The 70,876-nt window shown below is 55.6% G+C and overlaps 1 protein-coding gene across 1 annotated transcript; it reads left to right on the forward strand.

The window, feature by feature from the left end:
* Positions 1-14,534: 14,534 nt before the first annotated feature.
* On the forward strand, positions 14,535-32,459 carry HRH2 (histamine receptor H2). The gene is made up of 2 exons (XM_028154564.2): positions 14,535-15,610; positions 32,061-32,459. Exons 1-2 carry the CDS (start codon positions 14,535-14,537, stop codon positions 32,200-32,202), a joined length of 1,218 nt encoding a protein of 405 aa, XP_028010365.2. The 3' UTR covers positions 32,203-32,459.
* The last annotated feature ends 38,417 nt before the right edge of the window (positions 32,460-70,876 follow it).

The following is a 70,876-nucleotide window of genomic DNA, read 5'->3' on the forward strand; positions in this document are numbered from 1 at the left end:
CAGGGGACACTGCTCTGTGATCCGAGAGGCCAGCCTGGAGGCTCTTGCTGTCACGCCAGGACGCTGGTGACTTGGGTGAGCAGACTACGAGGGCCTCACCTAGAAGCTGTGACCTCTGAGCTCCAGGGAACTGGGACCTTAGTTTCCGCACCTCATGGGTCAATCATTATGAACACGTGCCTGAAAGTGACATTCAGCGGGGCCAGCTCCCTTTCCCTCTCCTTTGTTAGAGCTTCTCCAGAAACTCCCCTCCATGAGCCAGGTTCCCCTTTGACCGCCTGCCTCCCCACTGGGCTGGTCACCCCAGGCTTCACACAACACCCTCCACCCCGGCTCCTGCCACCGAGTCTGCGGGGTTCACACAGCGTCTTGGTATTTAAGAGCCAGGTTTCCCCACCTGAGCCTCTATTTTCTCATCTGCAAGATGGGTGTCATTTTCCCCACCCAAAAGCCCCTTTGCCAAGACCCTCTTCCCTGCCTCTTGCCTCTCCATCCCCTCCTTCAACGAGGATAAATCTGCTGTTTTCTGAAGGCCCACTGATCCCAGGATGATCCAAGCTTTTCCAGAAAACCAGGTCTTTTTCTCTCTTCTAACCTTAATTCCAGGTGGCTGGGAGCCGGGTGCCCAAGGTGAGGGGGTGCCCCCCAATCCCGTGGCCTAGCCCTCCCAGGGCAGACCCTCCAGCTGTGGGCAGAGGCCAGGGCTGGACCACAGCTGGGAGTTACTGCACAGCTGGATGCTGGGTCCCAGGCCTGGCTTGGGGGGAAAGTGAGAGACAGAGTGGGCAGTGGGTCAGAAAGAAAGAGGAAGGGGGAAGCGTCAGAGCCGGAGAGGGAAGGAAAGGGGGTCCAGGGGAAAGGAAAAGAGAGAGTGGAGGAGAGGGAGGGAGAGGAGCGGGGAGTGGGTGCCTGCGCGCTGTGCGGGGAGCGGGTGGGGAGAGGGGAGGGAGGGCGAGAGACCAGTAGAGGAAAAAAGGAAGGCGCGCTGGAGAGCGAGGAGGAGCGAGTTAGGGGCGGAGACCAGGAAGTGGGTGCGGGCACGGGGCTCGGGGCTCGGGCCGCCCTCCCCATCCCAGTCAGGGAGCCCGACACCGGCAGGCGCGGGTAAGGAGGAGCTGGCACCGCGGCGGCGGAGCCACTGGGCATCAGCAGCACCAGGTAACCGGCCTCCCCTCCCGCGGAGCTGGGCTGGGGCGGGGTCCCCGGCGGGCGCCTGCTGGAGCTGCCCCACGCGGCTCGGGCTCCGGACCCAGAGTTGGAGCCAGCCCTGCTGCTCGCGGGCTGTGCGTGACCTTGGCCAGTCCCTTAGCCTGCGGAGCCTCCGTTTCCTCCTCTGGGACCCAGGGCCCCGCCGCTTCTGCCCAGGGGATGCTGCGAGCGCGGGGATGCAGTCCCCCGTGCGCTGGGCGCTGGGGCCGGTCGCGTCCCCGCTCCCGTGGGCGTGGATTGGCGAAGTCCACCTGCGCTGAGACCGTCCCTGGTGTGTGCCTGGGCCGGCGGGGCTGGGTGGAGGCACTGGAGCATGAAGCGCCTTTCTGCTTAAGGAAGCCAGGGGGGGGCAGCGGTGGCGAGAGGGGCCCTGGCTCTCAGGGATCGTCCGCCCGGCTGCTCCCTGATGCTCGGAGCTGGGATGGAGCCGAGGGCAGCGCTCCGGGCAGGGCCGCTCCCACCCCCACCCCCAAACATCTGGAGAGAGATTCACCTCCAGGATGAGCCAAGCAAGTGGCCTCGGCTGAGAACCCCAGTTCGCCTGCTTACACAGTGCAGCTAACCTTCAGCAAAAGGGCCTCAGTTTCCTCCCCAGGAAAGGGATGTATGCGTTCCCCCTCTGAGACGGCTGGACCGGTAGGAGGGGGCGGGGCAAGAAGGTCCCTGCAACTGGGTGTCCCTCCCCACGATGGCAGCCGTCACACCTTAGATTAGGGGCCCAGAGTGCAGGTGCCCTTTGCCTCCTGGAGCCCATCATGATCACCAGGCAGGTCCTCCCTGGTGCCCTTTGGTGGAGATGGTCAGTGGCCCTGCTGGGCATGAAGCAGGACCCAGGGAAAGGGGGACAGGAGCCTCCCCCACCCCAACCCAGACACACATCTTGCTGGTTCTCTAAGACATGAAACCTGTGAGCTGACACTTTATATCCTGCAGCGATTCCTGGGTTTGCCCCGGAGCCTCTGGCTCCTGATTGCATAGGAAGTTGTGACTTCCTACCTGCAGGTAATGAGAGGTGATTAGGTGGATGTATTGATTGTCCTCCCTGACGCTGAGATGGGCTGAGAACGGAATAGAATGAGGAAACGCCATTTCTCCGACGGCGCCCTGTGCGGCCGGTGTGCCATGTGCACAGCAGTGGCTACAGACACCTCGCCAATGCTGGGAAGTCGGTGCCACGAAAACCCAATGTGCAGACGGGGAAAGCGAGGCTCAGGGGTCCGTGACCCACAGGGCCACCTGGTAGGAAGGGCCTGTGCTGGGGTTGGCCTCAGGTCTGCCTGGCCGCAGACAGTCCCACACAGCCCCGAACGCGACTGTGAACGGTGTCTGTCACCGGCTGGGTGCTGGCAGGGTGCCCACCCACGCAGCCTGGCTTTCCTGGCCCGGGCATCACGGGAGAAGGTGCGTCTGGTGGCTGGCAGTGGGCCTGGGCGCCTCTGCCAGGTGGTTCTCCACGGGGTCTGGGAGGAAGGAAGGTCACCCCTCAGCACCACACAGGACGCAGAGGCCAGGCTGAGTCACGCCATTCCGCCAACCCCTCTTCCTTCCTCAGCCACCTTGTCCGGTTCACCTTGTCCCCGTTCACCTCTGCCGAGGCTGCTTCTCCCGGCTTCGCGGCACTTTCTGCTCTCCGTCCTCCGCAGATGACTAACGGAACGGGCCCTCCCTCCGGGTGACACGTCCGAAGGGGAAACAAGGCCAGCTGTGGTCCGTCCCCCACAGTGCACCAGAGAGGGGAATGGGATTAAGACCCAATCCCAAGGATTAGCTCGGTCCTGAGAGGCGATCCCTGCCGATGGGAAAATGGGCGTCCCGTTGGGCTAGAGAGGTTTCTTTGCCAAAAAACGTTTTAAAGGAAGAAAAGGACATCCAAACCAATGACAGGGATATGAGCAAAGGCTCTTTCGAATGCAAACATATTCCTCAACAATCAGAAAGCGCCTCAATGTCCAACAAGAGGGATCAATTATGTTATGAGAAACCCATGCTGCTAAAAACGGAGAGTTTTCAATGAATGGATTCATGCTTGTGCATATATATATATATATATATATATATATATATGGCATGGCCACAGATTTGTGGCCAGCACTTTTGAAAAAAGACTGGAAGGAAATGAGCCAAAGCGTGTTAACAATGTTTGCCGGCCGGGTGGTGGCATTATGGGAGATTTATTACTTGACTCTTTATAATTCTGAACTTTCCAGATTGTATGCAGTGAGCATACTCTTTTATAATTAGTGGTCATAGAACGGTCTGGTTTCTAGTGACAATATAACCCACCCACTCTCACCCGCTCCTGGCCAGCACCCACGACAGGACCAGCATATGAACCCTTGTCCATTACAGGGCCACCTCTGTGTTGAGGCCTGGCTGGCCCCTTAGAAGGAAGAAGAATACTGAGTTATTAATATCTGACATCCGTTTGTGCTCACGATAACCCTAAGAGGTAGGTATAACCAAGTCTCCATTTCACAGAGAAGAGACCAGGAGCCAGATGAATTCAGCCAGCTGCCTAGGCCAGTGGCATCCCCCAATCCCAGGCCATCTAAATTCAGAGACTACACCTCTAACCAGAGGCAGGAGGGTCAGCAGATTCCATCAGCTGCCAGTCAGGCACCCAGCACTGCAGCCCTGCACTGTACAGGCAAAGAAATGGCTCCGCGGTGACCTCCAAAGTGCCAGGTCTGTGCTGGATGCAGGGGACCCCGAGGCTCACAGGCGCCATCTCTACAGAGGGGTGAGGGACAGGGGTGTGCAAACGATGTCCTCAGGGCTTTCTTTGATGGGGGGTGTTTAGGAAACGGTGGGACTTCAGAGGTTGAAGGGTGACGGCTCCCCGGAAGAGCTGGGAAATGGTTCTAGAAGGATCACCAGGAATTCACCAGGTGAGCAAGAGGAGTTAGAACAGTGGCTCTCACCGGGGACAGTTTCCCTCCAGGGAACATCTGTCAATGTCCGGAGGTATTTCTGATTGTCACCACCGGGATTGGGGGGCGGGGGGAAGGGTTTGAGTCCAGGGATGCTGCTACACATCCCACCAATGCACAGGTCGGCTCCCCACAGCAAAGAATTACCCTGTCCAAAGTGCCCACAGCGCCGAGGGGCCTGGGTGGGAGGAGAAGGGAGTTCCTGACCCGCGATCAGCCGTGCAGGGCCGCCAGGTGCTCACGCAGGGCTCCGCGGGCCGGGGGCTTGGAGCCGGCGACTGCACACTGGCCGCCGGCTGCCCTGCTGCCATTCTGCCCCCACCAGCAGCCAGAGGTCTCTTCTTTAAAAAACATAAAAGCTTTACCAATATAATTCACATACCATACAATTCACCCATTTAAAGGATACAAGTAAATTGCTTTTAGAGCTGTGCAACCATCACCACTAATTTAGGACATTTTTATCACCCCGAAAGGGAACTCTGTGCACATTGGCTGTCACTCCTGATCCACCCCCTCCGCCCACCCAGGCTAGGCACCCACGGGTCTGCTTTCTGTCTCTACTGAGGCACCTCTTCTGGACACTTCCTGTCAATGGAATCGCATGATGCTCGGCCTCCAGTGACTGGCTCCTCTCACTTAGCGTAATATTTTCAAGATGCTTCCGTACGTTAGCAGGTGCCAGTACTTCCTTCCTTCTTATGGCTAAAATCGTATTCCTCTGGATGAATATATCACGTTTTCTTTATCCGTGTATCCGCTGAGGGGCACGTGGGCTGTTCCCACTCCTCTGGCTGCTGTGGACCGTGCTGCGATGGACATTGCGGGATGGGTTTTTGGGAGAGCATGCGTCTTCATTTCCTTGGGGAATATACCGACGGGTGGAACTGCTGGGGCACATGGCAACTCGGTTTCACCAGACTATTTTCCAGAGCAGCTGCCCATGCCCCTTCCCTCCCGCGGGGTCTGAGGGTTCCACCGTCCCTGCATCCTGGCCAGGGCTTATTCTCGGGGTTGGGGCTCCTGGCCATCCTGGTGGGTGAGAAGTGGCATCGTTAAGGTGCTGATCGGCATTCTGCTGGCTAATGGGTTTGAACTCCTTTTCGGGGGCTCGGGGGCCGTTGGTTATCTTGTGTGTAGAACTCTCTATTCCGATCAGAGTCATCTTTTAAATCCCCTTATTTAGACTGAAGTGCAAACCCCTCGGAGGTCTGCAAGGCTGTGCATGAGGGGGCGCCGCCCCCGTGGGCTGCATCTCTCCTCGCTCCCTCGGGTCTGGCCACACTGGCCTCCGAGCAGCCAGCTGCTCCCTCCTCGAGGCCTTTGCATGGGGTCAGGTCAGCGAGCCTCCCCTGTCCTCTCAGTCTCAAGACCAGCACCCCCCAGGCCCTTCCAGCACATCCCAAAACTCCTCTCTCTCTCTCTCTCTTTTAAAATACGTTTTTATTGATTTCAGAGAGGAAGGAAGAGGGAGAGAGAGAAAAACATCCATGATGAGAGAGAATCATTGGTAGACTGCCTCCTGCACACCCCGTACTGGGGATCGAGCCCGCAACTGGGCATGTGCCTTTGACCGGAATCGAACCTGGGACCCTTCAGTCCACCGGCTGACACTCTATCCACTGAGCCACACCAGCCAGGGCTCAAAACTTCTTTTGATCGTGGTTTTTTCTTTGTGTGTGTGTGTGTTTTGGTGTGTGTTTTTTTACTATCTGCTAAGAGCTGGAAGGACTGGGCTCCAGACTGACTACGCCTTTCATCGCTGTGTGAACCTGGGCCAGCCCCTGCCCACCTGAGAGCCGGGCAGGGCGTAGCTGACCGCCCAGGGCTTTTCCCACTCCGCCCTTCTGTGATCCCAGCTTCTATGCCACAGCGCTGCCAGGAGGCGTGGGCCTGGCGCCGTGGCAGTCAGAGAGAGGTGGCCAGAGCCACGCTGGTCGTGCCTGGGAGCAGGTGGAGGGCTGACAGGGGCCCGCCGTGGGGACAGGCTCAGGAGCACACGGCTGCTCTGCCCGTGCCCCGCCCCCAGGAGCAGCAGCGAGAACTGTCAAGAGCTCCAGGACGGACTGGACACCGGGGCCACTTTCGGCTCCGGAACTGCCCGTTTTCCTGGGAGAGCTGGGGAAAGGGCGTCTCTCCCGTGGCCCGGGCACAGAGGGCGTGATGGGCGGGGAGAGGGCACTGAGAGGGGCGCCGGAGGGAGGCAGGCCCCACGCCTGGGCCATTGCTGCGCTGCGGGCTTGTGCGTCACGCGAGCTCACACCCACTGAGCTCTTGGAAGTGCTCGGCTGCTGCCTCCCAACAGCCCGATGGCGCGGGCTCTTCCTGCTCCCACTGCCCCGGTCACGGCATCAGGCAGACACCACGCTGCTGCGCCCGGCAGTCACCGCAGAGAAGCAGGGGCCAGGCTAACCCCGGCGGCTGGTTCTAGAAGCTTCTCGCTCTTCACCTCCACAGGCCTCTCGACACCCCACGGGGCTGGTTTTATTATCCCCATTTCACAGGAAGGAAGGGGGGGCTGACACCTGGCTAACATGGCCTCCCTGGTGAGAAGCAGGGCTGGGAAAGCGCTTGTCGGCAGGGGCTGGGGGCCGAGGTGAGGGCGGGTGAGGGGCGGGCTGGGCGGACAGGCCTTCTAACCAAACAGCCCCCTCTGGCCCTGCCGACCGTCCAGGGCCGCTCACGCGCGGCACTGCGTGCACTGTGCCCGCTAAAGACCGTGCTTATTCACAGTGTCATGTCTTCTCCCATCTGGCGGCCCAGGGCGCCTTCCTCACAGGAAGGTCGGGACCTGAAGTCCAGTGTTTTTGAAGAAAGATCAGAAAGTGGCCATGGGGAGGGCAGTGGCATTTACTGAGGAGCCGCCATCTTCAGCTCCGTCCCTTTACCTTCACACGTCATCTTCCCATTTTGCAGATGGGAAGACTGAGCCTCAGAGAGCTTCCTGACTCCTTTCCACTACCCAGCGCTGGCCTCCTGGGTGAGCAGGGGGCAGGCAGGCCTGGCGGCCCTGCGGTGGGCTTGGGCGGTCTCTAATGTCCCCCGAGCACAGGCCCATGTGCCTTTCTGAGGAGGAGAGGGTGAGGCTGGGCTCTTCCGGCAGCGGGAGCTACAGGGGTTTCACAGCACTGGCTGTGTTCTCACGGCACGTGTTTTCAGGGTGACCTGTTGGAGGGAGTGATCCTGGTGGTTACTGTAACAATAAAAACAATTCTTTTTTTTTATAAATTCAATCACTTTAAAGAAAAATGTTAAGTAAAAAGTATAGAATTGGTATTTTATGGGTTTGGCAAAAATCCTGGAGGTGGGACACGAAGGAATGAGGTTGGGAAACAGGACGCACGGGACAAGCAAGTTGTTGGGAGTTGGAAACTGGGAGCTCTTCCTGACTCTGGCCAGCTGTGTGGCCTCGACCTAGGCGTTTGACCTCTCTGTGCCACATTTGCTTTGAGCCCAGTTTCCCTTAAGAGCAAGAAGCTTCTCGAACCAGCTGCCTGGGTTACATCCTGACTGCTCCACAGAGCTCTGCTGCAGAGCTCGCAATGAGCTGACGCTGTGTGATGTGGGGAGGGCAGGAAGGACTGCCCAGGGAACCAGCCTGCATACATGTTCCTGGCAAGTGCTAGCTGTTTGCTGCTGATATTGCTAAGGTGACAAGGTGACCCAGCAGCCGCAGGACTTTTGCCTGGAAGAGCAAGCTGTACTTGCTGGAAGGGTAAATCCTTCCTGGAGCGAGACTGGGGAGAAAAAAAACAGAAGAAGGCGGGCACAGGGCTGGTGGGGCAGCTGAGGGCAGGGGTGGGGATGGGGGGGGGTAGGGGAGGTGGTGTCGGCGATGGTGATGGCCCAGGGGTGCTGCGGCTGAGGGCAGTAATCATGGTGAGGGCAGCAGGAGCAGCCAGGAGGGCTGTGACGATGGCGGGGATGGCGATGGATGGTGAAGAGTTCAGTGGGGGGGGGGGGGGGGTGGGCTGTTACAGAGAAGCAGAAACCTGGAGAACGGGCGCTCTGTAGGGCTTCCCGGAAAAGGGACTTCTTCTCTGGGGGCTCAGAGCTGTTTAGGACCCTACCCTACAACAATCTCCGCAAACTCACGCCAGCATACACATACATGCGCCAGATCCGAAGTACAAAGAGAAAACCACAACGTTGCAAGGGGTAAATATGTAACGTCACACCGTGACAGCGAGGCCACGGCGGCGCGTTACACTGACAGCTCTACGCCAGGTACCATTTCTGTGGCACGTGCCTGTGTTACGATGTATTTGCCAAGCAGCCGGTAAGGACTCCAACAGAAAGCGTGCAGGGCTCTCCAATGTCTCTAAAGGGCGGTGGCTGGTTGGCAAGTGCCACTGTGGAGAGACAGCATGCCCCCGTCCGGGGAGGGATGCGAGGAGAGCAGGGACGCCTCTCTGGGAGGCTGCAGAGGCGGTTCCTGCAGACGAGTGACCACTGCGTCTTGTTTCTGCCCGGATCGCTCCCGTTTTACTATTCCGGGGCCTCATGACTCCCCGCTTCCCACCCCCTCCATCCACACGCAGCGGCTAGCGGAAACCTCGAAGAGTCTAAGCTCATCGCCTCACCTCTCTGCGGAGGAAACCGGGGGCACAAAACTTGTTCGAGGTAATACAACAACTCCGAGTCCCACGAGGGACCCCAATCCGGCCCAGGCCCCCAGCACAGTGCCCTTTCCACCCGGGCCCTGCCCCCACCCCCCCACCCCCAGCAGAGATGTGGGGCTCGCAGCGAACATTGGCAGCTGGCTCTCACCTGCCGCAGGAGGACCCAGGCAGCATTGCACGTGGCCCCGCCCACCTGCCCTGAAACCCCCCCAGGCCTTCCCCGCAGCTGCTGGCAGCGGACTGTGGCCAAGTCACCAAATACCGTGAACCTCCACTTCCTCACCTACGAAACGGAGATGACTCATGTGCCCACGTAACGGGGCTGTGGCACAGGTTACATGGGCCGAAGTCTGCAAAGTACTTTCCAAGTGCCTGACAAATGGAACCGTCTCTTGTTCCGAGGGTAGTTTCCGACGTGCACTGAGTCACCGCGGCAAGCATGCACGGGGCCCCACGCAGGGCCTGTCAGGGTGGAGCTGGCCCTCCGGACACTCCCGTTCCGTGGGGAGAGGAGGATAGTGAGCGGACAGCGAGCAAGGAAAACGCCAGGAGAATGGGCTCCGCAGAGGGGCCCGAGCTTCGAGGAATGTGATGGGGGTGGTCACATTCTGGGGGTGAAGGAGGACCGATGTCTATTCACGATATGAGCGTCCAGGTCAGCGGCAGACCGCAGGCCGTGCTCCAGGGTGTAGACGGCATGTGCGAGGCACGGGAGCGAGGTGGGTGTGGCCAAGCACCTCCTAAGGCCAGGGGGTGAAGTCGGAGGTCAGGGGTCGGAGCGCAGATCCCCAGGGGCCTGTGAGCCGAGGGGCAGGTGGCGCGGGCAGCACGGGCAGAACAGAAGTCGGGCGCGAGTGATGGCGGGGAGGAGGGAGGCCAATCGAGAGCGCAGAGGGACCTCCAGGCAAGAGGCGCGCTGCTTTGGAGCAGGACCGGGATGCCGGCGTGGCCGAGGGAAGCAGCCGCAGCCGAGACAGACGCAGTCCAGAGGCAGAAGCCACGGGCCTTGCTGAGGACGGGACGGGAGTCAGGGGTGATGCCCACGTCCTCAGCCGGAGCCCCCAGGGTGCCCAGCTGGGACCACCAGGGGCCCGGGCCTCTCTCTCCCCTGAGCGGCCTCCACCGGAAGTCCTTTACTGTCTTGCAAGGCTTTCCCCAAACGTCTAGCCCACTGCGAGGAAGGGGGTAAAATCTGCAACCACAGAGATGAAAGCCCGCTGATATCGCGAAGGAGGAAGCGTCTGGCGCTGCGAGTGCACAGAGAACCCTGCCGTTTCTCTGAGAAGCCCAGAAGGCGCTTTCTTGCTCTACTGGAAAAGCTGAATGCACAGGCTGCCCCGACGACGGAAGTCCCCCCCCATCTGGGACCCGGCTGAGGTTCCCGACAGGGGCTGCGGCCGGCGCCCCTCTGATGCCCCAGCCCCAGGCAGCCAGAACAGGTGGCATGGCCGACTACAGGGGCAAAGTGCTGAGAAGTTAGGGCTCATGAAGACGACGAACTACCTCCCCGGGGACCCAGTGACCCGTGATAACTGGGGGTGGTCAGCGGGGCTGGCTCAGGCCTCCCCCCAGCTGCCACACCCCACCCTGGTGCACAGCAGGGGAGCAGGGCCTGGGAGCTCCTTCCAGTCACATCGCCCTCCATCGCTCCCACACACCCACCCTTAACCCACCCCACCTCTGCCTCCACGTTCCACAGGCTCCTGTCTGCAGCCTGCGTGTCCCCATCTTCACTGAGTAACCTCCTTCCGCTCAGTGTCCCCGCCCTGGGAAGCCTCGGTATCCCCCGGACCAGGTCTGGTCCCTCATTGCATCCTGCTGTGCGTCCCCTTTATGTAACCAACACAACTGCAACGAACTGAGCCTCTCCGCAGTGTGTCCGTCTCTCCCCCTCCCCACTCCCCCCAGAGGAGCCGGGGCGTGCCTGCCGCGCTCACCCCGTGACCCCGGAGCCCAGCACAGTGTCTGCACGCGGAAGGCACTCAACAAAGATGGAGTGCGGCTTCAGACAAGAACAAAAGTAACGCTTTTATGGTTATAAAATACAGCTGCTCCTGACTTATGACGGAGTGACGTCCCAACAAACCATTAAGGTGAAAGTATTGCAACTGGAAAGTGCGGTTGCTACGGCAACGCAGGGCGTTGGCTGTTTCTCACCCTCCTGACCAGGGGGCTGCCCTGCCCGGCCCCAGGAGAGTGTCGCACCCGCACCACACGCCACTAACAGGCACAGATCAAGACTCAAAATTCGAAGAAGGATTTCTACCGAACGCGCACGTTGCTTTCGAACTCCCTTTAAAGTTGAGCGATCATAATCGGGGGGGGGGGGGGCCGTCTGTAATAGCTTTATAACTTTACCATAAAGAATAGGACCTGCCGCAGGCCAGCGGCTGGCTTTCCTACCTTTCCTCTGCATTTATTTCCACACCCACCAGGCGCAGGAAGACAGAGTATTACTCCCGTTTTACAAACGAGGAAACCGAGTCTCGGAGAGCGTGCAGCAGCACCCCGACGTCACGTGCTGTTAGTGACGGCACCGGAGGTAGAACCCAGATCCGGCCAATGCCAACGTCCTTGTTCTCAGCCCCTGGGGCTCCCCTCACGTCTCTCCGCATCAATTTTTGCAGAACATGGATCCAACCCCCAGTTTCTCAGGCCACCCGCTGCTCGCCCCGAGGTGCCTCAGGCACTGTTTCTCTTCCCGCTGTCAGCTCGTGCCTAGAACGTCTGACTCCTCTTCCGGGCTGAGGGAGAAGCCAACCAAAGGAGCCTTCATGGCTGCCCGCACACTGCTGGCTGCTGCGCCGTGGCCGGCTCCCTGAGCGCGGGGCCTGGATGCAGGTACCTAAAACCCGAGAGGGAACTTCATTTCGCCTCCCAGGACAGTGGTCGGCAAACTCATTAGTCCACAGAGCCAAATATCAACAGTACGACCACTGAAATTTCTTTTGAGAGCCACATTTTTTACACTTAAACTTCTTCTAACGCCACTTCTTCAACATAGACTCGCCCAGGCCGTGGTATTTTGTGGAAGAGCCACACTCAAGGGGCCAAAGAGCCGCATGTGGCTCGCGAGCCGCAGTTTGCCGACCACGGCACTAGGAGGAGGGAAAGGAGGGCGCTGGACTCGGTTTGATGAACCTCGATGGGGAGGAGACCCAGCCCCCAGACTGGTTCTTCTCTAAAGGGCCTCGCCCCTCCCTTTGGCAAACAATATTCCGTCGGTGGCATTTCTCCTGGGATTTTGCGGGCGAGAGGCAGTGAGAGGGGCGTTGGGGCATCGGGCAGACGTGATGATGAACTTGGGGGTGCCGTGGACCTCTCAGGCGATCGTTCCACCTACAGGTGTGGAATGGATAGTGCTCCGCTCAGAAGGTCCCCAGAAACTCCAGGCACCTGGGCTGGAGAGTAGAGACATGACAGGTGTGGTTTTCACTGGAAAAAGGAACCACGGCTGCTCGGTCGTCACTGGGCCTCCAGCACCTGTCACCAGCACTCGGCACATTGAAGGCTCTGAAAGAAATGTGCGCTGAACAGGAGAGAGGGAAGGAGAGAACGAAGGAAGGAGGGGGGGAGAGGGAGCAATGAATTTCTAATTATATGAGGCGCTGGTTCATTCAGTTTGGGAAACCCCAAAACATGGACTAAAACGTCGGTCCAATGCCGAAATGCCTACACCGGGCTGTCAGGAAGCTCAGAGGATACTTTGATCAGAAATCAGGATTCTCAAAGCAATACCCTTGCTGCTGCCATCTCCAAAGTTAATTGAGCGCGGCAGAGAGCGGGCTGTCTGTGCCTTTTATGTAATGAAAGGATCTTCCAAAAATAATACCCAGAGGCACAGCTCGGGAGGCCTGGCGGCTGAGCCAGCTGGAGCAGCAGGAGGCGACCAGGAGCCGTGATCCCTGCGCCAGCGCCGAGGTTACGATGAAATGACGCCTCTCGCATTCAGAGTGCAGAACACTGCGGGCCGGAGCCCGGGAGAGGCCGACTGTGTCACGTGGAGATCAGATCGCTTCGGAGAGCTTCTGCTGCTGCCTGGGTTTCTGCACGCTCCCAGGTCCCAGGAGCCGGGCGGGGCTGGGAGACCAGGAGCAGCCCCGTGAAAGGGTGCAGGAATCAGGCGGGGCCCCAGCTTGCCTGGCATCCATCCGGACCGTGGGTACCACCAGCAGGAGGGATCGCTGAGATTTCACCCAGAGGCCCCGGGTGTGCAGCCACCTGGAAGCGATGTTTGCAGTGGACAGGAGGGAGGGAGGGCGGGACGGATGGGAAACCACCCAAATACCCATGGTGGGGGGATGACAATCAACTGTGGCCACCCTCCCCCCTACCACCACCACACACACACACACACCTGGCCCCTGGACTGTTACGCGGCCATTAGAAAGATTTCGTGAATTCTGTACCAGCTGACTTGGATGCAGGACCACATGTGTTGCCAAATAAGAAAAGTAAAAGCTAGAGAGATGTTTAGGGCAGGTGGTGGGCGGGTGCGGTCAGCCAATGACACCAGCAGTCAGCCTGGCCCTCTGCCTGGACCGTGCCGCCAGGAGCTAAGAACGGCCCCCGCGTTTGCCGATCGTTCGGAAATGGCTGTGAAGAGCTGGAGAGGATACTGTGTGGCCTGTGAGACTCACGTGGAAGTCCAGTGCCAGGGCCCGAGGCCCAGTCTCCTTGGAGCCCAGCGCGCTTCCTCGGTGCCCGTCGTCTGCGTGGCTGACGTTCCCTCCACGGCACCGGAGCGGAGGGAACAGACCGACTGTGCGGGGTGCGGAGCAGAAAACGCTTTCCTGAGACGGTTCGGAGGGCCCCTGGTTAAGGGCGCGGTGTCACTCTGTGAAACAGCAGCGTCGGGCACTGTTCTTGGCACTGCATCAGCCTGAATGTGTGACATTTGCTGATTTCTTCATTCACTTTAGGATTTACCCACCGGACGCCAATGCCCGCCTGCGGGGCCAGGCATGGGGAACCAGCACTGAGCAAGTCGACGCTGCCCGCCTCGCGGAGCTTGGAGCCTGCGTCTAGATCTTTCTTTCTCCAAATAAACAGTCCCTCGCTGTTGGTTTCACGCGGAGACACGTGGTTCAGCCCCTTGCATCCTGACTCCCCTCCCCCTCCCACGGCCCATTCTGATTGCCTCGGCGCCCCCAAAGAAGGGCATCCGGACGGGCCCCAGGCTCCTGGTAGCGTGCAGGGAGGTCAAGGTCCAGAAGATTCGTCCTGCATCAGGGCCACGCTCTCGGTCTGGTTTCAAAGCGCTCAACACCCGGCCTTCGCATTTTCAGCTCCTGCTCTCCAGTGGTCCCACGAGGGAGATGCAGCAGCCAGACCCCTGCCACGCGGACGGGAGCAGCTGCCAGCTCTGGAGAAGGATGCGGCCACGTCTCCACATGATCCCTCCTTCATAACCCCTGAGCCCCCTCCAGACACGTGCCCCACTGCCTCCGTCTCTGTGCAGAACCTGGAGAGACGAGGCCTGCTACAGGCCCGGGAGGAGGCCGGCTCTGAGGGGGGCGAGCTGAGGACTGGAGTTGGAACCACCAACTTCGCCTCCTCGCTGTTCGTGCTCATGCTCCTCCCCAACACCTCCTAGGAGCCTGACTTTATTTATTTCTAGAAAAAGCACCGAGTCGAGCCCTGTAGCCTTCCCACGATTGGATACTTCCTGTCGTCTCTGCGGGGCGGCCTGGAGCCCAGTGGCCGGCACACTGGGGAGCTGGGAGAGAAGCAGCGAGGGGCTGTGGCAGAGGAAGGAGCTCGGGGTGCCAGGATGGAGTCCAACGACACGGCCTCTGCCTCTTGCCTGGACTCTGCCGCGTTCAAGGTCTCCGTGAGCGTGGCACTCACCATCCTCATTCTCGTCACTATTGCCGGCAACGTGGTGGTCTGCCTGGCCGTGGGCCTGAACCGCCGGCTCCGCAGCCTGACCAACTGCTTCATCGTGTCCCTGGCCGTCACCGACCTGCTCCTCGGCCTCCTGGTGCTGCCCTTCTCGGCCTTCTACCAGCTCTCCTGCCGGTGGAGCTTCGGCAAGGTCTTCTGCAACATCTACACCAGCCTGGACGTCATGCTGTGCACGGCCTCCATCCTCAACCTCTTCATGATCAGCCTCGACCGCTACTGCGCGGTCACGGACCCCCTGCGCTACCCCGTGCTGGTCACCCCGGCCCGGGTGGGCGTCTCCCTGGTCTTGATTTGGGCCGTCTCCATCACCCTGTCCTTCCTGTCCATCCACCTGGGGTGGAACAGCAGGGACGAGGCCAGCGGGGTCAACCACACCCTCCTGCCCTGCAAAGTCCAGGTCAACCTGGTGTACGGCCTGGTGGACGGGCTGGTCACCTTCTACCTGCCCCTGCTGGTCATGTGCATCACCTACTTCCGCATCTTCAGGATCGCCCGGGAGCAGGCCAGGAGGATCCATCACGCCGCCTCCTGGAAGGCAGCCACCCTCCGGGAGCACAAAGCCACGGTGACGCTGGCCACCGTGATGGGGGCCTTCATCGTCTGCTGGTTCCCTTACTTCACCGTGTTCGTCTACCGGGGCCTGAGAGGGGACGACGCCGTCAACAAGACCTTCGAAGCCGTTGTTCTGTGGCTGGGCTACGCCAACTCGGCCCTGAACCCCATCCTGTACGCCGCCCTGAACAGAGACTTCCGCACGGCGTACCAGCAGCTCCTGCGCTGCCGGTATGGCGGCTGCACCGCCCACGACCCCTCTCTGAGGTACGACAGCTCTCGGCTCCCCAGGACTCGGAGCCACGGACCCGGGCAGCAGGAGGAGAAGCCCCTGAGGCTCCAGGTGTGGAGTGGCAGAGAGGTCACGGCGCCCCGGGGAGCCGCAGACAGGTAACTGCCCAGGACGGGGGCACAGGGAGAGGTCCCGCTGACGGGGACCGCCACGGTGGCCACTGCTCACAGGGTGCTGGGCCTCTCCATGAGGACTTCGCAGACCCTGGGCTGTGCTAGCATCCCCATGGAGGTGAAACTTTTCACCTCCACTTTAAAAGGACCCCAGCGTGGCCAGGGCCACAGGGCTGGGACCTGGACAGAGGCCCCCAGCTCCAGAACTTGTGGGCCCTTCGTCCCAGCTACGTTGTCCTGGCAGTCAGAGTGCTCAGGGCAAGGCCCAGCCCTGCCACGGAGCTGGCAGTCAGAGTGCTCCCTCACACGCTGCAGACAGCCGTCAGGGGGCCGCGCGAACGCCGGCGCCTGGGGGCGAGATGGGAAACCCCGCTGGCCCACTGAGCACGTCATGCATCAGCTCGTATGCTGGGGGCACTCCAGTCAGAGGAGAAAGCGGACTGGCTGAGCCGGGAAGGCAGGGCTGGGCTCCGTACCAGAGGTCTCAGGGGAGCACGGAAGGCTTAGAAGCCAGGGGGCCGCTCGGCGCTTTGGAGAGGGCTCTGGCTGCCCCTCAGATGAGGACGGGAAGGATGAGCCGGGCCACCCGTGCAGGGGCTGCGTCCCTGGTCTGTGAGAGAGGCGGGGAGAGCCGTGCCGCACCCAGGCGGCTATGGAAAAGTAGGCTTGGGGACGCTGGGGCTCGGGGTGCAGGAGATTTACGAGGAAGGATGTCCCAGGATCCGTCCCCAAGGAGTCTCCAGGCTTAAGAGATAAACAGGATCAGAGTGAGGCTTAGACACATCCACCGGTGACAAAGCCAATGCAGGTGATGAATGGGAAGCGGCACCGAGGGCTTGAGCGGCACGGAGACGCGCGCTGCGTGGAGAGGGAGGCGTGCTGGGCGTGAGAGGAAGGAGTGACGGTGCGGGAGAACACCTGGCACACGGGTGCGCTCAGTGGGCGTCTCTTTCCTTTCTCTTCTGCGGACCATGCCTTTGCCCCCAGAATGCTGGCCCGTGTGACTGACCCATTCATTCACCCACAAACATTTATCACATCCCCCCACAGGCTGAGAGCTGTGCTGGGCGCAGGGATGACGTTTTGGGCTTTTCCCAGCTCTGCCCTCGCTCACCGGAGCTTGAGCAAGTCCCGGCCTCAGTTTCCCCTTCTGGCAGAGTGCAGGGCCTGCCCTCCTGCGCTGCCCTGCTCACCTCCCAGAGCTGCCCCAAGCGCATGCGGGTGAAGGGATGCCATCGGGCTGGGACGGCCCTGGATGCAAGCTCCTTCTAGAGCCCCGTGTCCGTCTGAGGAAAGCGTGGCCACACCCTCTGGGATCTGGTCTCTGTGCATCTTAATGGGGGAAGACTGTCCAACTAGACCCCCCGGGGCCCCAGGTCCCCTCTGGCCCTTGCAGCCTCCACCCCGTCCACTGCTAACCGCTGCACCCAGCCTCCTCCCAGCCTCCCGGCCTCCAGACTCTCCTCTCAAATCCCTCCCCCAAGCCATCTGCAGGCGCCTCTCCGTAATGCCGATCGGCAGCCTTCACGCCCGGCCCTGGCGGGTAAGATGCCCGTCCGTGCCCTGCCACACTCCCTCATTCAGGAGGCGGCCTGAGTGACGAGTTAGTTCAAGAAGTAAACAGAGAACAAAGCGGGGGTGTGGACTCTCGGGGAGGCGCCGACGTGCTTCCGTCAGGTCCCGCACGCCACTTCCTCCTGCGCGGACCTGCGTGCCCTCCGGGCGAACAGGCTGCCGGACCCCTAATCCTTAGGGAAACACTCGGTGAGCACGTAAGGACTGGCACCCTCTGGGCACCCCGCCTGCCGGTTTTACAATCCTGCCATTGTTTCTCTGTGGTCCTCTGTCCCCAGCAAGGGTGCCAAGGGAGATAAAGCAAGAGCCCCACCCCACGCCGCCACTCACGCCACCTGTAGCTGCTCGGGGTGTAGCTGAGGAGCAGGCCGGCCGGGGTTCAGTGCAGCACGTGCCAAGGATGGAAACGCAGTGCACTGAGAGCCCGGGGGGCGGGGGGGTGGCACGTGGCCCAGGCAGCCCATCCCGGGAGCGGGCCAGTGAGCGGAGCCTTGAACGCAGACGGGAAAGACCCGCTCATCCAGGGTGGTGGACCCTTCAGACTCGTGGCCTCATTTCATCCTCCCACGACCCCATGAGCAGGTGCTTGTTCAGTCTCCACTTTACAGATGGCAAAACTGAGGCTCAGAAGTTAATGAAATTGCCCAAGTGACACAAGCTAGTGAGTCAGCCAAAGCCAAGGTCTGAGCGTCCGCAGAAACAGCAGCCCCCATTCCTGATAGGCCTGTGGGTGCCGGGCACACGGTGAGGTGTGTGTCCACCTGCTCGTCTGACCCTCACGCCACTGTGGGCGGGGGGCTAGGAGGACGCCGAGGCCAGCCGAGAGGCCGAGCCTGCCTGAGTCACACGTAGCGGCGATGGAATACCTGGGGGAGCAGTGGACTGGACGGAGGGGTCTGGGGGGCTGGGGGGGGGAGGGAGGAGGATGGGGAACCAGGTAAGGGGTTTGGGGGAGGGGACAGGAGGCCAAGCATAGATTTTCCCACCAAGGCTGCCAGGACAATCAGGACCTTGAATGACCATCCAGAAGGTCAGGTCAGCTCCCAGCTTCCCTGGTGCCGACAGCATGTCCTCCCTGGAGTCCGTCTACGGACAGAAACCCGTGTTGACCTGACCGAGAGCCCTTATCGCCTCTGAGGGGTGGGGCTGTCTGCTTAAGCAAGAATTCCAAGGGACCGATGTGGGCCTGCCCTTGGGGTGGCTGCAGGGTCAGCCAAGGGGAGACGCAGGAGCCAGAGAGGCCCAGCGGGCCTGTCGCCAGCCAGCAGCCACCTCCCAGCAGGACGCTCTGTCTGCCCCTTCCTGACCCCAACTGGCCTCCTTCACCCACTCTCCCCTCCGCCCTGGACAGCCCCGCCTGCCTCCTCTCTGATCCCCAGCCCCAGCCGCTCCCCTGCTCAGTAACCTCAGCAGAGGCTGCGTTAGCTTCTGAGGGCTGCTGTAACTAATGGCCATGAACCTGGTGGCGGAAAACACACAAATTCATTCTCTTACAGCTCGAGAGGCCTAGAGCCTGAGAGCAAGGTGTTGTCAGGGCTGGCTCCTCCTGGAGGCTCCCAAGCAGATCCGTGTCTTTGCCTTTTCCAGCCTCTGGGGGCCACCGCACTCCTTGGCTCCTGGCCTCTTCCTCCCACGCCCCCAACCTCTTGCCTCCATCCTCACACCTTCTCCTCCGCAGCCAGTCTCCCTCCACCTCCCTCTTACAATAGGGCACCTGTGACCACATTCAGGGCCCCTGGGAAAATCCAGGATAACTCCCCATCCTGAACTCCTTAACTTCATCAGACCTGCAGAGCCCCTTTTTGCTGCATAAGGTAACGTCCTCAGGTTACGGTGATGAGGGTGTGGACCTGTGGGAGGAGGCGGGTGTTCAGCACCCGCAAGTCCCAGCTCCTTCGCCTGTCACTGGAGGCCCTTCGTGATTTGGTCTCTGACCACTTCCTGCCACCACCCAGCCTCCCTCCACCCCCTCTGCCCCCGCCAGAGCAAACCACCCTGAGCGCGTTTGTTCAGGGATCTGCTTGCTGTGCGCCTGCGGTGTGGGCACAGCAGGCAGCAGGGCAGAGGCCCTCGTCTCTGAAGCATGTTCTCCGAGAGCAGTGGTTCTCAGAGCGTGGCCCCCGCAGCAGCAGGCGTCCCGGAGCGGAGCAGCCAGCCCGGGCCACACCGCCATCCGTGGCAGAGCGAGGGCTCGAGCCTAAGCTGTCTGGCCCCAAAGCCTGGGCTCTTTCCATGATGAAATGCTGCCCAGATTTGAAGTTAACCCCGACTCATAGGTACCAGGTGGGGAAACTAAGGCACAGGGGGGCTAAGGGACCTAGCTGAGGCCCACGGCAAGCTCGGGAGGGGCTGGGAGGGGCCCCTGTATCTCTGGACAGCTGCCCGGGACTCCGGGGCCCTCTCCAGCACTCACTGGAGAGCCCTGAGCAATCTCCCTGGCAGGGAGATAATATTCACACACTCCTGGGTATCAGCGTCTCCCTCCCTGGGCGTGGCACTTCCCGTTCCTACGGAGCCCGGAGCCCGGGCCTGCAGCGGCGATACTCCTGTGCCCGGAGACTGGAGTGGGGGCTCGAGAAAGACCTCAGGAGAAGAGGTACAAAGGGAGGCAAGGGTCCCCCACCTCTCCCGCCAGCTCTCCCCTCTGTCTCCTCTCCTTCCCTCTGCAGCCAGAGAGCATTTCCCCACATAAACGGGATTACGCACCGCCCCTCCTGGTGCACGTGGATAAAATATCCGACCACCAAGGCCCTGCACCCCACGGGCCATCTTCTCACCCCTCTTGGCACATCCTTGACACGTGACCAATGTCTGCTCCCCAGACTGTGAGCTCCCTGAGGGCAGGCCCGTGTCTGTGATGTTCACTGCTGTGTCCCTAGCACCGAGCACTGGGCCTGGCATAAGACATTTGTTGAATGAATGAATGAATGAATGCCTTGTTCTAGGTCCCCTAGAGAAGTGAATAATACTGCCCCCACTTTAGAGACCAGGAAACCAGGTCTCAGAGAAGAAAGTTCCAGGAACCTCGTGGGAGCTCAGAAGTCCCTGGTCCCCCTTTTCTAAACTGGACATCACAATGGGCCCCCCTCCAGATCGCTGGCATCAGGGGCAGGCCTCCCGGAGGAATCAGTGTCAGAGTCTCAGAGGCGAGAGAGGCCCCGCCCCTCACCATGTCACCGGCGAGCCCTGGAAGGCGAGGAGACCTGTCAAAAGCACAGGAAGTGCTCCGAGCTGGGGTGGGGTCCCCCACAGCCCAGACACTGTCCGCACGTCTGCAGGGCCTCGCCGGGCCAGAGGCGGGCCGGGGAGGGTGCGGCTGGCGTCTGTCCGGCTGTAAGTCCCGTCTGGGCAGCAGAGGAGGCCGTGGAGGGAGAGCAGCAGCTGGTGCTCAGGGAGGACGTTCCGTCAGTCCCCCCTCAGGAGCCGAACTTGTTTCCTGGGCTCTCACATCGTCTAACTCTGGCACGTGGATTCCAGCGTCCCTTTCAGAGGCGCCCAGCACGGCGTGCCCCGCCCTCCACGAGGGCCCCGCTGCCCCCTGTGCCCTCCGAGCCTGCGATGGCACCACAAGGCTGGGGGGGGGGGGTGCTCTCCCACCTCGGGTGGAAATGAGGGAGCCCGGCACCGTCCCGGCCCCGCCATAAGCTGGTTGGGTGACCTGGGCAGGTCCCTGGGCGTCTGAGCGGCCGCTCCTTACCATAAACCATGAGGATGTGCCCTGCAGAGTGAGCGCCGGAGGAGAGGGAGGCGGGGACGCGCACGAGCACACCCCTGGCGGCCGCAGGCCCTTGGACAGACGGGACTTTGTTCCTCGCGCCCATCCCTCTCCCGCTCCTCTCATCTGGCCATTTGGCTCGCTGTCTATCTTCCCTGAACAGCTCCGCTGGGATGTACGCCACACCCTACACAAACCCCGTTCCCAGTGTACGAGTCCCCGCTTTTCGTGCGTTCTCGGAGCTGTGCAGCCATCACCACAATGGACTTGAGAACATTTCCACCGCCCACCGCCCCCAAAAGAAACCCTATAGCCTTTTAGCTGTCACCCCGCAATCCCTGCTTCCCCAGCGGCCACTAACCTGCTGTCTTCCTGTCTCTGTAGACTCGCCTGTTCTGTTCATCCCTAACCGCCCGCTCTTCCACACCGGCTCCTCCGGCTGTGTTTGAGGTTCTCTCTCCTCTCCTTTCCCTTCCTCCCTGTGCTTCCTCTCTCCTGCCTGGCGTTTTCCTTCCCTCTGTTTCACCCCTCCCCCTTCCCTCCATCGTCCCACTTCTCCTTCACTGCGTACTTGGACTGGATGGCGGCTCTTGGCCGTTGGCAGGCCCTGGTGGACGGCTCCAGGCCGAGGCTATGCCCTGCACCCAGGTGTCCGCGCCCCCGTCCCTGCCTCCTGCCCTGCACCCAGGTGCCCGCGCCCCCGTCCCTGCCTCCTGCCCTGCACCCAGGTGCCCGCGCCCCCTTCCCTGCCTCCTGCCCTGCACCCAGGTGCCCACGCCCCCGTCCCTGCCTCCTGCCCCGGTGGCCTCTGAACGCCTGCTCCCAGCCTGCAGGGCCCGCACTCTGCACAGCGCTGGGCAGGGCCTGGGCAGGGCCGCGGCTCCAACAAGAAGTTCATCCTTTTCATCTTCCTCCCTTCAGAGAGTGTGGGGAGTGGGACCCCCGCTGCCCTGAGAGGGCGTCCGGGGAAGGGGAGCAGAGGGAGAGGAGGTGGAAAGCCTTTCACAGCCTCAGAAATCAAGGAGAATAAACCATGACCCCCCAGGAGTCACCGGAAAGGCAGAGAACCCCTCATTTACCCCCAGGGGCCTGTGCTTTTGAAGCCAGGCCCATCCTCCCGCTGGCTCCCTGCAGACCCTCAGCCCTGCCCTTTCCCACCTGTACTTTCCTCCGCTCTCTCTGACTCAGATCTGCTGGGCCTGCTGCGGGGCTGCCTGCCCAGGGGCTGGGACGGGAGGCGGGGAGCTGTGCTTCCAGGCCACTGCCAGGCGCTCTGTACCCTGAGAAAAGGCGGCTCCAGGTAAACAGACGAGGAGGCCAGTTGTCCAGGGAACGGCCCCAGGGCTCGCAGCTGGCCGGCAGAAGCAACTCTGGGCTTCAGTCCTGAAACCCCGGGGCCAGGAGCAGGCTGCAGACAGGGAAATTTGAATCCCATGTCATTTTTTACCAGTCACAAAATGCCATTCTTCTAGTCATGCCCCCACCCCCACCCCCACACACACCACTTCAAAAAAATAGGTGTGGGCTGGATTTGGCCCACAGGCTATAGTCTGCAACCCCTGGTGTAAAAGAAAGAGATGGGTGCCAATTCCAGCCCCTGCGCTTGCTGGCTGTGACTTTGGGCAGGTGGCTCGCCTTCTCTGAGCCTCAGCTTGCTCATCTGCAAAATGGGAATAAGAATGCCTCTCTGTGAAGACTGCAGAGGGGCGTAGCACCAATTTGTCCAAAGCTCGAGGCCCTGCCCCTGAGCCTGGTATCCCTCATCTGAAAATGGGGGGGCTTGGATCAGTCTCGAGAGACCATTCCAACACTAATTAGATATAAATGCTGAACAGGGAGAGAAATTAGGCCAAACCTCCGACTGTGTCTGTGTCAGGAATCATCAGGCCAGGGCCGTGAAGAACGTGTTTTTCATACTAATGAGTCGTTCTGAGTTGAGGAGGCAAATCCAGTAAAACGCGTCCTTGTCACGACCCGAGCTGGGAGTGCAGGGACCAGTGGCAGGAGGGGCGCAGACTGGGCGAAGGACGGGGCTGCGCACGGAGCCCTGGCCTGGTAGACGGGACCTGGGTTTCTCACGCCCTCTGCCACCAGCTGGCTGTGTGGCCGTGAGGAGAGACACCCCTCTCTGAGCCTAGGTGCCTCACCGGTCAGAGAGCTCAGCCTTCGGGGCAGCCACTGCCCCCGGAGCCGCTGCAATGAGTCCCGGCGCTCGGCTTCGGTGACACTGTTCACGAAACCCGCAAGGGCTGTTCCCGGCAACGTGGGGGGACAGGGACGGGTGCGCCTGACCCCAGTGGGCACTGCAGGGTGTCCACAGCCCCCGAGGCGCTCCTGGGGTGTGAGGACCACTCCCTCCCTCCCCGGGTTAGGAAGGGTGTGTGTGGGGAGGGGGGGGGGAGAGGGCAATGAGCTTGTCCCAGCTGCCAAAGAGGGGCAGACGGCTCTACACAGTATCCGTGGGTCTGCCGGGGGGGGGGGGGGGGCTCTGGCCGTGAGAAGGCTGCAGTGGACAGGGAGGGCCGCAGGTCTGGGCACTCCCCCCGCAGCCCCCCACCCCCGCCCCATGCATAGGGGACTCAGGGAACTTCCCTCTCCACACCGACTTGGGAGACACAGAATACTTATAAATACTGAGTTACTGTTGAAACGGAACATCAGAATGGAAAGGCAGAGAGAAACCCCATTCCTGTTCAGCCAGCGTCCACAATCCCTGGGGTCCAGCACCCGCTCCTGTCTTTCACGAGCAGACGGGGCCTTAATTTGGCAGCGAGAAGAGCCACACGTGGAATTTCTAAGCAGGCCACGTGTCTCCTGTTTGGGGGCCACTGAATCCTACTGATTTCACATTCACTCCGGCTTTGCATCATTCCCACGGGCTGCGTGTGGGGAGGAGGGCGCTAACGGAGGCGCCAGGCGAACAGGGAGGGGTACAGACACGTGTGCCGAGCCCGGACAAGGCAGGTGTGGGGCCGAGGGCCCAGCCCACGCTCCAGAAGGGGTGATGTCTCAGTTGACTCTGAAGGACAGTAGGAACTTTCTCTGCTGAGGGGCACAGGCTGGCGGTGTCATTCCAGGCAAAGGAACAGCGTGTGAGGGCTGGGGGCTGGGGCGGGGGGAGGACTCGAGGGCCATGGGGAGCCATTCAGTGGCCAGTCTGTTGGGAGGGCTCTGAAGGCAGACCTCCCCATGCTGCTGGCTGGGTGACCTTGGGCAAGTACTTCCTCTCTAAAGCTTTGTCCCCATCTGAGAAGTCAAGTTGCTGGTTACAGCACCTCCCTCCCAGGCTGGGGGCGGACCAAGGACATTAGTGCCTGTACCTGGACAGAAGCTCAGAGCCCAACCCATGTAAGACTCTGTCTCAGTCAGCTCGGGCGCCCACAGACCACACGCACATCTCCCAGGTCAGGGAGCTCAGCCCATTTCGGTGATAAACACAGGGACTTAAGAAGTTGAATGCAGTCAGTACAAGATCCTCTCGACACGCCCCACCCCCTCCATCTCTCCAGGGCAAGCTGAGTTCCCCAGGCTGTCTGGCCCCGCGGCATTCTCTGGACCGCTCTCCAGACCTGTCCCGCCTGAGACAGCACACGCCTGGCACACTGGCCCCTATTCAGTGACCAACTGCCTGGTGATGGTCACCAGTAACCGCCATGTGCCTGGGAGTCAGACTGCCTGGGAGCAGACTGACCTTGGGCATGTTACTTAACCTCTCCATGACTCGGTTTCTTCATCTGTAAAATGGGGGTGTTACTAGTACCTGCTGCCAAAGGTGGTTGTAAGGATTAAAGGAGGGAAGGGGGTGCAGTTGGGAGTAACAGCTGAGGGTTCAAATTTGAGCTTTGCTCCTGAGTGACTCCGGGGTATCACTCACCCACCAGAGCCTCAGTTTCCTGGTCTGTGCAATGGGGACACCTATGCTCACCTTACAGAGCCATCGGGAGGGCTCACCAAAAAAAGGATGCAAAACACACCTCGCTCAGGACCTAGCATGTGAGTGCTCAATAAACACTAGTCCTTGCCCATCACTCATTCCATCACCAGCACAATTCACAGACACCGGCCACGTGCAGGGCCCTTGGGGACGGTTACAGTCCCCGCCAGCCCCTCCCTCCATGAGCTCCCAGGCTGGTCCCAGGTTGTGACCCACCAGTGTTCAGGGATGTGCACCCTGGGAGGTCCCCGATCAAGATTCCTTTTAGGAGCCCAAAGCACTCTGACCCGCACCTCCATTGTCCTTGTCGTAGGGAGAAAATAAAAAGGGATTAATGGCTTGTGACTGTGACTGATTGCTTTCAGCTAAGTCCCAGGGAGTTCTGGGGAGCCTTTCCCAGATAAATGTCATCTTATTTGTCACGCACATAACAATGTTTGCTGAGCACTTGCAGGAAGTTGGCCCAGCTGGCTCTGACCCTTGCTCCTGAAGGGCAGAAAGAGAGCTCCACCTTATGGACTTCCGATTGGCTGATGTCCCTGCCCATCATACCTGCCCATGGCCCACCCCTTCAAAGCAGATGCTGGCCCAGGCAAACCCTGTGTTGGCTCCCAGAAAATGAGGAGAAGTCCCTGAAAAAGTACTTTCTTCCGTGAGTCGAGCGGTGACGTTTGATCGTCTGCCTATTGGGCAGGGTGTTGGTTTGTGGTGGGAAACAAAGGTTTATAAAGATAACACTGACCGGGCTCGGCGTAACTTGGCGTCCTGACATGTTCACCTCGGAGCTCATTTCAGAACAACCAGACATGAGGCCTGGCCTGGTGAAGAGGGCGCCCAGGTTTTGGTAAAAGCCCGAGGCGAGGAAAGGCCTGGTGGTCCTGCCTGGCTCCCGGGGCCGGAGAGAGCCACCCCCTCACTGTCCTCCACTCCCCCTTCCTCCTGGAGGATGGGGCTTCCCAGGAACCTCGCTCCCGGGCGCTGGTGACACTGACCCCATGGCATGGCGGTTCTCCCGTGTTATTGGGCACGGGACGAGCCAGGGTTCGGGGACCAGCCCAGACCTCAGTACAGTCCCTCAACTGCCAGTTGTTGGTGACATTCGGGGCAAAGCAGCCGATGGCTGTGGCCGCCGCAGGAAACAAGGGCGGGGGCGGTAGAGGAGGCCGCTTAGAATTCCAAACCATTTCCTTCTCCCGTCTCATCTCACGGCTTCAACGGCCCTTCCCCTGGAATGATCCCCCTTTTACAGATGGCTGAGACCCACACCCAGGAAACCTCACACTTTCTCCCAATCATGGCTGGCGCTCCGAGGTGTTGGCTGAAATGGCACCGTCCTAAGGGTGGGGGTGGGGGGCTGGGGGGTGGGGGTTCCGCCCACGAGACTCTCCAGGCTAGCAGCAGTGGGAAGGTGGCTCGGGAAATAAAGCCTGCGTGGGACACGCGCACGGGGTGAGGGCTGCCAGAGAGGCTGTGGGAGCGCCCTGCTCTGAGGACCTGGGGAAGTCAGAAGACAGAAAGTCACTGTCTGAGCAGATGTACCGGGTTTTTCATTCACTAGTTCACATGACTGAGCACCGACGGTAAACCTGGATAGTGGGTAGAAGATGAAAGATCCAGGCCTGCCTTTCGTGTGGGAGACAGACAGACTGACGCTTAACCGAGGAGGTAAGCACCTCTGCCGAGGGCCGAGGCTCTGGGAGGGAGTCACATCCTGGGAGACCTCAGACACGGCTTCCCACACGAGCTGATGCCTCAACAGTCTTGAAACCAAAGCAGAAGTTGAACAGCCAGAAAAGTGAATGAATTGAATGAATGAATGAATGAATGAATGAATGAATGAATGAAGGCCTTTCCAGCACTGGGAACAGCATGTGCCGTGGGGCACACACCAGGAAGAGCAGAGGAACGTGTGCATGCGGTGCTTCTGCGTGTGTGGGAATCTGCACTGTCAGTGCTACAGGGTGAGGGACAGGGCACTGGCGTTCATTGCCTGTGGTCCTTACAACGGTCCCAGGAGGGTGCTGTCACTACCATGTCCTAGAGGGGAAGACCAGGCTCCCAGAGGCTTCTCATACAGAGTGGCTCTGAGACGGGGTCCTGACCCCTGCTGGCGAGACGGAGTATAACAGCCTCGACAGGAAAAGAACTTTTACTTAGGGATTCAGATCCAAAGACTGTTTACTTAGGGATGCTGCTAGTCAGGACGCTGCTGACTGCGCTCTGCAGAAAGCCAATTAAAGGAAACGGGGATTGGCAGAGAGAGGGAATCGGCTCATAGACCTGAAGAGACCAAGAGCAGCTTCAAGCATAACTGGATCAAATACTTAATTGTCATTAGAAGTGTGTCTTTCTCCAGCTCCCAACTCAATTTCACACTATGGTGACTTCATTCTCAGTCAGGGTGTCCCCAGGGGGCCACCAGCACGCCACGCTGACACCGTACCGTTGTAATGGCCCCGTGGAAAATACGTCCCTTCCTACTGCTTCTACACAAGGTTTCAGGCTTCCCTTTCACTGGCTGGGAGGGGCCATGTGTGACCCTCAAACCCACACCTGGGGCCAGGGCAAAGAATAGGAGGTCAACCCCCCGCCCCCCCCCCACACACACACACACTATGAGTGCGGAGGTTGGATCCCAAAGAAAAGGCCAGGTGCTGTTCCCCAGAGGAGCGGAATGGATGGGGGGCGTGGGGGGGCGGAGGGGGGTGACAGTGACAGGTGTTTACCACAGGCACCTATGGGGTGGCAGACACCGTATTCTGTGCTCTCCTAGAATCCCATTGGAATCCCTTAGCTTTAAGTGTCAGGGCTCAGCGCAAAGATGGGCCATGAAGGGGCCCAGCAATCTTAAACCTACCAGTATCTCCAGAAGTGTGTAAGGTAATGGAGTCCACACAATGTGGGAAGCCAGCGTGGTGTCTCGTCCCAGCTCTCACTCGGCATGGATGGCAAGCTAAGCAAAGGAGGAGGGGCTCCGTGCCACTGGACTTAAGTCAAATAATGTTAACTATGCGTGTTACCAAAATTTCGTAACAAGGTAAAATTCCATATGGTAAGGAGGAAAAAGAATGAGAGAGAAAAAAAAGGCAACTTAAGACAAAGCAAGGAAAAACGGGAAATTTGAGAAAAGGTGGAGCAAATATAAAACTCAAAATCACATTGAAGAAATCTGTCAGGATAGATTAGTAATCACAGCACCTGTAAATGGGACAAGCTGGCCAATGGGGGAAAAAATGAAGATCAGACCTGATTTTTTATATCCAATCAAATATTTTTTACAAGAGTGAGACATGAGGAGACAAAAATGTTGAAAGTATAAGGAAGGAAAAATAAGATAAACTAGGCAAATACTAACCAAAAGAAATCTGTGTAGCTAAAGTCCTATCAGACAAGATGAACAGAAAGCAAAAAGTATCACTCAAGATTAAGATTGTCATCATATTTTTAAAGAGATTCAATTCACCAGAAAGATAGCTTGCATGTACCAAATAAACTGACTTCAAAACTATATAAAGTGAAATTGATAGAACTACACAGAGAAGTTAACCATTAATGCCACAAATACATAATATGAAGAATGAAAGGGCAATATTATTTAGGATGTTGTAGAGATTAAAAATGGTAAGATCGATTTTATGCCCCAAACAAGAGAACACGCAGATACTGTGAACAAATTCCTAGCAAAACAGGCCTTGCCAAACCTGACTTGAGAAGAAATAGAAAAACTGATTGGTCCTCTCAGCATTAGAAATAAATGAAATGAATGGAATGAATGGAATACCAGCAACACTTGGCTTTGCAAAGCAGTTCCACCCAACACTCAAGGAGCAGCTCGTTCCAGTCCTGACAAACGCTATCAGAGGAGAGAAAAAGGGAAGCTTGGCCACTTATGTGATGAGGCCACTCTGGTGTAGATTCAAAAGCAAGCATGCGAAGGGAAATGGTAAAAAAAACAGAGACAACTCCGCTATCCCTCAACAGGGGGTGGATAAACTGGAGTATCTATATATATATAAAAGCCTAAGCGACCATTATGAGACCAGTCGCTATGACTTGCACTGACCACCAGGGGGCAGGTGCTCAATGCAGGAGCTGCCCTCTGGTGGTCAGTGCACTCCCACAGCCAACCTCCCATGGTCCCTCCCCCCCACCCACTGGCTGGCCCCTATCAGGCCGGCTGGACTGGGTGAGACGGCCCCAATCGGCCCTGATCACCAGCCAGGCTGAGGGACCCCACCCATGCACAAATTCGTGCACCAGGCCTCTAGTATCCACATAATGGGATCCCTCACAACAGTGAAGATGAACCATAGATTCACACATGACACAGTCTAATCTCATAAATCTAACATTAACCAACCAGCACCACAAAGGTAGCTACAGAAGAAGTCATGAAACAAGATTGCATGTCTATAAAAGTAAAAGGCAGCCAGAACAACACCATATATTTTTTAGGGAAACATAAATGTTTGCTGAAACAAGTCGAAGGCTAGTAAAGTTGTGTTTCTCATCCTGAGAGGTGGTTACTCCTGCATCCATTTAACATTCTTTCATTTTCTCTAAACCATGTGTATGTGTTTTTATAGTCTCTGGATATATGAGTCCATTTCATTTTAAAATATTTAATGATGAAATTGACATGTAGCAAAAAGTATGTCTGAGTAGAGGAGTTATTTGAGATGTTCATTTTGTTTTGTTAACTTCTATGCTCTGTATTTTATCATGAACATGAGATATTTCCATAGTAATCTTATTTTAAGTGATTTTTTTTTTCCAGCCCTTTAGGAGAAGGAAAGTAGTTATTTCCTAGCTTAGAGCTAGCCTTTCTTTGATAATTTTGTTCATTTCAGTGAAAGTCACTTTATCAGAGCCACAGGCTAGATCTGGAATATTGACCCAAGGCAAATACCTACCTGCCTGCGTGGTCAAATATATACACTGTAGAATACCTCTGGGCCAGAGATATGACCTTGAGGTGCAGGGAGGCTGGGTGTGCTCGGGGAAGGAGAGCTGGGGCCTCCAGCATTTAAAGGACGCATGGGTGTTGGCTGTGGCCGTTGGCTGTGTCCTTGCTCACAAAGCTTTGCCAAGTCAGGCTTTCAAATATACAGCTCCCATCTGAGGGACCCCGAGGGGAAGTTCTCCCTCTCTCCGTGCGGGAGGGAGAAGGAACGGTGAGCTTGACTCCCCAGGTGGCTTCACAGATAACGGCTGGAGCGGAGGCAGAGTGAGCTTCATGGGACCTCCCGAGGAACCGAGATTGGTCTCAGGACCAAGGGAGGGATGGCTCCTTTGGTTGGCAGTGGACAAGGAAAGCGACCACTCCAGCCTAGGCAGGGAAGTGAGGAGCGAGGCAGAATTTGTGGCCTTAGAGCTGAAGCCAGACCCTGCCCTGCCCTGCCCTGGAGCTGCAGATCTGCCCAAAGAATCTCTAGGGACCCCACGTCAAGCTCGGCTTCCGTCTGAGCCAAGGGCGAGCTGGCATGGCCGGGGACTGTGACAGCGCTCTCCAAACAAGTCGTTTGCAAATCCTCTCTCCGTCCAGCTCAGCTCACCGTCCTCCCACACCTGCATTATACACACTTAGATGTCTACACCAGCTGTTTTCGCTGAAAGACATTTATAAGAAACCTTTATATCGTCACCATAAATGGAAATGCAGTATCGTGTGTGGAAAATGATGCAATAACTCAGGACTGTCATCAGTTTGGCCAGATCCAACTGCCGGAGCAAAGCTCTCAGCCTGGGCCGTGCTCTCTGTTACAAAGACAGATGCAGGTGTTAGGGGCCGAAACCCAGGAGTCTGGCTGAGCCGTTGCCTCCGACCCCACAGGGCTGGCGGTCGGGACGAGGAAGGAATCTGAGGGAACGTCGCTGAAGGGAAAGCTGGTCTGCCACCCACATCCTAGCGGGCAGCAGGGCGGAGGAGCTCCGTGTGCCCACAAGTACGGGAGGTCCTCTGCTTTCCAAAATGTATGTCAGATACTTTGTGAAAAAAACTGTCCTGCCAAGCATTGGGCTTACACACCTTCAGCGGCCTCAGCTTCCATCAGATTGGCATTAGCTGAGGACCTACTGAGTGCCAGCCACCTTGCAGGGTTTGGAGGGCAAGCATCTTGCCTACGGGGAGCAGACATTCTAATGGAGAGACAGAGTTGCTCACAACTGACTTGGATGCAAGGCTGACTGAATCTTTGTGCCACCTTCTCCCAACCTTCCCCCAGCTCATGCGAGGCATGCTGTGGGTGTTCGGGAATCCTTTCACTAAGATTCAGAAATACCAAACATCAACTGGGCTCCTACTCTGAGCCAGACTTTGGGACACTTAATCCTTTCAATAATTAGAAAGGTATAAAGGGTATATGTAAAGGTATATATCTATATACACTGAGCGGCCAGATTATGATGATCTCTGAACGCATAATAATCTGGCCACTCAGTGTATATCCTATATAATAAAAGGCTAATATGCAAATTGTCCCCTCGACCAGGAGTTCGACCAGCAGGCAGGCCGGCCAACTGCCCATGTCCCTTCCCCCTGGCCAGGCTGGCCGGACCCCACCCATGCACGAATTCATGCACCAGGCCTCTAATATATATATATTATATATAGTGGCAAGATTATTATGCGTTCAGAGATCATCATAATCTGGCCACTCAGTGTATATAAAAGGCTAATGTGCAAAGTGTCCCCTCAGGAGTTCAATGGGGAGACCAGGAGTTCAATCGCTCGCTATGATGTGTGCTGACCACCACGGGGTGGCGCGGAATGAAGGAAGGCCGCAGCCAGCAGCCGGCAGCTGGGGAAGGAAGGTCCTGGCCGGCAGCCGGAAGGCCCCAATCGGCCCTGATCGTGGCCAGGCCTAGGGACCCTACCTGTGCACAGAATCATGCACCGGGCCTCTAGTATTATATATAAAGGTAGTTAACCTCATATACCTCATATACATAAGGGCTTAAGTCACTTGACCAAGGGCACACGGCATGTTAGAAGCAGATTTGGGATTTGATAGCAGGTGTCTAGAATGCTCCCCCTGTGGACTGAGGGAAGAAGTTACCGTTGTACATGGGGGTCTGGCCCCCTTCCCACCCCACCCTTCTTGGGGCCTGGTATAGAAGAAGCAAAGGCCAGAGGCTAGGCCCTGGCCCCCCCCCCCCCGGGCCTTGCTCAGCGATCCCTGCAGCCCTGACCTGTGCTTGTGTCTCCTCAGGAAGCCTGCACTGTCCTGCACCGCGAGCTCCAGCAACCTTCTGAGCTGCTGCAAGAGTCTGTGGGGGCGTCGATTCCTCCAGAGACACGGGGGAGGCCCCTCGGAGCAGCCACTGAGGACACCACCCTCCCAGGCTGCCTAGACCCGGCCCCAGGACACTGAAGATACTGCTCCCGGTCACCAAGATGTGACTCCTGGAGCCCCTAAGGGCCCAGCGGCCCCCAAAGCCACCGAGGAGGCCCCCTCAGTGACTCCCAGAGCACACACTGGGGTGCCAGGGTCCACAGGCCCTGTCTGTACTCAGCATTCCCAGAGAGGAGAGGTGTTCAGGACTTCTTGGAGCCCAAGCTCACAGTGGTGCTGGCCCCGAGTCCTGAGCAGAGATGGGGGGACATGTGGGATGTGTGCATGTGTGTGCACGGATGTGAACGTGCCCTCTGGGCACAGCAGAGGGTGTTGCCATAAAGTGCTAGCCTCTCGTTCCCTCTGGGTCCTGCAGGAGAAAGGGAGGGAAGGGAAGGGTAGGGAAAGGAGGAAATTAGTCTTCAATGAGACCTACTATATGTGAGGTACTTCACCTGCATGAGCTCCCATAATCCTATCACTGGGACAAGGATCACTATCCTTACTTTACAGAGGTGGAAACTGAGGCTCAGAGAAGCACGGGGCCAAACCCAAGGCCACGCAGCTAGAATGTGCGCCTGGCTCATAGGAGTCACTGGTAAAACAGTTGTTGACAGAATGAATGAATGAACAAATGAAGGAAGGGTGGATGGGTGAAATGAACAAATGAAGGGAGGATGGGTGAAAAGCCAGGCCTCAAGCCCACACTCTAGACACTACACTACACTGCCTCTTGGGAGAGAGGTCAAGATGTTTCCTTGACTGAGCCCACCCGTGAGGCTCAGACCAGAGCCTGGGGTCCCCCATGCTGCAGCATGAGTAGCCTTGCAGGGGAAAGTGTGCCGGCACCAGGGAGGGAGGGGAAGAAGTTGAGGGGATGCAATAGACATGAGTAGAGGAGTTGACCCCACAGCACCCTCTGCTGGGATGCATGACCCTGGTGAGTCAGGGGACCCCTCTGAGCATCTCTGCTCCTCTGTCCTAGGAGGTAAGCGCCCTGTCCTGTGTCTAGGGTGCTGACAGCCGCAGGGAGGTGGGGGTGTCCATGGACTCTCCTCGCTGACCACTACCCCCCTGAGCCCACTCTTCCCCTCGTTCCAAGACCCCGTCCTGGTGTCCCCTCCCTGCCCACCATGCCTTTCAGTCCCCCCTGCAGCTCCCTGTCCCCTCCTGGCCATCAGTGTGGCTGCTCCCCGAGCCTCCTCCTCTCACGGAGATTTCTCTGCTTCTGTGGCCTCGTCTACACCCTGGAGACTGACCTTACGCAGAGACTCATCCCTGAGCAGATCTGTATCTGGAGCCCAGACTCCTGGCAGCGTTCCCACTGCTGCCTCCACAGCGCCTCACCTGGGTGTTCTGAAGGCACCTCACCCCGAGCATGTCCAAACTACCCTGGACCTTTCTCCCAGCACCTGCTCCTCTCCTGGGGTTCCCCTTCTCAGACTTCGAAGGCCGAGGGTCAGTCCTGGCATTCTCTCCACCTGCCCTGTCATCGCTCCATCCCATTGCCGTCCCCTGCGTCAGGACCATGAGATAGCTCTGGACCGCCCTCAGCATTCCCCACTTGCCTCCCTCCAGCCCACGCCCCACCCACAGCCACAGCGCAAATGCAACTGTCTATCGCAGTGGTCGGCAAACCGCGGCTCGCGAGCCACATGTGGTTTGCCGCTCTGTTGACTAATGAGTTTGCCGACCACTGGTCTATCGCATGGCCCACCTTTCGGTCCACGCACAGATGTGTCCACAACCTGAAATGCTCTTCCTGGCCTTTCGGCCACACTCTCAGCTAAAAGCCCTTCTGGAGGCAGTCTTCCCCGACCCTCCCTACAGGCCAGGCTGACGCACACCCCGGCGCTGTCCTGGGAAGCCGCTGGCATGTTGCGATACATGGCTGTCCGTGATTTCCTGGCCCCTGTTCGCTCAGGCGGTCACGGGTTCTGCCTGTGTCTGTTTTTGTTGTTGTTGTTTTAATGTTTTTATTGATTTCAGAGAGGAAGGGAGAGGGAGAGAGAGATAGAAACATCAATGGTGAGAGACCATCATTGACCAGCTGCCTTCTACACGCCCCCTGTTGGGGATTGAGCCCACAACCTGAACATGTGCCCTGACTGGGAATCCAACTGTGACCTCCTGGTTCCTGGCCACTGAGCCCCACCCAGGGCTGCCTGTGTCTGTTGGCTACTGTATGTCTAGACCCTAGAAGACTGTTGGGCACATAGTAGGAGCTTTAAGCAGCTTACCCGCCCGCCAGTGCACCTGAAGGCATGATTTTCCCCGATGGCCGCAGTTATCCAGTCTCTTAGCCTGATTCCTTCTGGGAGCCCCAGAATCCCTTCCTTGGAAGTTTTCCCCGGAGTCTAAGGCAGGGGGGTCTCTAAGTCATGGCCAAAGAGTTGGAGGCATAAGGCTGGTCTGGCTCATCACAGATACAGCTGGTCAGGCTGAGGGCAAGGTGTCCACACGCCACCTGCCACCCCAGCTGCCCCGCCCTTCTGGAGGCCCCTCGGTGCCTCTGCTGGCTGCGGAAGTGGGGCGCAGGCTGCCTGGAGGAGGAACATCTGCGGCGGGCCCCAAAATCCACGATCTGTGTTCCCACCGTGTTCCAGTAGAGCTATTGAAATGGATGCTGCCTTGCAGTTTTATTTCTTAACTCCCTGGTGAGGAAATACTCCCCAGACTTCATCTTCCGGTGCATCTGGATTTAGAAAAAGAGTTATGATCAAATGCTGGAGTAAAGGATACCTTGGAAATTGCCCTAAAAAGTGAAGGAGTTCTCAGGAAACCAGGTTTCATCTTAAAACACCACGTCAAAAACGAGAGACGGGCTGGCGGGAAGAATCTGGCCTCCGTGCTGCTCACCTGGTGAGCCAGGAGAGCGGGGGCGCTCCGTGTCTGTGGGAGGGGCTATCGCTGAAGGTGGCGGCTTCAGAGGTGCCTTTGTTAAGCGGGAGAGAGAGGCAGCTTTAAAGTGGAAAACCTGTCCGTCAAAGAGGCCTGCAGTGGGGAGCAGGTGGGGAGGTGCAGGGAAGAAATCAGGTCAAGGAAAATGCATGGATTCTGTGCAAGGACCGCATCCCGAAGGCAGCAGGGACGGGCCTGGAAAATGCAGGGCGGGAGCTGACCAGAGTCAAGGTCACAGTTTGATAGCCACACTGACAGGGCGAGCAGGGTCCCCTGGGGTGGAAGGGACGCTAAAGACACACAGCGATGGATTTGCACGGGAGGCGGGGGGGGGGGGGGGGGGGGGGGCGGGGAGGCGGGCGGGGGGAGACTGTGAGCGCCACAGGGAAAGCTTACAGGAGCTGGTCTCCCGAGTTCTAATGTGTTTGAGGAGGGAAGAGAGCGCCGTGGGAGGGGAGGCCTGGGAAAGGGAAGCAGCAGATTGATGGAGTCAATAGCTGATGCTAAGCAGTTCTGCGTCCCCTGAAGTGGAACCCTGGGTGCAATGAATACGGGAGCACTTCTTGGGCACCCAGCCACGACGGGAAGCCGGGGAGCTACAATTCCAGAGTCCTGTTCCGGCCGTTGTAGATTGCACCGGTGGGAAGTGGGAGAGAAGCAAACCCTTACTGCTAAGTAGGCTAAGGGGACGGTGCGGGGAGGGGAAGGGGCAGGGCAGGAGAGGGGCCGCCACAGGGGGCCGCAGCCGGAAAGCAGGCTCCTCCCATGAGCATGGGCCCCATCGGGAGGGCTAAAACGCTGAGGTCTGTGTTCTGAAAAGATCATTCAGACTCCAGTTTGGGGAATGGACTGGGAAGTAGGGGGCAGAGGCGGAGTGAGTGTGAGCAGCCCCCCTGCAGGGGAGGGTCAGCAACTCCCAACTCTGCTGCACGCCTTGACCTCTGTGCTGGGAGCCCAAGGAAGGGACCTCCCTGCCCTCCAGACAGCGGGCTTGTACCGGAACATTCCCGGGGAGTCAGGGAAGGACGGGCATGGGGGCCAGTGCGGGAGCCGCGGAGGTCGGCAGCCAGGAGCAGCGTGTGGAGGGTGGAGGGCGCAGGCCACAGCAGCCATGTGCTTCGAACGGGAGGTGCTCCTGGCCCAGCGGGAGCCGGTCTGTGTTTAAGCTCAGGGTAGAAGCGTGGTGGGTGGCGGGGGTGCCCAGTAGCCCGGATGGAGGGGACCCATTTGGAACCCCATCTCAGCTACGTGGCTGCAGCTCACCTTCACTTAGCCCACCCATCTGGTCCTGGGGAGGAAGGTTTACCACCTTCATTGTCCTTTTGAGGGAGCTCTTTCCAGGTCATCTAAGCAGGAAATGATGGCGAGGACACACCTCTCCCACCAGAATTCCCGAATCCCATCAGAATTCCAGTCATTTCGGCGATCATTCAGGAACCTTCCACAGTCACCAACAGCCGCAGGGTGACTGGGAGGAGGCCCCTGCCCGCCAGCAGCCCTATGGGGCTCATCATTCATTATTTTGGAGGTCCCTGAAAATGTTGGTGCCACGTCCCTGACCTCCCCGTTTGGGGTCACACAGCACAACATGCTTCTCACGCCCCGAGATGCCACCGTGTAAGCCAGGACTGGCCTGGCTGGACCGCGTCCTCACTGCCTGGGGCACTGCCAAGGCTCTTGCGCCCGCTGGGCCTGGCAGGAAATGGGGCCCCAGAGGGACGTGCACTCCCAGATCAACCTGCCCTTCGCTTTCAACTGACATTTACATGTAGGCGCCCCCGGCTGCACCCAGACATTCTGTCTGCCCCTCCACGGGGGCAGCGGCGGGGTGAACGTAGTCTCCTCCTCTGGGCACCCCTGCCAGGTAGTGGTTTGCACCCCGCCCCCACCAACAGGAGCCTGAATAGGGACACAAAGCCCCCAAAGTAAAAAACCCAAGTGGCATAGCCAGGGTTCGAACCCAGCATCGCTGGTCTCCAAACTCCTGTCTTTGTTCTCCTTCGTGTTATGAAATTAATTTTTAAGGATTAAGCGACATGGAGACACAGCCTCTCTTCAAAACCGTGACACGGGGAGGAAGCCACGGCTCCTCGTCACCCTCCCTCTCCCCGTCTGTTCCCCTCGGTCTTCCCGGAGGCAGCCACGCTCCGCAGCCTGCTGAACGGGATTGGCCCCGTTTTCTCTGGTTGTCAACATGAATGCTACACGGCCTCTAAAACACTGACCTCAACAGCGCCTCTCCGAGGTTCAAGCACGTTGGCACCTGAAGGCCCCCTGCGTCAGCTGTGGCCACAGAGGGTGTCCTGTGGTCTCAGCACCCCACAGTCCTTTAGCCGTCCCCCCGGCCACGCACATTTAGAAATTACAAGCCATTTCTAATTTTTAGCTGTTTCAATGCTGATCATATGACAATGCTTCCTTGTGTACACGTGCAGGTGGATTTTGGTGGTGGTGGTGGTGGGATGCATGTGTGTGCGTGTGCATGTAGGCATGTGTGGTTAGCATGCCTACAGTGTAATTCCGGATGTCGGGTACAGCTGTTGCTGGGTGGCCCTCCGGAGAGGCACTGGTTCAAGCTCCCACTGACAGCACCGGAGGCTGGGAACTGGCTCCCTCCAGCCCCATCAGCCCACTTGTGTTTTTCTGCCTGTGGCTGCTTCCATCCCCTAGAATCTTCTTTCATCCCTGTCGCGACCCACAGGTTGAGAACCACTGCAGTAGAGCCGAAGACCATCGGAAAACACAGATATTTACATTACGATTCATATCAGTAGCAAAATTACAGTTATGAAGTAGCAACGAAAATAATTTTATGGTTGGGGGTTACCACAACATGAGGAACTGTATTCAAGGGTTGCGGCATTAGAAAGGTTGAGAACCACTGCGGGCCTAGAGACTAGAATATTCCTTTGAGAGGTGGCCTGCCTCCAGTGAGTGTGGAGCAGGACGCTGGGGTAGAAGAAACTCTCAGAACCCTGCTTGGGCTCACCTCAGGCATTCCATGAGCTCCACCAAGTCATGCCATCCTCCTGGGGGTCTCTGTGCGGGAAGCCGGCCCTGCCCAAGGCACACAGTTGGGGAGAGGCTGTGTCAGCTAACACTGGCCACAGCAGTGCTGTGTAACAAACATCCACAAACCTCGGCACGTGACGGTAACCCTTCATTTGGCCCACAAATCTGTCCCTGCCCTGCTTCCGAGAACCGCCCATCACGTCCTCCTGGGTGCGTCCTCTGTCACAGGACACATCGCACGCATCCCAGATTCAGACGCGTTCAGGGGCCACAGGAAGTTCACTGGCGTGCGTCAACAGAACAAGGCAGATGGCGGCTTGTCCCTGCTGCTGGCCTTTGCCCCTACCGGGCTAATGACCCACCCTCTGAGTGCCACCCGGCCAGAGGAGGCTGCAGCAACTCCAAGGCACTGTGATATTGCTTCGTGGGAGTGGGGGACCGGATCCTCCCTTTTTCGGAGAAGCCATAAATCTGGGTTTCTAATGGCAACATTGGATGAGTTGACATTCGTAGAGCTCTCAGAAAGGTCAGGCACCTGGCTGATGCTGTAGAAGTGTTCAAATATATGGATGAATAGATGGATGGTTAGGCAGGCAGGTAGGTAGGTAGGTAGGTAGGTAGGTAGATAGATCTTTGAAAAGTTGGCAAAAAAATTTTTAAGCCACTGTACAGCCAAAACCAAGCCTTGTCACAGGCCACATGAGACCAGAAGGCTGCCAGTTCTGGCCTCAGACACAGAAGTGCCCTGTCACCTGGGGCAGCCCTTGGAGGAAAGAGTGGGGATGTGGCATGTGACCTCCCACCCAGAGAAGGCACCACTGAGGATGCCCCCACCCCCTACACTCCCAGCCCTCCCTGCTCCCCTATCCCTCCGGGCAGGGTGGGGAGGGTAGGCGAGGCAAAGGAGAAAAAGCACAGAGAGGACGGAATCGCTTTGTCTTCATCACGGTTTCCCTGCGGTACGTAAGAGATTCAAAGAGCCTCCGGCTCCTCAGAAAGGGTCTTGAGTGTGCCCACCTCCACCGCCACCACCTACTGGCGGCGCCCTGGGTCAGGAGTTGCTGTGGCTTTCTTGAGCCCCTAATAGCTTTCCAGTCCCCATCCTCTCCTCCCTGAATATGTCTGGCCACCACACTGAGCCCCCCAAAGGCACCCCAGTGTGAGGGTAACATGGTGTCTGCCTGGCTTTGAAATCCAGCTGTGTGCACAAGTTACTTTCCCTCCTCGCACACCGGTTTCCTCGCCCATAAAATGGGGGTAACTACAGCATCTCACAGGGTTGTTGGAGGACTCAGGAGATGGTGCCTGTAAAGTGACTAGAACAATGCAATAAAAGTGCCGGTACACTGAGACACTCAATAAACGTCAACCAGTCACAGCTAAAACGAAGGTCTGAGCTCTCTTCGGCTTAAACACCTGTGTGGCTCCCATCACCTGTGGATAGAGCCTGGGCTTCCTGGCCTGACGTTCCCGGCCCTGCCTGATCTAAGCCACGTTCTCTCTCCCTGCTCCCGGGTGGACAGAGGTTCCAGCCGTGAGACGTACACATCCTACTCTGAATGCTGGTGCATTTCGAGTGCTGTCAGTCCTGAGCCTCCCAAATGCCAAGCCCTGGCAGGCTACGCTGTTCCCAAGCCTGGGAGATCTCTCCCATCCTGAGCTCAGTCCAGGACGTGAGACCAAATCAGGGCTGCTCTGGATGCCCACTGTCCCAGAGAGCTGCAGGCACAGAGCTCGTCCTGAGTTTACTCCCAGCTCTTTTCCCAGGGACCCAGAGTGCTCTGCTCCAGGGGGCTGAGCCAGACAGGGCGCTGTGAGCGACAGACCAGCCTGCCCCAGCACTTGCGTTCTCATCCTTGGGACAGTGGTACTCGGAGCACATTTTCCTTTATGCTATTTACAACCTCACCTCCTTTCCCAGGAGAGGGTCTTGATCGTTTCCTGGGCCCCTTTGTTCCGTGGAGCACCTGGAGGAATCGGAAAGTGCTCTCATCTGCATAATGGCAGGAGAACAAGGTGCTGAGACACAGCATCTGGGGTGGCAGATGGTGAGGAGGAGGGAGGGGAAGAGAGGAAGGAGACGAGAGCCACTAAGATGGGGACAGACCATGCACAATCCCAAAACGACACTCTGAGGAAAAGGGAATGCCTGACGTCCCTTTTATACTGTGTGCTCTGATGTGATGTAAACCCTCTCCACCTCTCCTCCTATCAGAAGGCCTCCAGCAGAGTCCACAGGACTCATGGGTATTTTGTAGGAGTGGCTTTTGGGGGGAATGTGGGAAGGGGTGGAGTTTCACATCTGGGTTGAAGTGGAACACAATGGAAGGGGCCCTAGAGGAGGAGGGAGGTGCCCAGTTTCAGGAAAGGCTGCAGACTTCCCAGAGGGCGGGGAATCCGTGGGATCAAACCAACCTTGTCCAGCTCTCAGGAGACTGCGAGGCCTCAGATGTCATTTTTTTTTATGGGGTTAATAAAATCTACCTTGTAGGCTGCAGTGAGGAGTAAAATGAATGATTGATAAGAGCATCTGATGGATACATAGAGACACGATTATTTGAGGCGGCTTTTCTTCATGGTTACTCCTCAAGGAAAGTTCTCCACTGAAACACATCCCTAAAGACAGGCCCAGCCCAGGCCAATGTATAGCGTGAGGCAGCCAGCCAGGATATGGAGCCCCGAGACATTGTAGATTCAAACATGTTAACTTAGGTTTCCAGAACTCTTCTGGCAAAATGCGCACAGACCACTGTGCTTGCAACCAAGTAAATGGCACCCTCTTATGGGATTTTAAAAAATCTCATGTTGTGCTAACCCTTTTCTGTTTTTTTCTAAATTGAGATATAACTCATATACCCTAAAATCTACCTTTTAAAAGTAAACAACTCAGTACTTTTTAGTATATTCACAAAACTGTGCAAGCACCACCACTGTCTAATTCCAGAACATTGCCATCATCCCAAAGAGAAACCTCATCCTCGCTGGCAGCCACGCCCTCAGCCCCTGACAACCACTCATCTTTCCGTCTCCGTGGGTTGGCCTGTAGTTCGACATTTTGCCATATTCATGTGCAGTCAGAGTAAGCTCGGAGTCCACAGTGGCATTTGCTGAAATTCAGAAACCCAGTTGTTCCTGCTGCTCACCCATAAAATGCGAATTAAAGCTTTCGACCAGGCCTTCCAATGAGCTGTTTGACTTGGAGATGCCCCAAAGGCAACCTGAGGAAGGAGCAGCCGCCGCCATAAAATGGGAAATGTTTGGCTGAGTATTTTCAGAACAGTGACTCCCCTGGGGCCGGGAATGAAGGAGTAAGTGAATTTCTTTCTGTATCTAGTTTTTTATTAACAGAAAAATCCGTTTTCCCCTGATCCTACCGAATAAATGTTGAACAGAGGCTGAAAGACGGAGATCTGAAGGGGTGCTGAACTATTTACCGGCCTGGCACCCACGTGCCTAGGTCCAGCCTTGACCCCAGCAAGGACTTGCTCCCTGGAGCCCTTTCCTATGGTTAAGAAAATGTATCCAAAACTTGGGAATAAGGCTAAAGGGTGGCAGCATGACATCTGAGTGTCATATGGGGTTGTGACCTGGCCAAGACTGTTTGATTCTCTAAGGGACCCTCCCCTTCTCCGATTTCCTATTTCCTGTTGATTAGGGACCAGACTCTGCAAAGTTACATGTGAAGGTGTAGAAACCTGGTAAGTTGTGAATGATTTTCTTTTGGTCAGGTAGAAATGCAAATGATTTCTGTTCCGTAGGACAGATAACACGGAAGTTTCAGTTTGTAGTCCCTGTAGGACACTGGCCAGTTTGTGTGTAACTCAGCGACCTAATTTCAAGACGCTTCCTCCCCGGATATATAACTGACTCTCAGACACGCTGCCATCCTGCTTGTCCCCCCACGAATGGGTTAAGTTAATCTCTGTCACGTGTTGACCATATATGTGCATGACTCAAGTGTTTAGTCTTTTAAAAAGTATGCTTTGACAAAATCCCGAGTTTCTAACACAGCCAGTGGGCAAGGAAGCCCCCGGCTGGCAGGACCATTCTATCCACCAGACTCCAGGAGCGCATCTTTCCCAAGCCCTACAAAGACATTTGGGACCTGGAAAAAAAATTCAGAGCCTCCAAAACATAAAAAGAAAAGTGTAAATTAAAAAAAAATGAATACATGCTTAGATAAGTGTCTACAAAATACAATCTTTTGCATGCCTACCAAGTATAACTTGTCAACCATAGCTCACGATTACTTTAAAGTTATTTTCAATATGGGACCTTCTCAGAGGTCTCAACTGATGCGGGGAATCCTTCAAGACAAAAGGAGGAGGGATATTCTGTGTGTCAGTCTCACTGAGCGTGAGTTGGAAATGAAAGGAGCTCTTGGGACATGCTCTTGGAGGGGCAGTGGTCCCATCGGCCCTGTTTCTGATTGTAGCTTACAGAAACCCAGGTCCACCTGCCAAACTCGCCTGGGCTCCTGGGGACCTGGTGGGAGAGGACAGGCACAATCCACGCCCGCCCCGACTTCCCATATCGCCCAGACCCTGCTCCATCGCTCTGCGGTCCCTCGCCATGTTTCAGGACCACTGGGGTGGTCTGGGGCTTTGAGGCAAGTTACCTGCCCATCGGAGCAACAAGAGACCACCTCACTTTTTGCCCAACCCACCCGACTTCACGGGAAATGTACCAATAGGCGTCTCCTACTGCCGGATGACACAGTCATCCCCCTGGTGTGGCTCCACTGAATCCTTACTGCAGGCTGTGAGGACCTGGCACTAAGAAATACTAAGGACGTCCTGGTTTTGAGCACCTTCCAGGTAATCATTCACTGGTTGGTATCCATGGTAACCCTTCGGGGCAAAAAAGAAGGGGCCCCTAGGGGATTTCAAATCTGCATGTTAACAAGGTCACAGATTATTTTTTTAAAGATCTAAATAATCTAGAAGTATCCATTGTGGTCCACCATAGACAGCAAGTGAAGTATAAAAGCATCACCTGTTTCAAGCACAAGAAACTCTGAACCAAACCAGAATCACTCTTCCCGACACAGGGTGGGACACAGGGTCCTCACTTCTCTGAAACCGTGGTCAGGCCCGTATCACTGTACACAAAGCCAAGTTCTACTTTGACCCAAAATAGAAGAAGAAAGCAAATACATAAACTGTGGGCCTCAAGGTTTTTTACTAAGAAAGACTCTCACCCTCTCTTGGCCTCAAAACCCTAAGATCAGAATTCTAGCTTTAGTTCAGCTTCTAAGGGAACTTTGGGGCCTGTTATTTATTCATTTGTGCCTCAGTTTCCCCATCTGTAAAATGGGCCTGGCCGTTAGTGTCAGGATCAAGTCAGGATGGAATGAGATAATGCATCTAAAGTGTCCAATGCCTATTGAGTGCCTGGTAAACGTTTGCTCTAAAAAGTCCCATAATTTTAAAGTCAATAACTACTTCACATGTCACCAAAAAAAGAGAGGAAAGGTTTCCAGGTTTTTAAGGAAACATGGCTTGATGTTTGCTGAGGTCCTTCCTGTACAGATAGGCTAACCTGGGAATATGCAGGCCACCTCAGCATATTACGTTGCAGACCCCACCTAAGTGCGTCTATTGGTGTTGAGCTCCTTGCAGCTCCCCAGCTGGCATATTACTGCTTGCAGAATATTTTTAAATATAAATCGTGATTGGTTTTGATTTTGAAGCCTTTTTATATTCTGGAATCAACTTTTTCTTTTTCCTTTTTTTTTTTTTTTTGTAAAACGCAGGCAAAACCTAGACAAAGGGAGGGTGACAAGCCAGCGAGAAGCAAAGGAGGCCCTGAGCTGGAAGTTATAAATTGCAACATCTCCCATAGCACGAGCGTTCGTGGGGCTGTTTAAATATTTAACCCACATTAAATAGAATGTGACTTGCAAAAAATCGAAAGGGACTGAAAATCCTGTATTTGGCAAGATCAGATCCATCCTTCTTCCTCAAACCAGTGGTCCCCGAAAACAAAAGTGACATGTCATTAGAAGAAAATGTACTTGACTTCCACACACTGCTGAGCTGACTGCTGGCTTTAGTCCTGCTAACCTCGTTGTCCCATGTGCTTACTGCATGGCAGGCAGCTGTCCATCATGGCTGCCTACATCAGGGAGCGCTCCCCCACACACCCCCCCTCTCTCTCTCCTGGCTTCCTCTGTTGCGGAGCCCCATGTGAAGTGCAGACATCTGCATTCCTGAGCCTCCTTGCCCCTGGGTGCAGACATGTGACTAGATCTGCCCCATCTAAGGTAGCAAGCACCTTTGATTTAAAAATGAGCTCCGGGCAGAAAGCGCTGGTATGTCTCAGGCAGCTGTGCATCGGCCTGGTGGGCGGCCGCAGCCACAGATCCCGGCCACACAGCCCGGCCACGAATCTGTAAGCTCCCTAACAACCCCTGAGCTAATATATCCCTTCCTGCTTAAAATCCAGCTTCTGGCAGGTAATAGGTACTCAGTGAATTCTAATTGAATTGAGGGCCTGTTGAACCGAAAACTCTGCTGTGTACGGGGTTTCAGGAACCCGCCTGCTTGGAGAGAACCATGTCTGCTTTGCGGTATGCCTTCCTCTACGGACTGGGAAGGCACGGGCTGTGTCCTCCAAACCCTTGGTTGCCAGGGCCTGGCAAGCACTTGGCCCAGCGTGGGCCCCCGTGAACCCTGGACGGTATTATTTAATCCCCTGTAACCTTCCTGGCTCTCCGGGGTTGCTTTTTCGTTCAGGCATATCCCTGGGGGGTGGGGCTCAGCCGTCTGAGAAGGTTGGAACAAGGGCTCTCCCAGGACCACCCTCAGGCCCAGGCAAGGGGCCCCACTGTGGTTCCTGGGCTCTGGAGAGTCCTGCCCTGGCCCCACAGCTGTACCTCACAGCGTCAGGAGTCCACAGGGCTAAGAGGAAGTGCCCACTAGGAGTCCACCCTCCCTTCTAAACTCCACTTAGGACCCGGGATTTCCTTGGCCCGATGATGGGAAAGCCCAATTCCAGGCCAGCGGGGACCTTTCCCCCAGATCCAACCTCACAGGAGCAGACTGTGCTGATGATGTGTGCACGGCTGCGCCCAGGGGTGGCGATTTGCAAGGGAGGGATGTGTCTGGAGTTTTAACCCTTGGGCATGTACAAGGCTTGGGATGCATGGGATGGAACCCGGGGAAGAAGGGAACGTGTGGGGAGGGAGGGGTGGCCCCATGCACGTTCCCCCTCTCCCTCCCACATGCTCTGGTGCAGAACTCGAAGGAGTCCAAAGATTACAGGTTTGAACCTTGTATTCCAGGTAGTTCTTAACATATGCTTTGTCGAGGTCAATGGGTAGAACAGATGTAATTTAGTAGTTTGTCTGTGTACGAGTTACCCACTGGTATATAAGGAATTTCCCCACCACTTAGCAGCTTCAACAGCCTAAACCAGTGGTCGGCAAACTCACTAGTCAACAGAGCCAAATATCAACAGTACAACGATTGAAATTTCTTTTGAGAGCCGAAAACCGACCTCTGCGCATGGGCCACGAAGTTTCAATCGCACTGTACGTGCGCGCCCGCACGTGGTATTTTGTGGAAGAGCCACATTCAAGGGGCCAAAGAGCCACATGTGGCTCGCGAGTCGCAGTTTGCCGACCACTGGCCTAAAACACATGAACTATCTGACAGTACTTAGGGGCGGGAAGCCGGGACCCACTCAGCTGGCTTTTCTGCTTCGCAGTCTCAGGAGGCTGCGGTCCAGGTCCACGGTCTCATCTGAATGCTCGACGAGGGAGGGAATGGCTTGTGGGCAGCGTTCTGCTCCTCGCAGGCTGTTCCTTGCCATGTGGGCCTCCCCCACCTGGCAGTTGACTCCATCAAAGCGTGTAAGCCAGAGAGTCCACCAGGAAACCAGTCACCATTCTTTGTACCCTATTGTGAAAGCGACACCCATCACCCTTGTCATATTCTATTGGTTAGAAGCAAGTCACTAGGCCAGGCCACACTCAAGGGGAGAGCACAAAGCACCCCTTGCCACGCCCCAAATGTCCCACCCTAAGGCTGCACAGAACCCAAATGCTTCACCGTGAGCCAAGCCCAGGGCTGTGCGTGCATCACTCGGGCCAAGAGCTCAGCCTCCCCAGGGCACCACCCTGCACCCTGGACAGATGCGCGAAGCCCAATCCAGAGGGAGCATCTGTGAAGGACAGAAATTACCACCTCCAGTTCCAATTACCAACTGAGCTAATTGCAAAAGTAATTGCAATTGAAGGGTCTAATTACCAGGCTGGGCCAGAGAAGCGCCTTCTCCCTGCCTTTGGGGAGCCTCCTGCTGCCTCCTGGGGGCTGCAGACACGGTGGGAATCCCCTTCTTGAGGGAACAGATCTGGCCCGTGTCCCAGAGACCAGATGGTTAGAGACAGCCCCCGCCTTCCCCACCCAGTTAAGTCTCCCAGCCTGAGAGTGACCTCTCCCTTGCATTTCTGCCCAGCTCTGGACTCTGACATACTCCTGTGCTACACACCAAACACCAAGAAATATGAGCAGTGGGCACCTTGCGCCGGCATCCGGTCTTGGCCCTCTCCCCTGCCCTTTCCTCCCCCATGTGTCTCTACACCAGGCTAGATCGGCCCTGGGGCTCTGTCTCCTCTCAGAACATCCCTCCTGCCTGTGTGCAGCCCCCAGAGCTGTGTTCCACAGCCCGCCTGCAGGAACTGTTCCTGGTACTTCCTGCCACGGCACCCAGGCCTGCAGAGCACCGGTGGCCCAGGAAGCCCAGCCCGGCCCGGCCCTGGGGGCGCCCAGCACCCGGCACAGCAGGTCTCATCAATCACTGCGGAGAGAATGAAAGTCAAGGAAGGGAGACCCCCACGGCGGCCGCCCTCCCCTACCTGACAGCAGCCTCAGCTGCCGGCTGCCCCCATTACATCCTCCAACTCCCTCTCCACACCCCAAACTAGCTGTCCTTGGGCCTGGCCATGCACACACTCGGTGTGGACCCCCAGAAGGCTGGAGCTGGGGCGAGGCTTGCCCAGACTCTGGAATCAGGTCCCAATCCCCAGGGTGTGATGGGAAGGGAGTTGGGGTGACTCCAGGTGGGCACATGGTCCTGGGCCCATGGACTCCTTGCTGGAGGGCCAGGGCAGGGTCTTCCAAAGCATGGGGACCATGGCAGGGGTCCCTCTGCCTGGGTCTGGGGGTTTCCCTGGAAGAACTCCTTGTTCTATAGACAATTTTCTAACTCAGGAGCAAGCGGGCCACTCTCCTGGGCAAAACCTTTAATGCGGCCACACTGCCCTCAGGATAGAAACCACACTTCTCAGCTGGGCCAACCTGCCTCTCTGCCTCTGTCATTCACCACCCCCCCCACCCCCCGCCATGGCTCCTCCTTTGTGGGGGCTGAGCCAGGTTGGAGCCCTAGCAGCTTACACAATTTGGGGTGGGTCGCCCGAAGGAAAGACCACAAAACGATGACTGCACACGGAGCACAGAGCCCTGGGAAGCAAGGGCCCTGAGCTTTGGACCATCAGCTTCACGGCAGACTCGCCCTTCTGCCCAGCTGTCCCAGCCCCCCTCTGACACTCACCACCCCCTTTACCTTTCTGGACCAGCCCTTCCTTGGCCCCTCCCACTACTCCCCATCCCTGCCCGGTTAGGGCTCCCAAGATGCCCTAGACGTGGCCTCACAGCGCCCACATCTCCCTGCACGGTGGGTGTCTACCTTCAAGCCGGAGGCTCCCCTCGGGCAAGCCCTGTGCTGAGTCATCAGCATGTTGGCCTGGGCGCACAGGTGTCTTGGGAGACATGCTGAATACGTTAACACGTGAACATTTTCCCAAGAAGAAAGCAGCCACAGGAACATGGGCTAGCTCCACCTGCCCCTATGCTGGGGCTGCTCCACCAGGACAGTCTCCTCCAGCCCCCACACAGCTACCAACCCGCCTGCAGTTCCCAGCTCCACCCTCCCACACCTGGAGACCAGGCACAGGGAGGCCACCAGGGGGCAGTGCAGACACATGGACACCCCTCCACTGGCTAGGGACTGCCCAGCCCTAACTAAGCCTCTCCCTGCAGACGGCATCTCCTCCCAGCCCCACCACCCAGCTCCCTGTGTTTCACAGAAGAAAGCCAGGGCTGGGGAGTCAGGCAGATGCAGGATCAAACCCCCACTCCACCACTTCCATCCCGGCTGTGTGAATGTAGGCAAGTTCCTTCCAGTCTCTGAGCCACGGTCTTCTCACCGGCAGGGCTGCTGTGACGCCCGAGGGAGTCTCTGGACGCGGGAAACTGCGGGAGACTGCCGAGAGCACGCTGATTATTGGTTAATTCCTAATTAACCAGTCGTCTCTGTCCACTGTCCGATTCCCACGTGATGACACATTAACCCGACTCTAGCTTTGGGGGGAAATGATGAAAATGCCAAACCCATAACAAGGTTATAAAAAGCGCTGGTTTTGTCTCTATTAAAGACATGATGAGCAGTTCATTGATTTTTTTTTTTTTTTAAGAGAAATGAGAGGACACGGGAGCAAACCTTTCTGGGCGCCAATTGAATTAGCAGTTGGGAGATTGCAAGGCCCGGCAGAGCCACAACTCTGGTCCCTGTCCCTGAGCCTCCTCCTTCCCCTGACCACAGGCGGTGAGTCCTCCAGGCTGCGCCGAGACTGAGGTCTCTCTGGACCCGAGCACGGGGGCTAGCACACAGCTGGTGCTCAATTAATGTGCAGGGTGTGGCTCTGAGGAAGATTTTGGGAAATCCTTTGTCACCCACCAACCTTAGGGGTGCTATCTGAGACATCAGGGGTCCATGGCTGTGCGCCCTGAACCCTGAGGTGGGGGAGGTGGGTCCACTGGAAGGTGTCAGTAGCTCACAGAAACGAAGGGCAAGAGGGAAGGCTATGCTGGCAAATGCGGGAGCAGCTCCGGGGGCCCAGAGCAGAGCACCCTTCTGCTCTCTGCCAGCTTGCCACCATGATGAATGGCAAGAGGTGAGGAATGACCTCTGCTGGTCTCTGCCTATGATGTGAAACCTCTGTAGTAAGGCCACCCCCTGGCCTGGCCTGGAGAACACGAGACCTTGATGGACAGCCCCAGGACAACCCCACGCAGAGCGCAAGTCCCCCAGTGAAGGGGGCAGGGAGGCTGGGTGACCAAGACCAGCAAAGGTCCATGACACAATCCAATGTAGCTGAGATCAACCAGAACCTTCCGTGCTGTTCAGGGCTGGGCCCAGGGTGCCGAGAGCTTACTTGACACTGATCCTGGAGCTACTGGGCAGAAGAGCTGCGGGTGGCCATCTTTGGGGAACCCCCCTGAGACCATCCATGGGGAAAGCAGACTTGAATGATGGAGAGAGATGAGGACAGTGTTGGAGTGTCTGGATCTAGCTATACCTCAAGCCAACACGGGCTTCTCGGTTATGTGAACAACAAGAAGATCCCTTTGGGGCTTAATCCCACCTCTAGCAGTGGCAACCAAATGAGTGTGGACAAATCCAGCCTTTGGTCTCAGGTTGAGGGGCTGCCTGCAGTGCCTCCCCGTCTCCCCGGTCTTCCCCATCCACCTTTCCGAGTAGTCGTCCTGAGTCTCCATACTCCCAGCTCACCTGGTCCTGCCTGAAATGCTTCCCATAAGACCCCAACCTCTCCCGGTGGCCACCCCACCCAGGTACCTCCCCATGGACCCCTTGCCCTTCCCCGTCCTTCCACCCTTAGGTGATGAGCTGCCCCCTGGCCCCCTGCAGTTGCTAGCACATGCCCGCCCATGAATCTGTCAGAACCAGATGCTAAGCTGCAGGAGAGTCAACAGCTGCCAGGGAAAGAGCAGCGTGATTGGCTCTCCACCAAGGGTTGCTGTCCTATCCTTGACAGGACTCCAGCGGTCAGCTCAGGGCTTCTCACCCTGGTGTCCTTTTTACAAGGTCATGGTCGCTCCCAACAGAGGAGCAATCAAGTCGTCTGTCATATCCCCCAGACACAGAGGACCAGGAAGGGTCCTGGAGATTCCTGGTGCCCTAGCATGCCTCTGCCTGGTGGTCGTGAGTATCTACTTAAATGCCTTCAGTGACAGGGAGCTGACCACTTCGCTGGCAAATCATTCTCTTGCTAGAGAGCAAGGTTCCAGAATCCCCAGCGTACCCAACCTCACCCCGCTACATGCAAGACCTCAGCCAGGCCTGGGGAGGAAGACGTACAAAGAGTCCCCCTCCTCAGACCCACTCCTTTCCTTGAGTCCTAAGAGATCCTCATCCAGGAGACCAAGGAGGCAGATGGAGGGGTCACGTGGGTCATGGAGCCAGGCCAGGCACCCACTCCTCTCCCAGGGGTCTCTCACACGGGGCATCCAGGCTGGGGGTGGCCAGAACAGTGCACTCCCAGGTGAGGGACCTATTAGAATGCCAAGACAAGGACACGGAGCCTGGGAGGGGTGACCTCATATTGGATTCAGCACTGACATGAGTACCAACTCCAAACACCACAAGTCTTCCAGGCTCCCGAGGAACGCCTGATCTCCCTGCTCCATTGGGCCCCTGACGGGCTCTCAGGGAATGTCTCCGAAGGAAGAGCAATGGGAAGAAGAGGGAGAAAGGGTTTCTGAGCACCTGCTGGGTGCCAGGGCCTCTTACTGACACTTCATCCCTCAAAACAGGATGGCGACTGCCCCCGTCCTCAGAGAGGATGTTTGGCCCCAAGCCACACCACGCTGCGCCTCGCAGCCCTCCCTTCCTCCGTAGGAGCGCGCACGATAGATGTCCCAGCGATGCTGGCGGCTGCTCCGGCTCTTCCTGCAGAAGGAAGAGGCTACTGCCAAGAGGAAGATGCAATGAAAATTTGGGGGTGGAGGAGGGGGCGCAGTGACTTCTCCAGTTCACAATATGAGAGTGTTTGAGCCCAGTCCCTTCTCCAAGCCGGCTGGGCAAGGCCTCTGTTCTGCCCCACACCCCCTCTCTTCCAGGCGCCACCCCAGCCCTCCTCCCCAGCCCGTCAGAGCCCTGTAGCCTGCCCGGGGCACGGCCTGGCCAGGCGTGGTATTTAACAAGGGGCAGGGAGGAGGGTGGTCAGGAACAGCCCACTCAGTTATTTTATGAACATTTATTATTATTACACACGCCGCTTATCGAGTTCCCACCAGGCATGTGGTAAGTTCCAGCTGTGCAAATCAATTCTCTTCTCTCAGCCTGTTTCTTATCTGGAAAACGCACGATTCTAGTGTCTGCCTTAAAAGACCGTTGGAAGACATAAAGGGAATGACTAAGTCTCCAGATAACATTCGCTACTCTTAGTACACTACTTCTTGACAACAGCATGGCGAGAAGGTACTGCTATTCCCATTTCACAGATGAGGAAACTGAGGCTCAGGGAGGTGCAGGACCATGCTCAAAGTCCAGTGGGCAGAACTGGGGGTGACGCCGGAGCTCCCCCTTTACCATACATGTGTCTGTATTTCTTGAGCCCCATGCTCACTCCCACCAGCCTGCCAGGGGCCAGGGGCTCTGAGGCGCACCAGGCTTGACCCGCAATCCAGTGGAGGAAGAAAGACGCATAGTCAGTTACAATTCCAGGGGTAGGTGCTGTGATGGACAGAGGGCCTAGGGAGCTGTGGGGAACTGAGGAGGGTCCCAACCCAGCCCAGGAGCCCTGGGGAGACCGCAGGAGCAGTGCCCTCTTAGCGAGCCTTCAGGGATGAGGCTGGATATCGAATCAGCCTCCACATTCCTCAGGGAAGCAACTGGATCCGGGGTAAGGACAGGGGCTCAAAGCCCAGCTCTGCCCCCAGCTGTGCGAGCAACTGCCTCTCGGAGCCTCAGTTTACTCATCTGTAGAGCGGGGGCGTGGTAACAGTGAGACTGTGCTGGTGAGAGCACCTGGCACCTGGTAGGATATTCTAGTTGACAGCGCCCTCTCTCCTCTCGGTGTCCAAACGCTTGTGGAGCGCCTCCTGCACCCCCGCCTGGACACAGGACTACCACGAGCTCATACAGAAGAAGATGCTTGCGCTCAAGCTGCTGAAGGAACTTGCCTCAGGTCACACGGCTTCAGAGTCAACTCTGCAACCCCAGGGCTTGCTCTGGGCTCCTTCCCTCAGCGAACCCTCCCAGTAGAGAGGACAGTTACTTGCTTCCATTTCACAGATACTGGAATGAGACCGAGGATGGGGACTTGCACGAGATCGTCCAGGGCCCCCTTGATGAGGCTGTGACAAGGGCCCATCTTAAGCTCCTTGGGGACTCCCTGTCCGAGCACCTCTGCCACCAGGTTCCATATAGGGCCTTGGACAAAAATTGACACAAGTCATCTGGTTCCTACGGGGCTTTGTAAGTGGACTATGGGATACCTGGGTCCCATTTTTTGGAGGAAACCAACTCATCAGAGGGGCTACGTTAGCTGTTAATGGGACAGGAGTGGACAGAGGTTGCTCCTCCACCTGTAAACTAGGAAATAGGAGCACTCCCTGTGGGTTCCCCGGCCTCAGGTAGCAGAGAGCGCCCACCCCCCCGGGTTTCTCCCTGGGACTGGCCCCACACCTCTGTGACCATAGTCTGTGAAGTTGGGCCAGCATATCACAGTGCCCAGCTGCAGGGTTTGGGCCCAAGTCCCAGCACTCTTGGTGTCTCTAGGGGAAGGGAGGGCTCTTTCAATGGAGCTGTTGAGAGGAGAGGATGGGAGCAATGGCCGCTCTGCCCAGGAGCGAACACAACACAGGGGAGAGGAGCCAAGACGCAGACCCTGCATCCCGGCCCACCGCCTGGCTGTCTACAGAGAGCCGCGCCCTGGCTAAGGCAGCCCCTGAGAACACGGAGTCACAAAGCCCAGGACGCCACATGCTCCCTAAGCCTCTTCCTCCGAATCAGGTGTCTGACACTTGCCACAGCAGAACTTGTCAAATCCAGTAACCCCGAGTGAAGCTATCACATTTGCCGTGAAGAAGATACAAGAAAGCATTAGCGTTCTAATAGTAGTAATTAAACAAACAGGAAAACAATCACATTAAATAAGAGTTTTGCTTATCTAGAAGGCAGTACTTAGGGGAAATTATTTGTTTAGGGAAGAATAAGGGGAAATGTATGGAGCCTCCTGCAATCCTGAAGAAGGCAGCTGGGCACCCGGGGCAGAAGCCATCATGGATGAGTGCTAACAATGCACCGGGTGCTTCTATGACTGTGACTGTGTTCCATCCTCAAACACCCCGCACAGCGGGGTTCCACAAATGAAGAGACGGATGTTCAGGGGAAAGAGACCCTTCGCCAAGCACACTTAAAATCTGCACTGAGCTCCATCTCATTCTAAGTCCAAGGCTATTTGCTCATCAAATAATTCATTCAGTAATCTACACTAATAAAAGAGAAACATGCAAATTGACTGTATCTCTGCTACACCCACAAGCCATGCCCACCAGCCAATCAGGAGTGAGTATGCAAATTAACCCAACCAAGATGCTGTGGCCACGGAGCAAGCAGGAGGCTTGGGTTTCCCCAGCAATGGAGGAAGCCAAACTTCCCGCCCCCTCTGGCCAGACCTGGCCTCAGCTCAAGGCTACAAAGTTTCAATTATAGAAGATAAATAAATCCCAGATACCAGGGCCTCCACTTGGGTCACTGGGGGGCGTGGCTGGCCTGCAAACCACCACAGGCCCCTCTCCCAGGCCACCCCATGCCCCAAAGGAACCCTCACCCTGATCCGGGACACCCTTCAGGACAAACCAGCTGGCCCCCATCCATGCACTAGGCCTCTATCCTATCTAATAAAAGAGTAATATGCAAATTGACTGTCACTCCAACACACAAGATGGCTGCCCCCATGTGGTCAAAGATGGCTGCCCCATGTGGGCACAAGATGGCTGCCATAAGATGGCCAGCAGGGGAGGGCAGTTGGGAGGGACCAGGCCTAAACGGGCAGTCGGACATCCCTCAAGGGGTCCCAGATTGGAGAGGGTGCAGGCTGGGCTGAGGGACACACACACACACACACACACACACCCACACCGTGCATGAATTTCGCGCACCGGGCCTCTAGTCATTTATAAGCACCTATGGAACACCAGACCCTGGGATGGCTCTGCAATCAGTCTGTTGGCCATCATAGGACCATCAGAGAAGGTCTCCAAAAGTGGAATCCGCAGGGAAAATAAGGGCCAATGGGACAGGCCTCCAGAGTCTGCCTCCAGCCCCACCCACTTCAGGATCTCCACGCACAAGGCGAAGTCCTGGACGGTCTGGCGGAGAGCCTGGGCATGTCCCCGGACCAGCACAACTCTTGTCCTTGAAGGTGACACGCCCTCTGTTCTCGAGAAAAGCACTAACAGTCTTTCCTAAATCCCTCCACTCTTCCTCACATAAACGAGAAGAAATCCTTTGCAGGTAATTATTCAACCTCTGCTGGTGCAAATGAAAAGCAAATTCTTTGTAAATCTTTTCTTTAAAAAAAAAATTTGTACTGATTTCAGAGAGGAAGGGAGAGAGAGAGAGAGAGAGAGAGGGAGGTACCAACATCAATGATGAGAGACAATCATAGATTGGCTGCCTCCTGCACATCCCCCACGGAGGATCAAGCCTGCAACCTGGGCATGTGCCCTGACTGGGAATCGAACCATGACCTCTTGGCTCATAGGTCAATGCTCAACCATATGGGGAAGCTAGAGTGACTCAGGGCAGAGCAGGACTTGAGCAGACCCCTCTGCTTCCAGAGGCTGTCCTACTCTGGCCTCAGCACCCTTCCTGCCAGCACACTGAGAAACTATCCAGCCAGGAGCAGAACTGAGCTCCCAAATAGTCAGTTCTGCTGAAAAAGAAAGCTGTAAGCCCTCTCCCCACCCCTCCCTGGTAGCTGCAGAGCAGGGTTGCAGGGCCTCTAAGGAATAAAGTCACTCACACTCTGCCCTGACATCCTCAGGATATATCACGGTGCTCTGGGAACACGTCTCCTTAGCCCCATAAATAATGGAGAACCCGTGCGTCCCGTGGCATTTCTGCTGAAATCATCACTCACTCATACTCCCTGTGCTTCCTGCAGAGCCAAAGGGGTTCTTGCAGATTTGTTATAAACTCAGCCTTTAGTGGGAACTAGTTTTTGGATTCGGCTTCCACTCAGCATCTACTCAGTGCCGTGCTGTGTTAGATGCTGGAGATGCAGAGATGACCTGGACACGGCCCTGCCCTCACCAAGCTCAGACACTGCTCAGAGGAGAGAGACCCACAGACCATGAGAACTGCCACCATGTAAATTTCCACCAGAATTAGGAGGAGGGGTGCAGGGAAGAAGGGAAGGGTGGTAGGTATGTGCAGACTGGACTGGCAGATCTGCACCTGGCGAGGGGGAAGGAATCAAGGCTGGGCCCATGGGCAGGGGTTGGGGGTGGGGAGGGGGCATCCTGAGGAGAAGGGTGCTCTTGGAAGGGGGCAGGAGTAGATGGTGAGCCAGCCTACCAGATTCTGCTGTGAGCCGTGCACTCTCTCTGTCAACCTCAGGACTCCAGTCAAGCTAACAAACTCACAAAATCACAAGGGCAATGGAGACGGGAATGGCACCAAGGAGTGCACAGAGAGCCAGCCCGAGCGATGCACAGACGCAGAGCTGAGGATCGTATGGGAGGAAAGCCGGGGGCACGCGGAAAGCAGGAAGGGGAGAACTGGCACAGGCTCTGGAACTGGGGTGTTTTGGCCATGTTCACCAACACCTTGCACAAGCAGGTGGCCCCAAAAGACACCTGGCAGCATGGTCTTAAAGCAGTGGTCGGCAAACTCATTAGACAACAGAGCCAAATATCAACAGTACAACGATTGAAATTTCTTTTGAGAGCCAAATTTTTAAAACTTAAACTTCTTCTAACGCCACTTCTTCAACATAGACTCGCCCAGGCCGTGGTATTTTGTGGAAGAGCCACACTCAAGGGGCCAAAGAGCCGCATGTGGCTCGCGAGCCGCAGTTTGCCGACCACTGTCTTGAAGGCATGATCTAAGCACCCCCCGCATGGCTGAAGCTTCCAACACCACTGGGTATGCAGTTATAATTTCCCTTCTCTGTTTAAAAATACTTGAAATGGCTTATCGGAGACCTCCAGGGTTGGGACAGTGGCAAGGCCTGTGGAGGGAAGTTGGGCGGCGTGTCCGAGAGGGGTGCTCGCAGAAAGCATGCTCACAGTAGCTGAAGATGTGGTCACACATGCAGGTGACCAGGTCACAGAGAGCCGTGATGGGAAGCCAAGCATAGGCTGTAGGACCCAGGAAAGGATTTTAAGCGGGGGAATGGTCGCGTCAGACACAGGTTTGTGGACTCACTCTATTTATTCAAATGTGTTTAAAACCTAGAAAGAATTCCGCAAGTAGAATGCGAGCCAGACATTTTCTCATTTTGCAGCATGAAGGTGCTATCCAAGGTACTGAGATCCCCAAGAGGACTCTTCAGGAAAGGGAGCTGCCTGGATCTTGTGGGAGGAGATTGGCATGCTGTCTCAGACATTCCAAATGCCAGCTAGCTCCAGTCCCTTCCTTCTGTGCAAAGGGAATCAGTGCTGTCAGCCTCTCTGCTCCCGTTGAGGGGGAAGAAAGACTATATGGGAATTGCTTCCCCCTGAAATCAACCTCAGGACACACACAAGTCATTTTTTTTTATGTTTTTATTGATTTTTAGAGAGAGAGGGAGGAAGAGGGATGGAGAAATAAACATCATCGATCAGATGCCTCCTACATGCCCCCTACTGGGGATTGAGCCCACAACCCGGGTGTGTGCCCTGACCGGAATCAAACCAGGAACCTCTTGGTTCATGGGTTGACACTCAACCACTGAGCCACAGAAGCCTGGCGCACATACACACACACACACACACACACACACACACACACACACCTTCTGTCTTCCTCCGCCTGGGGTGATGGAGCAGGGGACTAATAGGACAAGTAACAAGCTCTTTGATACTGGGGATGCACCAACAGCCAGAATGATTAGCCCACTCTTATAGGACTGGTAGGTGGCACTGTTGGTGCTAATTCTTCCCCTCTCTTTGTATCCAAGCCCTTTGTCATGTGATGTTAGAGTCCCTCTCATTAAAAAGTAATAGGGTGACAGCACTGTTTATGCCTGGTTTTCTCTAAAGCTGAGATGGCAGCCAAGTACCTGCTCTCTGAAGAGTGTAGTGTTGCTATTAGTCACTTGGCATCTTATGAGCTGCACCCCAGTGATGCATATTCATCGATGCCTGGGTTTGAAAGACACCTGGGGCCTTCCGGAAGTCAAAGGGCAAACCTCGGACCCCAGCCTGAACGAAGAAGGCCTCTTTGGGACAACCGCAGAGACTACACAAGGCCTGAGATAGATCACTGGCAAACGGGTGTAAAAGCTCTAGAGCAGTGGTTCTAGCAGGGTCGCCTAAGACCATCAGAAAACACAGATATTTACATCACGATTCATAACAGTAGCAAAATTACAGTTATGAAGTAGCAACGAAAATAATTTTACGGTTGGGGGTCACCACAACATGAGGAGCTGTATTAAAGGGTCGTGGCATTAAAAAGGTTGAGAACCACTGCTCTAGAGTCTGCCCTGGAATTGGAGAATCCATGAACCAAGCTCCTGCTAGACCTGAAGACCACAGCTTCTTCCAAAAATGAGTATGGTGTCTTATGCTTCTCGGGAAAGTTCCTGGATGAACAGAATGATGACACAAATGACCAGCAATCCCAGCTAGGATAGTGTAAGGGACCAGAGAATCAGACCCATTTAGAAAGCCTGCTGAAGCGTTAGGTAAATACCCAACCTTTTGAGCTTGGTGTGTCAAACTTCGCCAAAAAACTGAGCATAACTCGGGTAGTGTGTCACTTTGAGGAAAAAACTAACTCCAAGACTCTAGTCGCAAATGTTTCATCCTCAGGAGCAGCAAATGTTTCATCCTCGGCATGCGGCCAAGTGTCATCAGAAATGGCTACACATGTCAGTGCTGACACGCGTGTCATAGGTTCGCCATCACTGACCTAGACCCAACATCTGAAGGCAACAAAGCAAGTCTTTCCATTGTAGTAGGTCCCAAAATCAGCTACTTAAGAATCTTGATCTTCACTTAACAGAAGACTGCTTTCCTTCATTGGTGTGTGTACAAATAAATCTGTTTTTGCGTTATTAATAATAATAATAATAATAATAATAGGGTATATTTCACCTTTCCTTGACTTTGGGATCGGCCATATGAGTTGCTTTGGCAAATAGAAGGCAGAAGAAGTGACAATGAGCCTTAAGAGACCAAGGTGTTTCCACATAACTTTGTGAACGTCTGCCATCACATCACCACAGGGGAGCCTGCACCGGTGAGACCGCTGTTGGGGAATAATTCCCCATGTCGCTACACATCTTATAGGCAGAGGCCAGGACTGAGTGGCTATGCAATTTGCAGGTCTCACTGCAGGTCTCACTGCAAAAAGAGAATGCAGGGACTCTAACCTATCAGGTTTCCATCTAAGTTAAGGTTTCTCAAAGCACGGTACGTGGGATGATTTCAGATGGGCGTGGGGAAGCCTCACATGGTGCTGAGTTGCATCAGGCGAAAGCACTGCTGTTTTCCATTCTCTGATCTCATCACCGAGGAGGCCTTGGCCTGGTGCTGCTACGTCTCTAATGCTTTCTTCCCTCCTGGCCATTCTTCATAACAGAGAGAGAGCTGGCCTTGTGCTCAGCACCTCCACTAGGTAACGGCACCACTCCAGAATGGCAAGAGTGCTTATCATTGTATTGCTTTTTATTTACCTTCTATGTCTGGCAAGCAATACTACTTTTCCACTTATGTCAGTGTTTTCGTTTCTTTTTAAATGCAATTGTTTATGCAAAAATTGTGAGCTTATGTCAACAAAAACTATAAAGGTAATGTTATCTAAATATAAGTAAATATAAGAAAAAAAAATCACCCAGGTGGTGGATAAATGGCTGAAATGTGGGGAGCATCGTTGAGATGACTTATGAGGCCTCTCCTTTCTCTGGGTGCAGAATATGATGCTAAGCATGTCGGACCTGGGATGACCCTCCCTGGTTCAGGCTCTATCTTTGCCATTCACTGGCTGGGTAACCTTGATCAAGTCACTGCACCTCTCTGAGCCTCCATCCCCTTGCTGCAAAATGGAGATGACAGCACTTGCCTCCAGACAGCAGGAACCACTACTGGCTGCCTACCAGCATGCTCGCTCTTTTGGCCCCTAATTTTCTACAGGTATTTAGTACTCCCCCAAGCAGCCACATGCTTCAGGGAAGCTGACCTCAGCTCCGTAGGTGGCCTACATTCCCTGCCCTTTGCCAGTGACTTGCCCAGGAGTACATTATCACCCATTGCTGGCCACTGAGACACGAGAGACCTCTGAGAACACTTGGGAGCTCCCAAGAGTCTTTAAAAATAATGCTCTCCTGTCTTTGACTGGATATTGTTGGATCTGGGACTGGTGTAGCCAGCTGCCTCTGATGAAGCCAAAACCAACACAAGAGGACAGGTCTCCCAGCCCTTCCGCTCTTCCTCTTCTTCTGTCCGCAGTGGAGCTGTGATGGTTGGAGTTCCAGGGGTCTTCTTGGACTATGTGGTGACTCTGAGGAGGCAAGCTTCAGACAGCAGAGCATAGAGATGGAAGGAGCCTGGGTCTTTGATGAATTCCTGAAGCTTCCATACCAGCCCTGCACTGCTGACTTCCTGGTAACTTTAATGCAATAAAGTAAACCCTTGTGTGTTTAAGCCCCTGTTACTTTGGGATTTCGGTTACATACAGCAACACCTAATCCTACTGGATACTGTATGCAATTGCAAATCCCTGTTCTTTATCAGGAGTGTTATGTCTGCAAATATATGTGGCTACAGTAACTTTCAGATTCACAAAAGACCTCAGGTTTAATATTATCTTTATTGACACTTGGATTCTCCAAAGAAACAGAGTATTGGGGAGAGCGAAAATGGATCGTGTATGTGATATGCTTACCCCAGAATCTAGTGCATATGAAGCACCCAAGCGATAATGGCTTCTAGATGGTTACCATCAGCGAGGCCGCCCCTTTCGTTTGACAGGTGAGGAAGCAGAGGTGCGGAGAGGGGAGCACCTATCCAAAGTCACGCAGCCACTCGGCAGAGCCAGCAAGACTGTGGCTCACATTTCTCCTTGCTTAAGCCCTCTGTAAGGTCATGGGCTCCACCCAGGGGAGGTTCCAGAACATTTGCAGAGACCCTCTGGCAGTGATCTCTGTCTGACTGCGTTCTGGTTGCTATGACAAAAATACCAGACGAGGTGGCTTACAAGCAACAGAAACTGGTTTCTCACGATGCTGGAGGCTGAAGTCCGAGATCAGGGCGAGGGCTGCTTGGGGGTCCCAGCGTGCTGGCTGTGCCCCCACCGGCAGAAGAGGATGAGAGACCTTGTGGGGCCTCTTTCATGAGGGCACCGATCCCAAAGGCCCCACTTCCTGGGACCGTCCCCTGGGGACGAGGGTCTCGGCATCTGCATTTGGGGGTGGGAGGCGCGAACACTCAGATTGTCACATCCCTCTCCTCGGCAGCCAGCTTAGCGGCACAACCGCACGGTGCCCTTCCGAGTTCAGGACCCTGTCCCTTGTTCTGGGAAGGGAAGGACGGGGAGGCCTGGGCTCTGGCATCTGTGCGTCCCCTGTTCCTGTGAGTATAATAAGGTAGGACATAAATGAGAACAAAAGCGGGAAAAGGAACTATTGTCTAAGCCCCCGAATCTGATCCAAACCTAGCACACAAATAGGGTGGGTTTACAGCCCACTTCCTTCTTCCTCTGAGTCTGTGCTTGCCCTCCCTCCAATTGCCCTGTCCCCTGTGGGGACCGTGGGGGCCATATGGTAACAGGGTGGCTAACACTGCCCCGGAAGAGGGTCTAGAGGGTCTGATCTTGCTCCAAGACCAAAAGGGAAGGCTGGAAATCTCCAGAAACTGTTTGGATGCTGCCTCCCTGCCAGAGAAATATCTGTTATTAGCAGAACCTTATCAACATTTTCTTTGTGCTATTATTAAGGCAGCCAGCTTTCCCTAAGCTGATGAATGTTAAAAGGAGCATAAAATAATTTTTTTTAAAAAACCTGGAAGCTGAAAGAGTAATGAATGTTTAAAAGCTTGGCTCATTTGAAGCTTCTCTCTGAAGCAGATTAACCCATTCACTGGTTACAGGTTCTAAAGAAACGATTATTAGCAGATTCCAGAAGCCATGTTGGACATTAACGTATCTCAGGCCATTTAACTCTTAGAAGAACCCTGTGAGGCAAGAATTGTTGTCACCTGGCCCCCAACGCAGCCATCACTCAAGGAGCTGGACCCACACCTGGGCCCTGAGACTGGGTAGCTCACACGCCTGTCTCCACGCAGGCGCAGCCACGTTCTGGTCCTCCACTGCGGGTCCAGCCCTGAGGCTCAGCCGGGACAGATGGCCCACTTAGTCTGCCCCGGGATAATCTCTCGTGCTTGCCTGCCAGCCCATCAGGCCTCCCAGCCTGGCCAACAAGGTCAGAAGGCTCTTCAGCAGGGCAGGGGGCCGGGGGAGGGGATGCCATGAGGCAGCTGTTCAGCCCACCTCCTCTGTTCTCGTTTTCATTGACGTAGAGGAGCAGGTGCCACGCCCGAGAGTGCGGAAGGGACCCCGGTCCTGATGGCCCCCAAGGGCAGAACTAGGAACCCCAGATGGAGGCGAGTTTGAACTCTTCAGGAGATTGACGTCTAGCAGAGCTGTCCCACAGCTTCCTGTCACTAGAGGTGTGCAAGCAGAGGCCGACTGGCACCTTCCAGGGATGCAGGGTGAGGCATCATCCCAGTCATGGGTGACCTTGGCACTCAATGGCTCCGGAACAAGCCTTGTTCCAGGAGAACGTATCACAGCCAGTAGCCCAGCAGCATGTGCCGAGCACCTGCTCCGTCAGCCCTGCTCCAGGTGCCCGCCCGGACCCAACAACTCTGCAGGTGGTGTCATCAGCCCGTTTTCCAGGTGTTCCCAGAAGGTAAGTGGCTTTTCCAAGGTCACGGAGCTAGACCCACATCCAGCTCTCCCACACCGGTGTTTTTGCCACTCTGCATCCCACTTGACATAGATCCCGTTTTGGAAAGCAATCTTTGCATAACAAAGAGGGGAAGCTCGTCTTCAGAAGATCAAAAATCACCTCTATTTGTTGAAAGTCTGCTGCACACCAGGCACGTCTCCATGCACTTTGCATATATTACCTCAGCTAATCCATCTGATTCATCTTTCCCCTTTGATGTCTGCAGGAACTGACCTCCAAAGCTCAAGTCACCTGGCCAAGGCCACAGCTAGGCAGTGGCAGAGAGCCTGACTGTGATACCTACTGTTCAGGCAGGAGACAGACCCGGCCTCGAGGCCTGCGGGGCCAGAGGAGGACAGTGAGGAAGAGGAGGGTGCAGGGATGGTCCGAGGCAGCCGTGTGCGTCCGAGGCAGCCGTGTGCGAGAGCAGACCGCACAGCGCGGACGGGAGGCTGAGGAGGACGCTGGCAGGACAACGGTCTGGTTGCCTCATGCTCAGGTGGCTTGTATGGGCTGGCTGTGTGGTCCAGTCACTGCCCCTCTCTGAGCTTGAGATAAGCCCAGCCAGGATGAGAGGACAATTGGGGAAACTGAGGCAAGCAGGTAGAGCTAGCCCAGATGTTCCCAGGCCCACTTACCAGTTTCCCAGCTGAGCGTGCTAATTACCCTCCCTGCCACGGGCCGACAGGGGTGGGGGGCACTGGGGAATGGCGGTCCCACCACCTGCCAAGCAATAGGTCTCAACTATTCACAGAGGGAGCGGGGTGAGCCTTGAGAGCTGCAGTCTCCGCCCCCTGCATCTCAGACCCCCTCTGCACACTTTGCCATCTCCCGGTCAGGACCTGCCAGGAGCCCAGGTTCCAAGCAGCTTCCAGGCAGGCGAGACTCTGTGTCCCTCTCAGCCATTTGTTTGTTCATTCAGCAAATGGTTATTGGGCATCAGCAACGTGCGTGCCCCTCCTGGAGCCAGGAACTTTCAGATCCATACTCTTCCTACTCAGGGGTGGGGCTTGGGCTAACCATAATCACACACACACACACTCACACACACACACACACACACACACACACACTCACACACACTCACACACACACACTCACACACACACACACACTCACACACACACTCACACACACACTCACACACACACTCACACACACACACTCACACACACACTCACACACTCACACACACACTCACACACACACACACACTCACACACTCACACACACACACACACACTCACACACACACACACACACACACTCACACACACACACCCCTCCATGGACTGGGAGAGAAGAAGCAATGAGCCAAGGTCACATGGCTGAGAAGGGGCAGGGTCTGTTCTCAAGCCGGCGTCGGAGGTAAATCCCCTCCCAGGGCCTGCTGCCTGAGCCGTGTGCGTACATGTCTGAAGGCCCTGGATTTCCCACCGTCCTGGCACCTGTCACAGTTTAACGTGTTACCATGGTATCGCTCCCCAGCACCCCGGGCAGCAGGGACCACCATCTGTTTACACGGCTGTCAGAGGAATTGATGTCATGCGAAACTGTCGGCTCAGCGGGGTGGGGGGAGGAAGAGTGGGCGGCCTGAGAGCTTCCAAGCCATCAAAACTCATTTTGATCAAAGCCCGGAGCAAGGCGCTGCTCTCCTGGGGAGAGCGGGGGAGGAGGGTGGCTGAGAGAAGAACACGTCCTGGGAGGAAGGAACAGGTAGCAGTAGTAATGGTCGGTGTTATTCTTTCCATTTTGGCCATCACTTCCAGGTCACAAGCCCACCTCGGCCTCCCGCAGACCTGGGAGGTGAGCGGCACCACTAGCTCCGTTTTACAGACGTCCCAAAACATAAAACTGAGGCTCGGAAACGTGAAGGGCCTGCTCAGGTCACGGACAAACTGGGTGGCAGGTCCGGTAGGAAACGGATCCTCAGACTGCGAGACTGAGAGAGACTTTGAGCCAAGATGAGGGGCCCAGGTGGCCCTGCCCAAGGGCGCAGAGCAGTCGCCCGTTGTCCACACCTGCAGAAGCTGGGGGGAAGGGACCTGGGGACCCCTGGGCTGAGAGCCAGGCATCCTGGGTTCTAATGACAGCTCTGACACAAGCAAGCTGCCGTGAGGGACAGAGCAGCTGGTGGCTGCCCAGGGCACAGCCAAGAGACATGCACTATCCCTGGAAATATAATCCGGGAGGAAATCTGGGACTTGCCTGCTCGGCATCCACTCCCTCTTCTTCAGTAACGGCCACGGATTCTCCTCGGGGAACCCAGACTCCTCTAGTCTCACTCGATTGGGGTTGGGCAGAGGCTGACCCACCCCCAGATGACCTGGATCTAAGCCAACAAGCACATCTCAACTCAGGCCACGGTGATTGGCTCAGGCACAGGCACATGACCCAAAATGAGCCAATGGCAGTCAGGAGAGAGTCTCGCCCTTCTGCTGGGCTGAGAAAGAGACAAAGTGGACCAGACTGGGCCATCGTCTTGTACCATGAGGGCAGAACCTACCTGAAAAGAAAGCCAACATCAAGGACAACGAGGCTAGCAAGCGGAGAACAACAGATTGCCCCTGAATCCAGCCAATCCCGAAGGAAGATCTACTGGGCTCACATCAACCAACACGCTTCCCTTTTTGCTGAGGTCAGAGTTAGGTTTTGTTTTTTATACCTGACATAGTCCTGGTTGGTTCACCCCAGCTCACCTCAGAGAGACAACTCTGCAGAATTAGGAGGAATCGTGGGAGAAGCTGCTTGGGATAAGAGGGAGACGCTGTGCAAACTGGGTAACAAGTGGTTGCTAAACCACCATCGAAGGAAGGTGAGCTGGTTCACAGCAGGGCTCTGGGGCCAGGACAAGTGGCCATCAGCCCCCTTCTCCAGCCTTCCCTGAGCGGCAGCCAGCCTCCTCCCTAAATGTCCACCAAATATTTAGAAAATACTGATGTGAAGGCAACCAAAATATTAGTCTGCTTAAGTGACCCACTTGTCTCCAGCTAGCCTGACTCTGGCAACTGTGGATAAATCCCGTTCCCTCTCTGGGCCTCAGTTTCCTTTTCTGTAAAGTGGGGGCTCTGTCTTTAATGGGTGAGGAAAGGGCAGCCGTGAGGGGGACGTGACTGACCTGCACTGGGAAGAGCTGGACTCTCTCTTCCCTCACTAGGGGTCACAGTCTTCCATTTTCCAATAAGCAAAGGCTTTAGCTGAGAAACTGAGAAATCTTTCTTCCTTTAAAAATGTATCTGTCACCCTAGCTGGTCTGGCTCAGTGGATAGAGCATCAGCCTGTGGACTGGAGGGTCCCTGGTTCGATTCCGGACAAGGGCACATGCCTGGGTTTCAGGTTCAATCCCCAGTAGGGGGTGTGCAGGAGGCAGCTGATCAATGATTATCTCCCATCATTGATGTTTCTATCTCTCTCTCTCCCTCTCCCTTTCTTTCTGAAATCAATAAAAATAATTTTTAATGTACATCTATCAATTAAATGTAGATAGATAGATAGAGATAGATAGATAGATGATAGATGATAGATATAGATAGATAGAGAGATAGATAGATAGATAATAGATATAGATAGATAGATAGATAGATAGATAGATAGATAGATAGATAGATAGATATCTGTCCTTATTTCCTAAAGACACGAGCTGAAATAGTGTTTAAGGATGAAATGATACAGTGATGCCTGGGGTTTGCCTTGAGAGAACATGGAGGAGAGAGCTGGTCGAGATCTGATTAAACAAGATTGGCCAGGAGCTCTTAAAACTGCGGTGACAGATCCCTGAGGGTTACTGTACCGTTCCTCTCCTTGTGTGAGGAGGAGAGGTTTGAAATGTCCATAACACGATGCTAAGAAAAACCAGCCGCCTGGCCTGCGCCCGGTGGGGCTGCTCTGGCCGGTTCCCCACCCAGAGCGGGGCGGGCCTGGAGGCGGTGAGAGGAGCGTTCCCGGGTGGTCGATGGCGGCGGAGGCGACCCGGAGCTTTGTGCTTCCTGTGTGTTTCCTCCCCTGCATCTCAAACAGGTTGGCGGGCTCTGTGCTCCCTGACTCAGGGCGGCTGGGGCAGGGCAGGGAGGCGGAATGCGGGGTCTTCAGTTGGGGAGAGACGTCAGAGGGGCTTCCCCACGCCTGCTTGGCAAAGCTCCCTGGGTCCCAAGAGCAGCACGGAAACCACAGAAGCACCAGTGCTGCCGGAGTGAGGACTGGGGCCGTCCCCGTGGTGAGCAACGGGCACTGCCGAGGCCGGCCGGGGCACAGGGGACCTCCTGGAGGCTGTGGTAGAGCCTTTGCCTTAAACCAGTGGGGGGGGGGGGGGGGTCCCTGGCGGGGGGCGCGGGGGAAGGCTACTCCCCTAATGGCTGACACTGACCGAGGATCTGTCAGGTGGGATGGGGTTTGGATTTCAGCCGATTTAAAGAAAATGAGGACATACATCATGGTGGGCACAGGACAGGGAAGGCAAAACAAAGCAGGAGGCTCAGGAGTCCAAACAGCAGGATTTACCCATCCCGGTTCTGCTGCTCCAAGATGTGGGACCCCCACAAGTCACTTCAGATCCCGAGGTCCTTCTCCCAGTGCAAGATGAGGTGACAGAACCCACGTGAGGGCTGGGAGGATGGAGAGGAAGGGCGGGGAGCACCCTGCAGAGTGCAGGCTTCCTACCTCCTCCCTCTCCCCACCTCACCCCCCCTTCCATTTAGGAAGAAGCCAGTTAAATGGAACTGCAATTGATATGCAGTGAGCAGAGGCCAATTAAGAATTTATTTTTGCTGCTTGATTAAATGACAGTTTAAAGTTTGGTTTCTCATTTCCTTGGTTGGCTACACATTGTCCCCTGGAGTCTTGCACACATGGCGAGGCAGCCCCCGTTAAATCTACAAACGAGAACCAGTCATCTCTGGAGCTGACAGCCCAGTTCGGGCTCTTCTTGCCCTCCGGCCCCACCTCGCAGAAAGGATGAAACTCACACTGACAGTCTCCATTTCCTCCAAACGCATCCTCTCCTGCGCTGCTCCTCCTCAGGCAACAGAACCTCATCCCCCTGGACCCATCCTGGACTGCCTCCGCTCCTCACACCTCACACCCCGCCCATCACCTGGGCTGCGGGCTCCGTCCTGCCCCCGCCTTCTGCCCACTTATCTCCCTGGCTACCTCCCAGCTCACGAGGCCATCCTCCTGGGTAGACCTGCTTCCCTTTGCCCCCTCCTCCTCCCTCCACACGAAAGCCGGAGCTTTTCTAAATATAAACCAGAATGTTTAAAATATTCATCGGAAGCCTCGGATGGCTTTGTGCTGAGCTTAGAATAGAAGTCGACGCCCCTTCCTGGCACACCAGCCTCGCGGCCCCTCCCTGCTCATCTCATTGATCACAGTCCCACCTTCCCCCACTCAGCTCCCATTCCCCCGGGGTCTCTTTCTGTCTCTTGAACACACATGCCGAGTTTTTTCCTGCTCCCAAGGCCTTTGTATCTTCCCACAGCTGCCTCCTCCTCACTCTTTGGTGTCAGCTCCAATGTCACCTCTTCAGAGAAGCTCTCCAGACCAGCTCACCTAAAGCAGTCCTCACACCCCATAACTGGTTGTTATGTAAATGAGCCAAAGCCACTCCCCTGCACCCTGGGCCCTGGTCCTTTCTTCACAGCAGGCTGGGACCTGTTAGCACAGAGTCCAAACTCAAGTGTTACACATCCACTCCCTTTAAAAACAGTCCAAGCAAGAAGACTTCTTCTTGCTTAGGGCCTGCTGCTTTGCGTACTCCACAAAACTACACCCAACATCTGCTGATCATTGACAAGAGACAGCCTGTGGCTATAAGACCCAAGCTTCTGACCCAGAGGCTCCCACTGTGCTGCTGGGTGACACCCTGACCCTGGACATCTAAGCCTTGAAGCATAGTAACCTCCATCTTGTGTAAAAACTGCTGCTTGAAATTTTAACCCTGCTATTTTGGCTTCTGTAAATGCTTGCTTGCTTAAATAATAGGGGAAAATAAGACTACTCCCATTCCAGAGAGGCCATAAACTATGCCCCAGACAGAGTTGTCCGTGCTGGCGCCAGGCCAGGCCTTGAGATATGGTCTCACAGCCCTGACCCAGCTCACAGGACTTTTTCTCAGAAGGTCCGGAAGTCTCGTTCCAAATTTTGGAGACAAAGAGCTGAAAAAAGTATAAATAGGAAAGACTTCCACCATGTTGGGGCCCAGAATTTGACAGAGACATTCTACTCTGAGCCCGCTAGTGCTAGCGTAATAATGAAAGACTCCAAGCTAATTTGGCTTATTGATTAAGGCATCTTCTAATTTACAGTATAACAACCTCACCTCTGGCCCCCCTTCGCACCCCCCTTCTGGATGTAGCCACCTCACCAAAAGCCTAGGGACAGACTCCTGCTCTGAGGGACTTCTCTCATGCAACCCTACAAAGCTCGCTGTGTGTTACTACTTGTTGTGGTCATCTCCTCCCTTGACGGGCCCTGATGCTCTTGAATCCCTGATGCTCTTATCCACCACCCTGTTTTACCTTCTTCACAATACTTATCACCCTCTGAAATGTCTGGCTGCTCTGTTTGCATGCTCTTTGACTCTCTCCCTCATTAGAATATAAAATCCATGCATTCAGTCAATAAGTCTATGAAAAGAATGTTTGCCCTCACTAGTAATTAAAGAAATTGCAGACTGAAACAATGAGGTGTGATTTTTTTTCCACCCAAGTTGGTAAGATTCTAAAAGTTTGACAGTGGTATATATTGCAAGAGTTTGGGGGGAAAGGGGTACACTCATGCCCTGCTAGTGGGAGTGTACACACTCACAGCATCTTAGAAGGCAAGTCCAACGTAACACACATATAGCCTATGACCAAGCAATTCTACTCAGATCTAACCTAAAAAACATCCTCATGTCTGTACAAGGAGGAATGTTTAAAAAAAAAAAAAAAATCAACCAATCAAAGAGGACTTGAACTTCCAGGAAGGTGGAGTCGATGTATAAGTTTTCTCTAGACATTACATAGAAAACGAACATTAAAAGACTCTGAAAAGTGAGAGAAGGCGGACTGGAGAGGAAACTCAGAACCCAAGGAACAGTAGCCTGGGTGAGTTCGTGGGGTTCCTTTTTGCCTCCTTCTTCCCAGACTTGGAGCTGAAGAAGCCAGCAACAAAGAAATGCCAACAAGCATAGATTTTTTTTTAAGCCCAACCAAAGCCTGCTTTCTCAGCCAAAGGTCCGGGAAATGGGTCTCCTAGAAAGACAGGAAACTTTAGACAATCACTACCCCCACCCTCAAAGGCATGGAGAACCTAGGCCTCCATCCTCACCAGACTATAAGAAGGCGCCCACGTCTCCACCTCATCCCCCCAGTGGGTGTTAAATCCAAGCAGGGGGCAGAAATGAGCCCCACCTGTACACATGGTGTCAGTGGACACCACGTGAAGAGTCGGAACTCCCACACCCACACAGCAGTCACCAGGAGTCCCCCCATTCGGGTGTCCAAGGAGGCTGGATGAGGAGTGTGGACTTCACCTCCATCTGACAGTAAAAGGTAGCACCAACTTCACTTGCCAGAGAAGCTTCCGAGAAAGCCAGTTAAAATAGAAGGTCGAAATAAGATGCAGAGTTTCATGACATAATACCCAACATGTCCATATTTCAATCACATTATTTGCCATACCAAGAACCCCAAAGATCTCAGGAGAAAAGGCATCAACGGATGCCAACACTAACATGACATAGATGTTAGTGCTGCGTGACAAGGATTTTAAAGCAGCCATCATAAAAATGCTTTAACAAGCAATCATGAACATGCTGGAAGCAAACGAAGAAATAGAAAGCTGAGCTCAGAAACAGAAAGCCTCAGCAAAGAGACAGAAAATCACACACACACTCTCACACCAGAATCAAATGGAAAACTTAGAACTAAAAAATACAATAACCGAAATTAAAAAATAAATCTCAATGAATGGCTCAACAGTAGAATGTAAAGGACAGAGAAAGAATCAGAGGACTTGAAAATAGAATAGAAATTAACAGAACCTCGGGGACATATGGGATTGTAACAAAGATCCAACGTTCATGTCATCGGTGTCCCAGAGGAGAAGAAAAAGAGGGCAGGATTGTAAAGGCACTAGAAGAAATAATGGCTCAAGGCTGCCCAAACTTGGCAAGAGACATATACATACAGAAGCTGACCAAACCCTGCACAAGACACAAGAATGAAATAAGGAAAACCACTTTACCCCTAGAGAAAAAAACTATTTCATTTTACTTTTTCATATGCTTTCTACTTTTCAATTACAGTTGACATTCAATATTATATTAGTTTCAGGTGTACAGCATAATAGTTAGACATTTATAGAACTTATGACGTGATCCCCCTGACAGGTCTAGTACCCACCTGGCACCATAATAGTTATTACAATATTATTGGCTCTATTCCCTATGCTGTAGTTTACATTCCCGTGACTGTTTTGTAACTACCAATGTGTGCTTTTTAATACCTCCCCTTTTTCACCCGGCCCCTCAACCCCCCTCCTCTCTGGCAACCATCAGTTTGACTAGTTTAACGACATGAGATTTGTGGTCAGAAACCATGAATGCCAGAAAGAGGTGACACAACAGTTTTCAAGTGCTGAAAGGAAAGAACTGTATGCACTGAAAATATTCTTCTGGAATGAAAGGGAAATCGACATTCTCAGAGAAAGGAAAACGAAGAGAAATTGCCACCAGCAAAAGCACTGGAAGAATGGCTAAAGATGGTTCTCTAAACAGATAGGAAGTGATAAAAGAAATCTTGCAATGTCAGAAAGGGAGAACAAGGAAAGCAAT

This window comes from Eptesicus fuscus, chromosome 6 (assembly GCF_027574615.1).
Source record: "Eptesicus fuscus isolate TK198812 chromosome 6, DD_ASM_mEF_20220401, whole genome shotgun sequence".
In the NCBI taxonomy this organism is placed as follows: domain Eukaryota; kingdom Metazoa; phylum Chordata; class Mammalia; order Chiroptera; family Vespertilionidae; genus Eptesicus; species Eptesicus fuscus.

Excerpts from the sequence above, each read along its gene's own strand:
- HRH2 (XM_028154564.2), top strand. The coding sequence starts at position 14,535 with ATGGAGTCCAACGACACGGCCTCTGCCTCTTGCCTGGACTCTGCCGCG. Across the intron at positions 15,611-32,060 it reads CCCCGGGGAGCCGCAGACAG|GAAGCCTGCACTGTCCTGCA; the intron begins GTAACTGCCCAG and ends GTGTCTCCTCAG.